Source organism: Triticum aestivum, chromosome 1D (genome assembly GCF_018294505.1).
Source record: "Triticum aestivum cultivar Chinese Spring chromosome 1D, IWGSC CS RefSeq v2.1, whole genome shotgun sequence".
Classification (NCBI taxonomy): Eukaryota; Viridiplantae; Streptophyta; class Magnoliopsida; order Poales; family Poaceae; genus Triticum; species Triticum aestivum.
In genome coordinates, this window is record NC_057796.1 from 271827139 (window position 1) to 271897704 (window position 70566).

General features: G+C 44.6%; 1 protein-coding gene across 1 annotated transcript; it reads left to right on the forward strand.

Annotated features, from left to right (window-relative positions):
• Positions 1 to 36139: 36139 nt before the first annotated feature.
• Positions 36140 to 55587, forward strand: LOC123181425 (xanthine dehydrogenase). The gene is made up of 14 exons (XM_044593684.1): positions 36140 to 36447; positions 39456 to 39555; positions 40223 to 40331; positions 41761 to 43263; positions 43804 to 44046; positions 44162 to 44476; positions 45663 to 45902; positions 46229 to 46513; positions 46588 to 46809; positions 51834 to 51995; positions 52127 to 52261; positions 54054 to 54290; positions 54387 to 54560; positions 55158 to 55587. The coding sequence occupies exons 1-14, from the start codon at positions 36306 to 36308 to the stop codon at positions 55398 to 55400; spliced, it is 4110 nt and encodes a 1369-aa protein (XP_044449619.1). The 5' UTR covers positions 36140 to 36305; the 3' UTR covers positions 55401 to 55587.
• Positions 55588 to 70566: the final 14979 nt, after the last annotated feature.

Below are 70566 nucleotides of genomic sequence, written 5' to 3' on the forward strand. Positions count from 1 at the left end.
GGCCGTGGTGGCGGAGCGGGTGATGGCCGGCAGTGGGGTGGCGGCCACGACAGCCACCTCCCACCTTCGGGCCGCGGCGGCGGAGCGGGCGATGGCCCTGGCTTTCGACGGTGGTATGGCAGCAACGGCGGCCGGCAACAGCTGCCGACGGGCACCGGCGGCAGAGCGTGTGGTGGGTGTTCCGCGCACACCCAACAGGGACGCCACACGCACTACACTATGCCGGGGACTGTGCTGCCGCCGCGGTGTAGCCTCCCAGCTGGAGCTGTCCTCTGATGACGTCGGAGTGGCTGAGCGACAACGACGGACTAGTGCCATTGGCGATTGTGGGAGAAGCAGACGAGATAAGCTATTGGGAGGGAGGGGAAAATGCGACATAGGACTCGCCGGCCACGAGGGTTTACATAGCAGGCCAGTAAGCATTGTGATTTTGGGGGATTTCACCGAGTCGGGCGGGAAGCTTGCGCGGGAACCTGCGAGGTTGCACGGGAACGGGCTCACCGACGATTCATTGGCGCCACTGCTTGGCCAAAAGAACGCCCCCGCGCGCTGCGCAAGCTTGCGCTGTAAGCCATCTGCGGCAGCGGGGTGACAAGAGTGCGAGAGGAGGACGAAAGGACACATACACATACGGTTAATACAAAAAACATTTGCGATTTAATTAGCTACTATACCCCCGTCCTGGTTTATAAGTAAGATTTAACTAATAAAATATGAATGCATGTCACCAAAGATTATATCGTTGGATTCGTTTTTGAACATAGTTTCCAGTTATACAATTTTTGTAACATGCATTAACACTTTTTTGGTTAAATTTAAGGTTATATACCAGCAAGCGTTTGCCCGCAACACACACGGCTTATTCTATCACAAACAACTCGGATGGATCAACTGTATGCCATGTATCGCACACGCAACTCTAATCTGATTCATGTTTGATGTCTCCGACATCGCTCGCACAGTTCGTCTTATTTGCCACGTATCACTGTGCCAGCCACTGCTCATGTCCCTCGGCAAGCTCTGCTCGCTGTTAGGTGCCGCGGCGCGCTCTGCTCGCGTCCGTCGGCGCGCTCGGCTTGTGGAAAGCTTTTCCTTGCGTGTTCAACTGCTATATGCATTTATATATGGTTGCTCGACGTTGAGGCGACCGCGGAGCGCTCTGCTCACGTCCCTCCGCGCGCGCTCTGCCAGCGGTTGGGCGTGCGCACGATCACGTCGGGGACCCCATATGCATGCGATTGCGCCGCGCGCGTTGCCACGCGATGCAGTTACGTGCGGCATGATGGAGTTACGCGCTGCAAATTAGAACTGCCATCTGGGCCTACCGATATTCCTAGCCATCCGGCTTCCCCTTTAATTCCCGCGGCCATTATAACCTTAGTCTCTTCAACCTTTCGATCGTGCCCCACAACACAACAAGCACACCCACGGCGACACATAGAGAGGGCATGTCTAGCAGCGCTGCAATGGAGTTCGGCGAGCATAAAGTGGAGACCCACGCGAGGGAGACGGATCTCTCGGTGGTGTACACCATCGACCCGGCCGTGGTGGATGACTACATCAACAGTGTTGAGCAGTTGCTTGCTCGAGACAAGTACAAGGTGGTCGGCATTGACCTCCAGTACACCGCCGATCGTCCTGACATAGATCAGAAGGTTGCCATCGCCCAGTTGTGTGTGCGCCCTCATGTCCTCATCTACCACTACTGCATGGCCACAGAGCCTTGCGGCCGTTTCAACAGGTTTGTCAACAGCACCGATGACAAGTTCGCCACGGTGGAAACCACCGACGATGTAAAAGTGCTCAGGGTTACGGGCTTGGCCTGCAAGAACCTTGTTGAAATCCATTAGCACTACAGGGTCTGGGTAGCACGAAGAAGGACTCCCTGGTTGAACTCGCCTCGGCCATCATCGACCCCTACTACGGAAAGATGAAGCAGGATGCCCAGAGAACAAGTCCCGTATCCTGGCACAGGGCCTGGATGCGGCAACTGGATGAACCTCTCCTCAGGTTTGCGGCCAAGAGCGTGTACATATGCTACGAGATGCACAGGCGGATCGTTGACATGAGGAAGTGCCTCGTTACCCAAATCGATGAGCCTGGATCGAGCCACAAGCAGAGCAAGCGTCACCAAGAAGTAGATGATGATCAGATGATCATTTATGCTAGTTAATGATGCATGTAATATATAGTTTACTTTATTGGTGTGTGGAAATGGCATGTGTGTAGTAGTCACCTATGTAATTATGCATGTAATAGTTTACTTTGGGGTGTGCAAATGCCATGGTTGTAGTAGCCACCTATGTAAGTGGATGTTTAATTTGGTTATGCAACCATGTACTTACAAGTGTGTGTGTGTGTGTATATATATATATGTTGTTGTTCTGTATGCAATCCCATCGCACAACACACACGTCTTATTAGCAGCGACCGTTTGTGTTATTATTGGTCTTCACACACATTTCTGATTACAGACCTGTTTGCCGCGTATCGCACACATCTTGTTATATTGAACCGTTTCTGTTCTCTTGTCTCAACACAAATAGTTCATCCGAGTGAGCCACATGCCGTATATCGCACACACCTTGATCTGGCTGACCGTTTCTTTTGTGTTGCCTAATCACAAACAGTTCATCCGAGTGAACCGTATGCTGTATATCGCAAACACCTTCATCTGGCTGCCCGTTTCTTTTGTTCCTCCTCATCGCAAACAGTTCATTGAACTGAACCGTATACCCTGCATTGCACACGCAACTAAAATCTGAACCGTGTTTGATGCATCCTCCATCGCAAACGTTTTGCACCTTTTTGACGGTTTTTACACCACTGTTTGCGGTTATTGCATCGCACACAGTTTCGTCAAAGGGTCTCTGATCGTAGTGTCGCGTTAGCAGCATCCTGCAGTCGTGGGAGATCTGCACCATACTTCACTCTTTCTCTTTGCTTTAGGAGAGTGAGCATTAACATAGTTCACTGTTATAGCCCGCATCTCCATCGAGGTTTTGGACGCCTCCTGAGACTTACCCTCATGGACTAGTTTCTGTCTATTCCACCATAAATACCAAGCATCTATAGAGATTAGTTCCCCTGCATTCTGTGAATCCAGAATGGGTAGTTCATGATCAGGCATAAGGAGTAAGAATTCAAGGACTGCCTCTCCTGCACGATCAATGACGCATGCTTTTTTTACCACTTCATACAGCCCCAAATACTCCCACGCTTCCTTTGCCTTCTGGCACAGAAATAATATATGTTTCGTGTCCTCTGGCCCATCCAAACATGCTGGGTAGCTTGGTTGAGTTTTTATATGTCTGTTGGCCAATGTAACGCGACACGGTAGAGTCCCGTGAAGCGTCCGCCAAATAAAAAATTTAACCTTCGCAGGGCAAGCTAATTTCCAAATCTTACCCCAAATAGGGTTAACCTTACTTCTACCCATGCGTTTGAGTATTCCAAATTTCCTCCCATGTTGCTTATTCCATTCCTCCACCTAAGTTGATCGTATAGTGAATAAACCATTTTTTGTATAGCTCCAAGCAATAAAGTCTGACATTTTGTGTATAGGGATCGGGACCGCTAGGACTCTACGGGCATCAATTGGCCACAAAGTTTGTCTCACCAAATCTTCATCCCAACAATTCGTGACTGGGTCAATAAGATCAGAAACTTTTGTTAGGAGATTCCCCCTTCTAGGTGTAATAATTTTCCTATATGCACAATTTGGGATCCATGCATCTCTCCATATGTCATTATTTTCTCCTGTTCCCACTCTCCATATATAGCCATTCCTGAGAGAGTCCACTCCCGCCATAATGCTTTGCCAAGTAAAGGAGGAGCCCTTTTTTAATACTGCACTCATCAAATCGCCCTCCGGGAAATACTTGGCTCTTAGGATTGTTGCACATAACGATTCGGGATTATCCAAGAGACGCCACGCTTGTTTCGCTAACAAAGCCAGGTTAAAGTAGTGTATATCACGGAAACCCATTCCTCCTTGGTCTTTTGGAACACACATCTTCCACCACACCATCAAGTTCATCCTTTTCTGATTGTCCTCATCATCCCACCAGAATTGCGACAATGCGTCTATGATTTCTTTGCAAATCTTTTTAGGAATTTTAAAGACGGGCATTGCATATGTTGGGATGGCTTGAACAACAGACTTAAGCAAAATTTCCTTTCCACCAGTCGATAACAACTTTTCTTTCCATCCACTAATCTTGATATTAATACGATCAATCAAGAACTGAAAACAATTGCTTTTGTCCATGCCCACATTGGCAGGTAGTCCCAAATATTTATAATTAAGTGCCTCAGTCATAATATTTAGAATTGTACAGATTTGCACTTTGTCCTCCACTTCCGTATTGGGACTAAAAAATATGCTGATTTTTCGACACTCACCATTTGCCCTGATGCGGCACAATAAGAGTCTATAAACGCTATAAGGGCCTCCGCGTTCGTTGCATTTGCTCGCATGAGGATCAATGAATCATCCGCAAATAATAGATTGGAAACTGAAGGGGCTTCCCTGCTAACTTTTATGCCGGTGATATTTCCTCTCTCCTTTGCGTTTGCTAACAGGGCAGTCAGGCCCTCCGTACATAACAGGAATAAGTAGGGGGAGAGGGGGTCCCCCTGCCTTAGCCCTCTAGTGGGTTTGAAGCTATCCGTCTCATCTGCATTAGACCGAACCCTGTACTCCACAGAGGACACACATTGCATAATCAAATTCACCCAGTTTTCCTTGAATCCCAACTTCACGAAAATTGCTTTTAAAAAAGACCATTCCTCTCGGTCATAAGCTTTGTGCATGTCCAACTTGATTGCACACAACCCCTCCCTTCCTGTTCTTTTCTTTTTATTTGTGTGGAAACACTCATATGCTACTAGAATATTATCTGTGATTAGTCTCCCAGGAACAAAAGCACTCTGAGTTGGGCTAATAATATCTGACAAAATTAATTTCAAATGCGCTACAATCATTTTTGAAATAACCTTATACACCACATTGCATAAACTAATAGGTCCAAATTGAGTAACCTTTCTTGGGGAGTTAACCTTTGGGATCATGACAATTGCAGTATCATTCCATCATTCCGGTATTGAACATGTATTCACCGCCTGGAGGACCTCTTTTGTCAAGTCCTCTCCCAACATAGACCAAAATCTCCTATAAAAAATAGCGTGTAGACCATCTGGACCCGGCGCTTTTAAATCACCAATGTCAAATAAGGCTTTCTTAACTTCCTTTGCCGTATATGGGGCCATGAGGGCCCTATTCATTTCATATGTCACTTTTCTTTTAACAAGAGATAGAACTCTCGGGTCTGGTTGAGAGACTTCTGATGTGAAGAGTTTTGAAAAATACCCTTTAATATAATCCTTCATTTTCGTATCTTGCACTCAGACTCCGTCATCCCCAAGCAATTTTTTAATTTGTTTCCTTTTCTTTCTTGTTGTTGCCGCGTTATGAAAAAAAGAAGCATTGTGATCCCCATGCAATAACCAATTTGCACGACCACGTTGTACCCAATAAATCTCCTCTTGTTCCAGCAAATTTTCAATGAGGACCAAAATCTCCTTTTGTCGTGCTTGGGAATCCACATTCATAGGACCTCTACGCATCTTTTCTAACTCTTTTTTGAGCTTTTTTATTCTCTGTTTTGGGCCTCTCAAAACCTCACGGTCCCAAATACGCAAATCTGACTAAATCACACGAGTACGATCAGCGAGCTTTGGCCCAATCCCCATCATCTTTGCCTTTTCCCATGCTGTACGAACAATTTCACCGACCGTCTCCTCCTTGAGCCACCGAGCTTCAAACTGTTTTACTCGTCCCCTTGGGGCGTTAAAAACATTTCCGTCAAAATATTATGTATCCAATACGAGTGGACGGTTGTTGATAGTCTAATTTGGATCTGGCTTGAGGGGTTGCCGAGATTATTTAGTTTTGGTGGTCAAGCTAATGGTTTGAGAATGCACACATGATTGCAAGTACAGAGGCTAGGTGCAGCAGGATGGATGGAACAAAATTGTGTGTTAGAGATCATGCATGGAGAGGAAGAAGGAAAGAGGTCTGGTTTGGAAAACTGAAGATGCAAAAGATTTTGCATAATCAGCTATTCTGCCAAAACAGAGCTAATATGGAAAGTCTACTAGTATTGGGCCCAGGCTGATGCTTTTACAGAAAGATTAGGAAAAGCATGTTGGCTTATGTGCCAAGGAAACAACACGTCAGGAGTCCTACTCCAATTTTCCAAAGACCAGGCATACCCTTATATATGTGGGTATACGGCCGATTGAAAACCCAATCGATCCTTTCACAACCTTACATTACTTTTCTCCTATGCTCTTTTATTTCCAGCACCTAGCTCGTAGCTTCTGCCCAGCCCTAGGAAACCTAGGGTATTGGCTCATCTTTGTCATTTTGCATTGAAAAACGGTCGGTTTACCTCCACGAAAGCGAGGAATCAGTGCTGTTGTGCGGATAATTTTTCGCAGCAACACAATTGGCGACTCCACTCGGGGAAGAAGAAGAGGAACACAATGAGCACCGACCCCAAGGACGGGAGTGATCTCAACCCCAACAACATCATGGCCGTCACACTTGAGGATCTGCCTGAGGATGAATGGCAGAAACTTGAACAGGAGCTTGAAGAAGAGAGGGTGGAAAAGCTGAAGCAGAAGTTGGCGGGCTTCCAAAGGACAAGAAATGGCGTCATCCAGAAGGTAGCTACACCAAGTCATCCTGTTGGGGTAAGTAAAACTGCCTGTACAGAAGAGATTGCACATATAATTGATGCATCTATAGCTAGTAAATACGGCAAACAAATGACAGACATGGCACACACAATTACTGAATTAGCTAGCAAATTTGATGAGTTCAGAGAGCAATTTAATAAGGATATTCAGATTAGCTTGCCTCGTCAAATTCGTTCAATGGTACTACAGGCCAATGATGAACGTTATGAGAAACAGTCGGTGCATCCAGAAAATAGTAGGTTCACTAATGTACCTAACCCTATGCATACACCCATTGCAGTACCCAATGTTGTGCAGCCCCACATCCTGTTAAGCTATAACCAAAGTGGCCAGAATTACATTGGCAATTTGGCCAATAATTTTGTACCTACTGTTGCTACTCCTGCTCTGACTTCGGTTCCACCAAATTTCAGTAGCAATAACCAAAGTGTTGGCTTTAATTCCAATCTGCAGGAACCCTACTATCAAACAGTAGCATATAGCACACCACCCTTGCCTCCTATTGGTATCGGGGTTCCTTACAGGCCGGTGCCAGATGCGTGTTTTAATGGTTCTCCGCAGCAAATGTATCATGCTCAAACTTCTTTGTCAGAGTTACGGACATGTACTTATGGTGCATCTATGCCACAAGCTAGTTCTCCGCAGCCTACTGAAAATTTTAAGGATCAACTTGCTAATATACTTAGACAATTCGGCTTGGAACCTAAGGGTAGAGCACATGCATATCAAAAACCCTACCCTAAATATTTCAACACAACACCTTATCCTCGTGGGTTTAGAATTCCAGATTTTGTTAAGTTCACAGGAGAAGACGGTAGATCAACCTTTGAGCATGTAGGACAATTTTTAGCACAATGCAGTGAAGTTGGTACATCAAATATTTTTAGAGTGAAATTATTTCCCTTGTCTTTATCTAGTACTGCATTTACTTGGTTTACATCGCTTGCTCCTAACTCTATTGCAACATGGGCTCAATTGGAGCAGAAATTTCATGAGTACTTTTATGGTGGTGAGACTGAACTTAGACTTTCAGGTTTGACAATGGTTAAGCAAAAACACAATGAATCTGTTTATGATCATATTAAAAGATTTAGATATGTCAAAAACCGATGCTTCAGTTTGACCATAGCCGAATAAGATTTAGATGATCTTGCCTTTTCGGGTTTGCTTGCTCATATTAGAGATAAATTGGAAGGGCAAGAATTTTCAGATGTTAACCAAGTTTTGCAAAAGGCTTGGGCACAGGAAAACCGTGCTAAAGAAGTTAAACCATACAACCAGTTTAGAGATAATAAGAACAAAGACAAGGAAAAACCTACGGTTAATGTTGTAGAGCATGATACTGATTCAGCAAGTGAATATGATGTTGATATATGTATGGCCGAATGGGTTCGGGTACCGAAGTCAAACCTTTTGCATGTGCTGCCCTGAAACCCACACCAGCTAAAAGAGAGGAAATCAAATATAATTTTGATGTTAGTAAGTGTGACAAGATTTTTGACATGTTGTTGCAAGGGAAGTTAATTAGAATAAAAGAAGGGCATGTGATTCCATCTCAAGAAGAACTGGGTAGAAGAGCTTATTGTAAATGGCATAACTCTTTTTCTCATGCTACTAATGATTGTAATGTGTTTCGTCGACAGGTGCAATCGGCCATTAATGACAGACGATTGGTATTTACAGAAGGTACTAAGATGAAGCTCGATAGTGATCCTTTTCCTATCAACGTGGTTGAGTTTGAGAATAAGAAAATGCTTATTCAGTCGGATCAGACCAAATCCGCAAGAGAAAAAAATGTTGTTGATGATAGTGCTCCTCCAAGGATGATCAAACCAAAGAAACCAGAAGTAGGAGTGTGGAAAGTTAATGGAAGAAGGAGACAAGCTCCGAGGCCAAAGTCGACAGTTAACATGTTGTTGGAGAAATACACTTCATGCAAGGCCACCAATGTATTTAACCGGCTTGGAGGTAATAAACGTCCTAGATCTCCTTCTAGACCTGCCGGTCATGAGCAATGGCAAAGAAATTCATACGACCAGCAGCCATATTTCGCAATGGAGCTAGTATATTGGGGCTGTGCACCTCCTATGTATCCGCAAATTCCTCCATGGGGCTTTAATCCTTGGGCGCCATATCCTATAGGGCCACTAGGTTATTTTCAACCGGGATGGATCCCGCCTAGGCCTATGTTCAGACCAAACATGCATGAGAAAAGGGCTCGATTTAATCATGAAGCAAGATCCCGTGATGATATTGTGGTTCGAGGAAAAGATGGTTCACGCAAAGGGGCTTAAGATAGCTCATCCAGCAAAAGATTTGCGCAGAGCAGATTGCCTACACACAATGCGGATGGCAAGGTGCACATAGGTGGCCAGAAGTTTGCATGGGTACTGGTCAGATCTAAGGGTGGTGTAAAAAAATCAGTTGAACATGATTAATGTAGGTCTGGTTGTGCTATTATGAACCAACCTGGGTTGGGTGCTGCTCATAATGTTGATAATGGTATGCTCAAATCAGCTGCAGGTGTTGCCCCTGATCCAGAAACAATCATGATTGGCGGTTTCAGATTTGGTTCAGTTCAGAAAAGAGTTCCAGGTTCAGAAAAGATTAGTAATGATACATTGCAGCAACAGGGGCCTGATACATCGTAGCAAGAGGAAATTACGGCAAAAGAAAGCAACTCACATGCTAATTTGGGGCCAAATATGCAGAAAGATGGGACCGCTAGCACAACTGATCAATACATAATTCTGTCGGCCAAAGACAGAATGTTTGCTCCCCAAGCAGCAGGACATCAGTACAGACCGAGGAACTCGGGGGGCAGCAGAATTAGGTCAGTGGCACCAGGAACTAAACCGAAGCTTCGATGGTGCCCAACGGGGCTCACACGTACTCAGAAAAGAAGGGGGCAGCGGCTGCGGGCATTGGAAATTAGACAGGACTTAGCTGAGAAGAAGCGTGACAAGTGGTTCAATCAAGATAAACCAATGGTGCCTTCGAATATGACTTGGAAAGAGAAGCGCATTGCAAGGGAGAAAGGCAACATTGCTGATGACATGGTCATGGATGGAAACTCTGGGGATAAAGAGGATATGCCTGCAGATATGGACATTAATATGGTATTTGGGCTGCCCGTTGAATTTTGTGCGCCTAAGGCTAAAGAGGCTAAAGTTGCAGAGCTTGTTCTTGGCCCAAAAAGTGTTACATTTGAGAAACCAGAGAAGCATAGACAACACCTAAAGCCTTTGTTTATCAAGGGTCACATTGATGGTAAGCCTATTGGTCACATGCTTGTTGATGGTGGTGCCAGTGTTAATATCATGCCTTTTTCAGCTTTTTCTAAATTGGGCCGAAAAGAGGAAGAACTAATGAAAACCAATATGGGACTTAGTGGGTTCTCAGGAGACTTGTCTGAAGCTAAGGGTGTTATTTCTATGGAGCTCACGGTTGGGAGCAAAACATTGCCGACTGCTTTCTTCGTTGTTGATGTCAAAGGCCGATATAATATTCTTTTGGGCGCGATTGGATTCATGCGAATTGTTGCATCCCTTCTACTCTACATCAATGTTTGATTCAGTGGGTTGATGATGATGTTGAAGTGGTTGATGCGGATAATTTGGCCTGCATTGCTTTGGCTGAGGCTCCGGTTGATTGGCAACACGGTGAGATGCGATGCTTGACGGGTAGAGATTTATCAGATTACGATTATATTAGTATTGGCAGAGATGGTTTTGTTCCTGTACATGCATAGCCGGCTAGTGTAGCTCGGCTTAATGACTTATCCTTATGAACAATGAATAAGGAAGATAGTGTTAAATGGATGCAAAGGCGTGTTGAGGAGTATCGTTCAGGAAAGAACGATGTGCATGAAGCTATTGAGGATTTCGATGACATGGAGAAGCTTGGACAAGGATTCTCATCGGTTGGCCCACTTGAGGAATTGATGTTGGTGATGGAAGTGTCCCTAGACCTACATTTATTAATGCTAATATGGGGGCGATCAGAGAGGAAAGGTATGTGCATTACTTAGGGAATTTGTTGATTGCTTTGCTTGGAATTATACTGAGATGCCCGGTTTGAGTAGGGACTTCGTTGAACACAGATTGCCTATTAAATCTGGTTTTAGGCCGCATAAACAGCCCCTTCGGCTATTCAATCCTAGGATATATGACCGCATCAAAGATGCAATTGATCAGTTGTTAAAAGCTCGGTTTATTCGGCCATGTAGATATGCGCAATGGATTTTTAATATTGTTCTTGTTGAAAAGAAAATACTGATAAGATTAGAGTATGTATTGATTTTAGGGATTTGAATAAGGCTACCCCTAAAGATGAATATCCTATGCCTATAGCCGACATGTTGATTACCGATGCTTTTGGACATAAAGTAATCAGTTTTTTAGATGGTAATGCTGGTTATAATCAGATATTTATGGCCGAAGAAGATATGTTTAAGACTGCTTTTCGATGCCTTGGTTTTGTTGGTTTATTTGAGTGGACTATTATGACTTTTGGATTGAAGAATGCTGGAGCTACATAATAGCGTGCTATGAATCTGATTTTTCATGATCTTCTAGGCATCATATTAGAAATATATATTGATGATGTAGTTGTTAAATCGGATGGGTTTGATCATCATTTAGCCGATTTGCGATTAGCTTTTGAAAGAATGCGTCGGTATGGGCTGAAAATGAATCCACTCAAATGTGCTTTCAGTGTATCGGCTGGTAAGTTCTTAGGTTTTATAATTCATGAGCATGGCATAGAGATTGATCCTAAGAAGGTAGAGGAAATCAGAAAATTGGAGGAGCCCACATGTAAAAGGGATGTGCAGAAATTGTAAGGAAAAATCAATTACTTGAGACGATTCATGTATAACCTTGCGGGAAAAATTGAATCGTTTGTTCCTTTACTTCGGTTAAAACATGAAGCCGAATTCACTTGGGGGGCAGAACAACAAGAGGCTTTAAATAATATAAAATGGTATTTGTCAAGTCCTCCGATGCTTCGAGCACCCAAGTCTGGTGTGTCGTTCAGGTTATACATTGCCGCACAAGACAAGGTGATCGGCGCAGTTTTAGCACAAGAGAACGGCGGGAAGGAGTACACCATTGCATACTTGAGCCGCCGCTTGCTTGACACTGAGACTCGGTACGTATTTATTGAAAAATTATGTTTATCTTTATATTATGCATGCACAAAATTTTGGCCATATTTACTTTATAGTACATGTGTAGTAGCTTCCAAGCCGACGTGATTATATATATATGCTGCAGCAGCCGATTCTTAGTGGTAGGATTGGAAAATGGGCTTATGCACTAATAGAATATGACTTGGAATATGAATCGTTGCGTGCTATGAAAGGTCAAGTCATCGCTGATTTTATTGTTGATCATAGGATTAAGGATGAAGAAGATATTAATTATGTTAGTGTGTGCCCATGGAAGTTTTATTTTGATGGATCGGTTTGTAGGGAGGGACAAGGCATCAGTAAAGTTTTAATTTCACCAGACAATGTCGTTTATGAACCATCGGTCCGTTTGGAATATCCTTGTACAAACAACCAAGCTGAATATGAAACTTTGTTGTTTGGTTTACAAAATTTAGTAGATATGGGTGTAAAGGATATAGAGGCTTTTGGAGATTCACTTCTGGTAGTCCGGCAAATTGGTGGTGAATTTCAATGTTTTGATGGATTATTAAACAACTATTTGGACCGATGTTTAGATATAATTAAGTCTCTGAATACTTTCACTATCAGTCATATACCTAGGGAAGAGAATTCTAGAGCTAATTGCTTAGCGCAGCAAGCATCCGGATACCAAATCGGTAGGGGAAAGTTTTTCATATTAGAGAAACCGATGCTACATGTTGTTAATAGTAATGCTAATCTATTGGCTATTAATTTGCTAAAGGATGCAGCAGGTCCTTTTTCAATCCAGCAGCAAATAGTACATGGCAAAGAAGATTCCGTTCAGGAGTCACAAATAACCGAATCAGCGGCTAATTTAGAACTAAGTGATTGGAGAACTCCTCTGGTTAATCATCTAAAGGATCCTGGGCAAACAAGAGATAGAAAAATTCGGCAACAAGCTTTAAAATATACTTTGCTAGATAGTGAGTTTTACCACCAAACGATAGATGGATTACTTTTAAAGTGCTTAGGTCCTGATCAGTCAGAGTAGCTATGGGTGAAGTACATGAAGGGCTATGCGGAACATATCAGTCGGCTCATAAGATGCAATGGTTATTGAAAAGAGCAGGTTTGTATTGGCCGACGATGTTAGGGGATTGTTTTCGCTATTATAAAGGGTGTGAAGAATGCCAGAAATTTTGAAATGTTCAATTGGCTTCAACTAAAGGTCATCGCTTCGTCCTAGTAGCTACAGATTATTCTACCAAATGGACTGAAGCGATTCCTTTAAGAAATATGACCCATAAGGAAGTGGTTAATTTTGTTTTGGAGCATATTATTCGCAGATTTGGTATTCCTCAAACTTTGACTACAGATCAAGGTTCTTCTTTTATGTCTCATCAACTTCGTGAGTTTGCCGAATCTTTTAGAATTAAATTGTTAAATTCGTCGCCTTATTATGCTCAAGCTAACGGACAAGCCGAATCTAGCAATAAAACTTTAATTGAGCTTATAAAGAAGAATATTAAGGAGCATCCAAGAAAGTGGCATGAAGTGCTTTCAGAGGCTTTATGGGCTCATCGGATATCTAAGCATGGAGCAACTCAAGTGACACCGTATGAGTTAGTGTATGGACAGGAAGCAGTGTTACCTATAGAGGTTAATTTGCAAGCTCTTAGAGTAGCCAGACAAAACGATTTGTTGGCTGTAGACTATAATAATTTGATGATGGATAGAATTGATGATGTTCCAGAAGAAAGATTAAGAGCCTTACGAGAGATTGAAAAAGAAAAATTAAGAATAGCTAAAGCTTATAACAAAAAGAGTGAAGGAAAAATCGTTCCAAATAGGAGACTTAGTGTGGAAAACGATTTTGCCTATTGGAACTAGAAATATTAAATTCGGCAAGTGGTCACCGAGTTAGGAAGGTCCGTATAAGGTTGTAGAGGTTGTTCCTGGAAATTCAAATTTTGTACAATCTTTGCAGGGGGAAAGTTGCCCAAAGCTCTTGATAACCCACAAGTATAGGGGATTGCAACAGTTTTCGAGGGTATTCAACCCAAATTTATTGATTCGGCACAAGGGGAGCCAAAGAATATTCTCAAGTATTAGCAACTGAGTTGTCAATTCAGCCACACCTGGATAACTTAGTATCTGCAGCAAGGTATTTAGTAGCAACGTAATATGATAGTAGTGGTCACGGTAACAAAAGTAATATTTTTTGGGTTTTGTAGTGATTGTAACGGTAGCAACGGAAAAGTAAATAAGCGAAGAACAATATGTGAAAAGCTCGTAGGCATTGGATCGGTGATGGAGAATTATGCCGGATGCGGTTCATCATGTAACAATCATAACATAGGGTGACACAGAACTAGCTCCAATTCATCAATGTAATGTAGGCATGTATTCCGAATATAGTCATACGTGCTTATGGAAAAGAACTTGCATGACATCTTTTGTCCTACCCTCCCGTGGCAGCGGGGTCCTAGCGGAAACTAAGGGATATTAAGGCCTCCTTTTAATAGAGTACCGGACCAAAGCATTAACACATAGTGAATACATGAACTCTTCAAACCACGGTCATCACCGGGAGTGGTCCCGATTATTGTCACTTCGGGGTTGCCAGATCATAACACATAGTAGGTGACTATAGACTTGCAAGATAGGATCAAGAACTCACATATATTCATGAAAACATAATAGGTTCAGATCTGAAATCATGGCACTCGGGCGCTAGTGACAAGCATTAAGCATAGCAAAGTCATAGCAACATCAATCTCAGAACATAGTGGATACTAGGGATCAAACCCTAACAAAACTAACTCGATTACATGATAGATCTTATCCAACCCATCACCGTCCAGCAAGCCTACGATGGAATTACTCACGCACGGTGGTGAGCATCATGAAATTGGTGATGGAGGATGGTTGATGATGACGACGGCGATGAATCCCCCTCTCCGGAGCCCCGAATGGACTCCAGATCAGCCCTCCCGAGAGGTTTTAGGGCTTGGCGGCGGCTCCGTATCGTAAAACGCGATGAATCCATATCTCTGGTTTTTTCTCCCCGAAAGTGAATATATGGAGTTGGAGTTGAGGTCGGTGGAGCGTCAGGGGGCCCACGAGGCAGGGGGCGCCCAGGGGGGCAGGCGCACCCCCCACCCTCGTGGACAAGGTGTGGGCCCCCTGACGTGGATTCTTCTTCCTGTATTTTTAATATTTTCCAAAAATACGTTCCGTGGAGTTTCAGGTCATTCCGAGAACTTTTGTTTCTGCACATAAATAACACCATGGAAAGTTTGCTGAAAACAGCGTCAGTCCGGGTTAGTTCCATTCAAATCATGCAAGTTAGAGTCCAAAACAAGGGCAAAAGTGTTTGGAAAAGTAGATACGACGGAGACGTATCAACTCCCCCAAGCTTAAACCTTTGCTTGTCCTCAAGCAATTCAGTTGATAAACTGAAAGTGATAAAGAAAAACTTTTACAAACTCTGTTTGCTCTTGTTGATGTAAATATGTAAAGCCAACATTCAAGTTTTCAACAAAGATTATGACTAACCACATTCACAATAACTCTTAGGTCTCATGTTTACTCATATCAATGGCATAATCAAATAGCGAGCAATAATAATAAATCTCGGATGACAACACTTTCTCAAAACAATCATGATATGATATAATAAGATGGTATCTCGCTAGCCCTTTCTGAGACCGCAAAACATAAATGTAGAGCACCTTTAAAGATCAAGGACTGACTAAACATTGTAATTCATGGTGAAAGAAATCCAGTCATAGTCATACCCAATATAAATTAATAGTAATGGATGCAAATGACAGCAGCGCTCTCCAGCTAGTGCTTTTTAATAAGAGGGTGATGACTCAACATGAAAGTAAATAGATAGGCCCTTCGCAGAGGGAAGCAGGGATTTGTAGAGGTGCCAGAGCTCGATTTTGAAATAGAGATAAATAATATTTTGAGCGGCATACTTTCATTGTCAACATAACAACCAAGAGATGGCGATATCTTCCATGCTACACACATTATAGGCGGTTCCCAAACAGAATGGTAAAGTTTATACTCCCCCTCCACCAACAAGAATCAATCCATGGCTTGCTTGAAACAACGAGTTTTGTTTGCAATTATTTTGATTTAGTTTGCATAAAGCATGGGACTGGGCATCCCAGTGACCAGCCATTTTCTCGTGAGTGAGGAGCGGAGTCCACTCCTCTTGAGAATAACCCGCCTAGCATGGAAGATACGGACAGCCCTAGTTGATACATGAGCTATTCGAGCATACAAAACAGAATGTTTATTTGAAGGTTTAGAGTTTGGCACATACAAATTTACTTGGAATGGCAGGTAGATACCGCATATAGGAAGGTATAGTGGACTCATATGGATTAACTTTGGGGTTTAAGGGATTGGATGCACAAGCAGTATTCCCGCTTAGTACAAGTGAAGGCTAGCAAAAGACTGGGAAGCGACCAACTAGAGAGCGACAACAGTCATGAACATGCATTAAAATTAATAAACATTGAGTACAAGCATGAGTAGGATATAATCCACCATGAGCATAAATATCGTGAAGGCTATGTTGATTTGTTTCAACTACATGTGTGAACATGTGCCAAGTAGAGTCACTTAAATCATTCAAAGGAGGATACCACCCCACTATACCACATCACAACCATTTTAATAGCATGTTGGCACGCAAGGTAAACCATTATAACTCATAGCTAATCAAGCATGGCACGAGCAACTATGATCTCTAATTGTCATTGCAAACATGTTTATTCATAATAGGCTGAATCAGGAACGATGAACTAATCATATTTACAAAAAACAAGAGAGGTCGAGTTCATACCAGCTTCTCTCATCTCAGTCGGTCCATCATATATCGTCATAATTGCCTTTCACTTGCACGACCGAACGATGTGAATAATAATAAGAGTGCACATGCATTGGACTAAGCTGGAATCTGCGAGCATTCAATAAATAGGAGAAGACAAGGCAATATGGGCTCTTGGTTAAATCAACAACAACGCATATAAGAGCCACTTCAACAATTTAATTATGGTCTTCTCCTATAGACCCCCAAAGAAAAGAAAAGAAATAAAAACTATTTACACGGGAAAGCTCCCAACAAGCAAAAAGAAGAACAGGAAATCTTTTTGGGTTTTCTTTTTAATTATTACTACTACAGCAAGAAAGGTAAACTAACTAAAAGTTACAACTAATTTTTTTGGTTTTTCTTAAGGTTTATCAAACACACAAGAAGAGAGGGAGAAAAAGAAAATAAACTAGCATGGATATTACAGTGAAAGAGTATGAGCGCCGACATCTGGCAATGAGTGTGTGGACATGAATGTAATGTCGGTGAGAAATACGTACTCCCCCAAGCTTAGGCTTTTGGCCTAAGTTGGTTTATTGCCACGGATGGCTTGGCGGATATCCGTAGTTGTAGCCGGGGTCGTACTGCGATGCGGCAATTATTGCCTCTTGGGCTGCAGCATGGCGGCGAGCTGCCTCCGCCCTCCTCTCGTACTCATCTGCCTCCTCTCTGGTAATAACATATCTTCCTTTTGCCTGATAATCAAAGAAGGCAGGATCAGGGAGAGTAATACGGACAGCACGACGTGTGTCAAAGATTAAGCGATACTGGAGAGGTGATTCATTCCTCTCAACAAACTGGTGGTGAACCATAGCATTAAAGTCTAGGTAAGCAGGAGGCAATTCAATATCATCATTACGTATGGTTACACCAAGAAAATCAGCTAAGCGGGTTGCATAAATTCCACCGAAGAAATCTCCATTAAATCTATTATTATGCAACCTACGTGCAACAATGGCTCCCAAATTATAAGATTTGTCTCCTAACACAGCACTCCTAAGAATACTGAGGTCAGGAACACACATATGACATGCTTCATCTTTACCATTTATGCACCTACCTATGAAGAGAGCAAAATAATGTATAGCAGAAAATGAATGCTCCCTATGGTAGCTTGTGTTATATCTCTAGATTCCCCCACAGTTATACTAGCAAGAAAATTTCTAAATTCAGATTTGCGGGGTTCACTAGCACTACCCCATTGCGGAAGTTTGCAAGCAGTGGTAAATCCTCTAAGTCCATCGTATAAGATTTTTCATAAAGATCAAACAGGACAGTTGAAGGATTACGTGAAAATGAAAATTCAAACCTCCTCACAAAGGAACTAGTGAGATAGTGGTACTGGCGGCATTTTTCTGCCTCGAAGCTCACAAGATCAGCGTTACGCAAATATGCGTTAAATTCTTCCTTGATTCCTGCTCGATCCATAAAGTTTTCTGAAGGCCATTCACAGGGCCGCACTGGGGCATCCCTTGGTGGCTCATCGTCAGCATCACGCATTGCAAGCCTGGGTCCTTGCTTCCTTGAAGAACCACCTTGGTACATTTTCCTAAGCATATTTCTTCCTCTGAAAAATTTCTGAAATTTTTAGTAACTTCAAACAAAAGTAAACCAAGCTCAATAAAATTGATAGCAACTACTCCTACAAGTGCCTAGAGACTATATCAAGCATTAGAACTACTTGGAACCATATAAATTTGACATGCAAGCTCAAGAACATGGTCACCTAGGCAGCACAAATTTGCAATGAATAGAGCACTAGAACAAAAACTAATTGGACCAATGGAGGAGTCACGTACCAAGGGACAATCCCCCCAAGCAGTTTTGTGAGAGGGGCTTTGAGCAAGGAGATCGAAAATCGCAGCAAAATGAGCTAGAACTCGTGCTTGAGCTGGATGGTGATTTTTTTGGGAGGAAGAAGGAGTGTGTGGGTGCAGGAATAAGTGGAGGGGAGCCACCATGGGCCCACGAGGCAGGGGGCACGCCCTGGTCCCTCGTGGCCAGGTGCTTGCTCCCCCTGCTGTGTTCTCAGTGCCAGATATTCTCAAATATTCCAGAAAAAATCATATTCCATTTTCAGGGCATTTGGAGAAATTTTATTTTCGGGGTATTTTTATATTGCACGGATAAATTAGAAAACAGACAGAAAAATACTATTTTTACTTTATTTCAACTAAATAACAGAAAGTAGAAAGAGGGTACAGAAGGTTGTGCCTTCTAGTTTCATCCATCTCATGCTCATCAAAAGGAATCCACTAACAAGGTTGATCAAGTCTTGTTAACAAACTCATTCCGAATAACATGGAACCGGAGAAATTTTGAATAACACTATGTTACCTCAACGGGGATATGCACATCCCCAATAATAAGAATATCATATTTCTTCTTGGCAGTAGGAAGAGGAAATTCAAAACCTCCAAAAATAATCGATGGAATTTTTCCAATAGAATTGATACTGTGGACTTGAGGTTGTTCCCTCGAAAAGTGTACCGTATGCTCATTGCCATTAACATGAAAAGTGACATTGCCTTTGTTGCAATCAATAACAGCCCCTGCAGTATTCAAAAAAAGTCTTCCAAGAATAAGAGACATACTATCATCCTCGGGAATATCAAGAATAACAAAGTCCGTTAAAATAGTAACGTTTGCAACCACAACAGGCACATCCTCACAAATACCGACAGGTATAGCAGTTGATTTATCAGCCATTTGCAAAGATATTTCAGTAGGTGTCAACTTATTCAAGTCAAGTCTACGATATAAAGAGAGAGGCATAACACTAACACCGGCTCCAAGATCACATAAAGCAGTTTTAACATAGTTTCTTTTGATGGAGCATGGTATAGTTGGTACTCCTGGATCTCCAAGTTTCTTTGGTATTCCACCCTTAAAAGTATAATTAGCAAGCATGGTGGAAATTTTAGCTTTCGGTATCTTTTTTATTTGTAACAATTTCTTTCATATACTTAGCATAAGGATTCATTTTGAGCATATCAGTTAATCGCATACGCAAGAAGATAGGTCTAATCATTTCAGCAAAGCGCTCAAAATCCTCATCATCCTTTTTCTTGGATGGTTTGGGAGGAAAAGGCATGGGTTTCTGAACCCATGGTTCTCTTTCTTTACCGTGTTTCCTAGCAACAAACTCTCTCTTATCATAACATTGATTCTTTGATTGTGGGTTATCAAGATCAACAACAGGTTCAATTTCTACATCATTATCATTACTAGGTTGAGCATCATCATGAACATCATCATTAGTATTTTCATTAGGTTCATGTTCATTACCAGATTGTGTTTCAGCATCAGAAATAGAAATATCATTTGGATTCTCAGGTGGTTCAGCAATAGGTTCACTAGAAGCATGCAAAGTCCTATCATTTTTCTTTTTCTTCGTTTTAGAAGGACTAGGTGCATCAATATTATTTCTCTGAGAATCTTGCTCAATTCTCTTAGGGTGGCCTTCAGGATACAAAGCTTCCTGAGTCATTCTACCAGTTCTAGTAGCCACTCTAACAACATAGTCATTATTCTTATTATTCAATTCATTGAGCAAATCATTCTGAGCTTTAAGTACTTGTTCTACTTGAGTGGTAACCATAAAAGCATGTTTACTAATGAGTTTAAGTTCACCCTTAACTCTAGACATATAATCACCCAAGTGTTCAATCATATAAGCATTTTGTTTTAATTGTCTACCAAAATAAGCATTGAAGTCTTCTTGTTTAACCATAAAATTATCAAACTCATCTAAGCATTGGCTAGCAAACTTAGTAGGAGGGATTTCAGCTTTATCATATCTATAGAGAGAATTTACCTTTACTACCTGTGTCGGGTTATCAAGACCATGTGTTTCTTCAATAGGTAATGGATTAGGATCATATATTTCTTCAACAGGCGGTAAATTAAGACCATGTACTTCTTCAATAGGTGGTAAATTCTTAACATCTTCAGCTTTAATACCCTTTTCTTTCATAGATTTCTTTGCCTCTTGCATATCTTCAGGACTGAGAAATAGAACACCTCTTTTCTTCGGAGTTGGTTTAGGAATAGGCTCGGGAGCTGGCTCAGGAAGTGTCCAATTATTTTCATTTGTCAACATATTATTCAATAGAATTTCAGCTTCATCTGGTGTTCTTTCCCTGAAAACAGAACCAGCACAACTATCCAGGTAATCTCTGGAAGCATCGGTTAGTCCATTATAAAAGATATCAAGTATTTCATTTTTCTTAAGAGGATGATCAGGCAAAGCATTAAGTAATTGGAGAAGCCTTCCCCAAGCTTGTGGGAGACTCTCTTCTTCAATTTGCACAAAATTATATATTTCCCTTAAAGTAGCTTGTTTCTTATGAGCAGGGAAATATTTAGCAGAGAAGTAATAAATCATATCCTGCGGACTACGCACACAACCAGGATCAAGAGAATTAAACCATATCTTAGCATCACCCTTTAATGAGAACGGAAATATTTTAAGGATATAAAGTAGCGAGATTTCTCATCATTAGTGAACAGGGTGGCTATATCATTTAATTTAGTAAGATGTGCCACAACAGTTTCAGATTCATAGCCATGAAAAGGATCAGATTCAACCAAAGTAATTACATCAGGATCAACAGAGAATTCATAATCCTTATCAGCAACACAGATAGGTGAAGTAGCAAAAGCAGGGTCAGGTTTCATTCTAGCATTAAGAGATTGCTGCTTCCATTTAGCTAATAACCTCTTGAGCTCGTATCTATCTTTGCAAGCTAAAATAGCTATAGCAGCTTCTTTTTCCAAAACATAACCCTCAGGAATAACAGGCGATTCATATTTATTAGGGGGAGAGTCTTCATCATCACTTTCATCAATGTTATCAGTTTCAATAATTTCATTCTCTCTAACCCTAGCAAGTTGTTCATCAAGAAATTTCACCAAGTGGCACAGTAGTATCAAGCATAGAAGTAGTTTCATCATAAGTATCATGCATAGCAGAAGTGGCATCATCAATAACATGTGACATATCAGAACAAATAGTAGAAGCAGGTTTAGGTGTCGCAAGCTTACTCAAAACAGAAGGTGAATCAAGTGCAGAGCTAGATGGCAGTTCCTTACCTCCCCTCGTAGTTCACGGATAGATTTTTGTTTTCTCGTCTTTCAAGTTCTTCATAGTGACCAGCAGATATAAATCCCAAGTGACTCAAAGAATAGAGCTATGCTCCCCGGCAACGGCGCCAGAAAATAGTCTTGATAACCCACAAGTATAGGGGATCGCAACAGTTTTCGAGGGTAGAGTATTCAACCCAAATTTATTGATTCGACACAAGGGGAGCCAAAGAATATTCTCAAGTATTAGCAACTGAGTTGTCAATTCAGCCACACCTGGATAACTTAGTATCTGCAGCAAGGTATTTAGTAGCAAAGTAATATGATAGTAGTGGTAACGGTAACAAAAGTAATATTTTTTGGGTTTTGTAGTGGTTGTAACAGTAGCAACGGAAAAGTAAATAAGCGAAGAACAATATGTGAAAATCTCGTAGGCATTGGATCGGTGATGGAGAATTATGCCGGATGCGGTTCATCATGTAACAATCATAACATAGGGTGACACAGAACTAGCTCCAATTCATCAATGTAATGTAGGCATGTATTCCGAATATAGTCATACGTGCTTATGGAAAAGAACTTGCATGACATCTTTTGTCCTACCCTCCCGTGGCAGCGGGGTCCTAATGGAAACTAAGGGATATTAAGGCCTCCTTTTAATAGAGTACCGGACCAAAGCATTAACACATAGTGAATACATGAACTCCTCAAACTATGGTCATCACCGGGAGTGGTCCCGATTATTGTCACTTCGGGGTTGCCGGATCATAACACATAGTAGGTGACTATAGACTTGCAAGATAGGATCAAGAACTCACATATATTCATGAAAACATAATAGGTTCAGATCTGAAATCATGGCACTCGGGCCCTAGTGACAAGCATTAAGCATAGCAAAGTCATAGCAACATCAATCTCAGAACATAGTGGATACTAGGGATCAAACCCTAACAAAACTAACTCGATTACATGATAGATCTCATCCAACCCATCACCGTCCAGCAAGCCTATGATGGAATTACTCACGCACGGCGGTGAGCATCATGAAATTGGTGATGGAGGATGGTTGATGATGACGACGGCGACGAATCCCCCTCTCTGGAGCCCCGAACGGACTCCAGATCAGCCCTCTCGAGAGGTTTTAGGGCTTGGCGGCGGCTCCGTATCGTAAAATGCGATGAATCCTTCTCTCTGATTTTTTTCTCCCCGAAAGTGAATATATGGAGTTGGAGTTGAGGTCGGTGGAGCGTCAGGGGGCCCACGAGGCAGGGGGGCACGCCCAGGGGGCAGGCGCGCCCCCCACCCTCGTGGACAGGGTGTGGGCCCCCTGACATGGATTCTTCTTCCAGTATTTTTAATATTTTCCAAAAATACGTTCCATGGAGTTTCAGGTCATTCCGAGAACTTTTGTTTCTGCACATAAATAACACCATGGAAAGTCTGCTGAAAACAGCGTCAATCCGGGTTAGTTCCATTCAAATCATGCAAGTTAGAGTCCAAAACAAGGGCAAAAGTGTTTGGAAAAGTAGATACGACGGAGACGTATCAGCTCTCAATGGCAAATATTTGAAGAAGTACTATCCTAGCATGTGGCAAGAAGCTTGACGTCACTATATGGCCGATATGATTTCAGATATTGCCCTAAGCAAAATTTGGCTGATGTGTTATTTAGACATCGCCCTAAGCAGTTGATATGGCCGGTGAAGCGGTTGACATCGTCCTAAGGCATTGTCGTGGTGTTTTTGGTAAATAAAATTACACCAAAAACAGGGGGCATGTGTTGATAGTCTAATTTGGATCTGGCTTGAGGAGTTGCCCAGATTATTTAGTTTTTGTGGTCAAGCTAATGGTTTGAGAATGCACACATGCTTGCAATTACAGAGGCTAGGTCCAGCAGGATGGATGCAACAGAATTGTGTGTTAGAGCTCACACATGGAGAGAAAGAAGGAAAGAGGTCTAGTTTGGAAAACTGAAGATGGAAAAGATTTTGCATAATCAGCTATTCTGCCAAAACAGAGCTAATATGGAAAGTCTACTAGTATTGGGCCCAGGCTGATGCTTTTACAGAAAGATAAGGAAAATCCTTTTGGGTTATGTGCCAAGGAAACAACACATCAGGAGTCCTACTCCAATTTGCCAAAGACCAGGCATACCCTTATATATGTGGGTATATGGCCGATTGAAAACCCAATCGATCCTTTCACAACCTTACGTTACTTTTCTCCAACGCTCTTTTCTTTCCAGCGTCTAGCTCGTAGCTTCTGCCCAGCCCTAGAAAACCTAGGGGTTTGGCTCATCTTTGCCTTTTTGCATTGAAAAACGGTCGGTTTACCTCCACGAAAGCGAGGAATCAGTGCTGCTGCGCGGATCAATTTCTCGCAGCAACAACGATGATCCTGCTGAATATTGGTTGGGCTATAGGCCCATTTAACAATTTCAGAAAATCCCTAAGGGCCCATGTTATCAAGTGTGACGCCCTCGATTCAATCGTACACTAATCATACACGCAAATGTGTACGATCAAGATCAAGGACTCACGGGAAGATATCACAACACAACTCTAGACACAAATTAAAATAATACAAGCTTTATATTACAAGCCAGGGGCCTCGAGGGCTCGAATACATAAGCTCGAGAACAAACGAGTCAGCGGAAGCAACATTATCTGAGTACAGACATGAGTTAAACAAGCTTGGCTTAAGAAGGCTAGCACAAAAGCAACATCTATCAAAAAGGCAAGGCCTCCTGCCTGGGAGCCTCCTAACTACTCCTGGTCGTCAGCGGCCTCCACTTATTAGTAAGCACCCTTGTGCTAGTAGTAGTCATCGTCGAAGGTGGCGTCTGGCTCCTGGGCTCCACCATCTAGTTGCAGCATCCGGGAAGAATGGAAAGAGGTGGAAAAAGGGGAGCAAAGCAACCGTGAGTACTCATCCAAAGTACTCGCAAGCAAGGATCTACACTACATATGCAACATTATCAAAGGGAGGCTGTATATGTGGATTGGCCTGCAGAAATGCCAGAATAGAAGGGAGAGTCTAGTCCTACCAAAGACTAGCATCTTCAGCATCTTCAAGCATCTCCAATGGTCTTGCAGCATTAGAAGAGTATAGAATAGCATAATATAAAGTAGCAGTGGTGTTATCATCCTCACCCAGAGATCCTTCCTCGACACCCTACTAGAAAGCAATCCCAGAGCCATACTATCCATTTCTCATCATAAGTATCCAGTTCTAGTTGTATCGATCGGATACAACTCCGAGTGTCCGTTACCATAGGATAGGCTATCGATAGACGTTTTCTTCCCTGCAGGGGTGCACCAACTTACCCACCACGCTTGCTTAACTCTGGCCGGACACACTTTACTGGGTCATGCTCGGCCTCAGCCAAACAATACGCCGCAACCCGACCTAGGCTTAATAGAGAGGTTAGCATGCCGGACTAAACCTATGCCCCCAAGGGTCTTGGGCCATCGCCCCGAGAAATAAAAAGATCCTAATACCACCAAGTGGCGACGTGGGCCCGTAAGCCACACATCCAAGTTAGTAAAACAATTTTGGACGACTAGACTCAACTTTGACCAAGGAGTTGGAAAGGGGGATCCTACAGGCAGTCGGCTCTAATACCAACTTGTGACGCCCTTGATTCAATCGTACACTAATCATACATGCAAATGCGTACGCTCAAGATCAAGGACTCACGGGAAGATATCACAACACAACTCTAGACAAAAATTAAAATAATACAAGCTTTATATTACAAGCCAGGGGCCTCGAGGGCTCGAATACATAAGCTCGAGAACAAACGAGTCAGCAGAAGCAACATTATCTGAGTACAGACATGAGTTAAACAAACTTGGCTTAAGAAGGCTAGCACAAAAGCAACATCTATCGAAAAGGCAAGGCCTCCTGCCTAGGAGCCTCCTAACTACTCTTGGTCGTCGGCGGCCTCCACTTAGTAGTAAGCACCCTTGTGGTAGTAGTAGTCATCGTCGAAGGTGGCGTCTGGCTCCTGGGCTCCACCATCTGGTTGCAGCATCAGGGAATAATGGAAAGAGGTGGAAAAAGGGGAGCAAGGCAACAATGAGTACTCATCCAAAGTACTCGCAAGCAAGGATCTACACTACATATGCAACATTATCAAAGGGAGGCTGTATATGTGGATTGGACTTCAGAAATGCCAGAATAGAGGGGAGAGTCTAGTCCTATCAAAGACTAGCATCTTCAGCATCTTCAAGCATCTCCAATGGTCTTGCAGCATTAGAAGAGTATAGAATAGCATAATATAAAGTAGCAGTGGTGTTATCATCCTCACCCAAAGATCCTTCCTCGACTCCCTATGAGAAAGCAATCCCAGAGCCATACTATCCATTTCTCATCACAAGTATCCAGTTCTAGTTGTATCGATCGGGATACAACTCCGAGTGTCCGTTACCGTAGGACGGGCTATCGATAGATGTTTTCTTCCCTGCAGGGGTGCACCAACTTACCCAGCATGCTTGCTTAACTCTAGCCGGACACACTTTACTGGGTCATGCCCGGCCTCGGCCAAACAATACGCCGCAACCCGACCTAGGCTTAATAGAAAGATCAGCACGCCGGACTAAACCTATGCCCCTGGGGGTCTTGGGCCATCGCCCCGGGAACTCCTGCATGTCGCGTACGCGGCCGGTGAGCAGATCTAGCTACCTCCTTAAAAAAGGCAGGTGCTTACCAGTCCAACCCGGTGCGCGCCGCTCAGTCGCATGACGTCTATTAAGCTTCGGCTGATGCATACGACACAGAACGCCCATACTATGCCCACGTGATGGTTAGTGCTATCAGGCCAGAGGCCCCTCGAATCAAATATCCAAATGGTAGTGGACTAGGAATGCGCAGTAACAAGCAGAGACTCATGAAAGATGTGACCCCTCGCCCCGTCTCGAGGAGTTGCGGCAAGGGCTAGGAATGCCCGTCCACGCCTTGTAATTATCTCACGGGCACCCTCCAGGTCAACCCGACTCCTCATCACTCGCAATTAAGCTCGTGCGGGTACCCCTCAGGGCCAACCCGTCTTTAGTAACATGGTTCAGTGTAAAGTCATAGTAACCTTAGTAACCGTGTGTCTAACACCAAGGGGAAAGTGATGTGCGGTGCCGGGCCTGGTCTTCGATCCCGTTTATTGGGTCTTCTAATAATCCAGCGGGGCAGTCGGGACAAAGTGGGGGTCTCTGATGGGTCTCTACCCAGCCTATACTAAACAGTTTAGGATAAGCAGGTAGGTAACAACAGCAGGTTACAATAAACAGGCTATGCATCAGAATAGGAGTAAACAATATCAGTAGCAAAATCTAATGCAAGCATGAGAGAATGGAATGGGCGATATCGGGATGATCAAAGGGGGGGCTTGCCTGGAAGCTCTGCTGAAAAGGAAGAAGTGTCGTCGTCGACGTAGTCGATCACAGGGGCAGCATCGGTCTCGGGGTCTACCGGAGAGAAGAGGGGGAAGAAACAATAAATATAAAGCAAACAAAGCATCATAAAGCATGACATGACGAAAAACAGAACTAGGGTTGACCTAACGAAGTGCTCCATGATATATGTGAAGGGGAATTCAACCAGGAATGTTTTCTCGGTTCCAGACCTGTGTCAGACAAATGACCGGAGGGGGATGCTCCATGTTCAGCATGCTAAGGGCATGCGACAGATGAACGGACGTCGTATTTGGATTCGTTGGATTTTTCTGAGCAACTTTCATGTAGAAAACATTTTCATCGGAGTTACAGTTTTATTTCTACGAATTTTCAAAGATTAAATCATTTTCTGGAATTATTATTATTAACATAAATTCATTATGACATCAGCATGATGTCAGGGTGAGGTAAGCAGTCAACGGACCCGCTGACTAGTCAAACTGACCAATGGGTCCCACCTGTCATAGAAAGAGGCCTTAACAGAGTTTATTTAAAACTAATATGAGGTTAATTAGCAGCTGGGCCCCACAGGTTAGTGACTATTTAGTTTAACTAATTTTTTTACTTAGGAAAATGTTTTAATTAGGTTAGTTATGCGGTGGGGCCCGCGTGTCAGTGGCACTATGCTGCCACGTCAGCCAGTTGACCGGTCAATGTGGTCAACTGGGGCCCCTGGGCTCACTTGCCAGCGACCCAGGGAGTGGCCCCGTCCAACCACGCCAGCGGCGACCGGCGACCTCCAGTTGCGAAGGAGGACCACGGGGGCGGTCGGATTCGCGCTAGGGACGACCAAAGCGCGCGGTTTTGGGCGTGTTAGAACGGGACGACCGGGCCGCGTCCAACCGCGGTGGTGGCACGGGCTGGCATGGCCGGAAACGGGCGCGACGGCGGCAGTAGGCGGCGGCGCTCTCGGTCGATCTTTGGAATCGGTGAAACGGCGCGTGCGCGAGCGATCTAAGAGGCTCGGCCGCACCACGGAAGTGCCCTGAGCACGGTGGTGGGCTCGGGTGACCACGACAGCTACCACAACGCCGGCAACGAGTTCAATAGCGGGGCAAAGCTCCGGCAATGGAACGGCGGCGTCAACCGCAAGCTACGGCGAAAAGCAGGCGGCCAGAGGGAGAGGAAGAGAGGGAAATGCTCAGAGCGGCTAAGAAAAGCTCTCGACAGGTTAGGAGCAGCAGAGCGGAGTGGACCAGCGGCGGCAGTGCGTCGGGATCCGAGGAGGAAGAAGACGGCTTGCCGGTGATGCAGGGCTCCTCGTCCCTCGTACGTGGTCGAGGAAGACGTGGCCAACGTCGGCGAGCCCGGAGGACGAGACGGAGAGACGAATGGGGCGCAATGGTCGCGTGGACGACGGAGAACGGCGACGACCGCGTCGGTCTCCTCTCCAGAACGAAGGGGAGGGAGAGGGGGAGGTGGATCTGGGGGAGGAGAGGCGCAAGTGGGGGTGGGGAGAGAGGATCGAGGCAACGGGGAGGGAGGGATCCTTATCCCCTCGTAGGCGAGGTGCGCGGCGACGAGCGGGTTCGACGGTGACCACTCGCGCGGGTCGGTCGAACAGGAGAAAGGGGAAGACAACAGGGGAGGGGGAGTGGGCCGGCTAGGGGCCAGCTGGGCCGTTTGGCCCAGTGGAGCAGGGGTTTTCTCTCTCTCTCCCCTCTGTTTTTCCTTTTCTTTTACCTTCTTTTTTTTCAGCAGCTTTTGCTCTTTCTTTTATCCACAAAGGACTTTGCAAAAATATGCCACTAGCCAAAACAATTTCAAAGAATTATTGTGCACTGCCATAAAAAGATTGCGAGGCTTTTGAAAAAGTTTGCAATTTTTATAAATTTAAAAGGCATTTAATTTATCGCTTAGGTCACTGTTTTAAGTAGTTTAGGCCACTTAAACATTTTGCAAAAATGTTGGTTCACCACCAATATTAGTTATGGATTATTTCGCACATGATGAACATTTTAGTTTTCCTGCTCGAAGAAATAATTTATTTGACTTATTTTAAAATTTGAAAAAGGCTTTGATTTTTGGACAAGTGGCAAGCTGCATAGTAATCACGATGACATGGTCACCATTAGGGGGAGATTACTGTAGCATGATTCTCGGGGTGTTACATCAAGGGAGTGGTGGGAAGTTTAGTCCCACATGGCTAGTTGAGAGAGATGTACACCAACTTATAAGGTGAGCTCTTCTTCCACTAGTATGAGTTGGTGTGAAGGAAGGAGAGGTGTTCCACACGCTTGCTCCTCCTCCGCCGCCGCCCGCCTCGTCATGCCTCGCCTTGTCACGACGCGCGCCGCGGGTTGCGGGAATGAGCCGAGCCGATGCAATGTTTTGCCGGTCAAAATTGAAGAGTCCATTACAGACACAAAATGAATATGAGACGTCATATTCATTGTGGAGATGGAAATGTCTGTAATTATTGCTTTCACTGCTGTTGCCTTCGGTGATCCCATCCCTTCTACCGCGTACACGGCTTAAGGGAGAGCAGGCCTCCGAAACCCCGCTTCTCCAGATCCTGTACGGGAGAGAGGCGATTATGTTTTTGGGGAGCGTCTCCTACGCGACTGCTCGCCTCTGTTCGACTACTTCCTCTACGTCGACTACTTCCGCGTCATCTTCGTCTTCACCATGAGCACTGACGCCGAGAAGGCCGCTGCGGACAAGACGATCGCCGACGAGGCCAACGCCTCCGCTGCTGCTACGGCCGACTGGTCTACTGGAGGGTATAACACATTTACCCCGCTCCTGTTTATCTTCATGTGTGTAGTACTAGTGGTTTCCGTAGATGTTTCTACTATCTGCTTAGTACGTGCGTACATCATCAAAATTCAGTATGTCATTAGCACTGCCTTTGTCATGTTCATGATTTATTATTGGATTAAATTAATCAAACAATTGATTAATTTCTCAACAATCCAAAAACCTAATATGTGTAGGGAATTTTCGATCCATGGTTTTGCTGCTTCACTGAAACCAGCCCCGTTTACGGGGACGTATTTAAGCGTTGGCAGACCAAAACCGTCTTATGGCTCATGACGATGAACGTGTTCTGGGTCGCCGGTGTTACTCCCACGGGAACAATCGCTCCTGAACAGGAGAAGGCGTTCAGGGAGGCCACCGTCGTCTTTGTTGGATGCATTCTGAGCGTGATCGGAGATAAGCTGGTTGAGGCATACTTACATATGCGGGTTGCCAAGGACTTGTGGGAGGCGCTCGAATCTAAATTCGGCGCAACGGACGCTGGGAGCGAGATGTATATTATGGAGCAGTTCCACGATTACAAAATGGTCAAAAACCGTTCTGTATTGGAACAGGCTCATGAGATACAGTGCATCGCTAAGGAGCTTGAGCTTCTCAAGTGTGTGCTACCGGGCAAATTTGTCGCGGGTTGCATTATCGCTAAATTACCCAATTCCTGGAGGAACTTTGCCACTACTCTAAAACATCAGAGGCGTGAATTCTTAGTTGAGGATGTCATTGGCCATCTGAGTGTCGAGCAGAATTCGAGGGCAAAGGACTCGCATGGAAAAGGGACCGAAGGGACCTCTATCACCAATGTGGTGCAGAAGAACTTCAACCCCCACAAGCCCAAGGGGAAGACTGGTGTCCAACAGAATACCGAGTTTAAGAAGAAGGGCAAGAAGACCTTCAAGAAAGATAAGAAGAAGGGTGGTTGTTTCACTTGTGGTTCAGATGAACATTGGGCTGCCAAGTGCCCAAACAAGTTTAAGAAGCCAGGACATGACTCCAAGACTTTCAACATGATTGTGAGCAACGATGAGAGTGGGCCATCTGGGTACGATAATTTGTTTACTGTATTTTCAGTTTGTCAGTCTACTGATTGGTGGATTGACACAGGTGCAAATATTCATGTGTGTGCTGACATTTCATTGTTTTCTTCTTATCAGGCCACAGGGAACGGGTACGTACTGATGGGGAATGACGTGAGTGCTTCTGTTCATGGTGTTGGCACGGTCGATCTGAAGTTTACTTCGGGAAGGATCGTGCAACTGAAGAACGTGCAGCATGTCCCGCCATCAAGAAGAATCTCGTTAGTGGTTCCCTTCTATGTAAAGAAGGGTTTAAGTTGGTATTCGAGTCTAATAAAGTATCTCTCCGTCTCAAAATAAGTGACTCAACTTTGTACTAGCCTTAGTACAAAGTTGGTATAAACTTGAGTCACTTATTTTGGGACAGAGGGAGTAGCTGTTACGAAATATGGACTGTTTGTTGGAAAAGGTTATGAATGCGGAGGTCTGTTCCGCTTTTCCCTCGCTTATTTTTGTAATAAAGTCGTGAACAATATTCATTCGAGTGTTAATGAAACAGAAGTTTGGCATTCACGTCTTTGTCACATTGGTTTTGGTAGTATGACGCGATTAGCAAAATTGAATTTATTCCCAAGTTTCAGTTTAGCCAAAGGTTCTAAGTGCCATTCGTGTGTGCAAGCAAAGCAACCTCGCAAGCCCCATAAGGCTGCGGAGGAGAGACATTTGGCGCCGTTAGAACTCATACATTCTGATCTTTGTGAGATGAATGGTGTATTGGCTAAAGGTGGAAAAAGACACTTCATGACGTTGATAGATGATTCTACTAGATATTGATATGTATATCTTTTAAACACTAAAGATGAGGCTCTACACTACTTTAAAATCTATAAGGCAGAAGTTGAGAATCAACTTGAAAAGAAAATAAAACGAGTCCGGTCAGATCGTGGTGGAGAGTATTTCTCAAATGAGTTTTGATTCTTTCTGTGCGTAACACGGAATTATTCATGAGAGGACGCCTTCCTATTCACCTCAGTCAAATGGGGTTGCCGAACGAGAAAACCGTACTCTAATACATTTGGTTAATGCCATGTTAGATACATCGGGTTTATCCAAGGCATGGTGGGGGGAGGCTATATTGACATCATGTCATGTCCTAAATAAAGTTCTGACAAAAGACAATGAGATCACTCCCTATGAACAATGGGAAAAGAGAAGAACGACACTCTCATACTTACGTACTTGGGGCTGCTTGGCGAAAGTCAATGTGCCAATCCCCAAAAAGCGTAAGCTTGGACCAAAGACTGTGGACTGCGTTAATTTGGGCTACGCTAAGAATAGCGTTGGCTATAGATTTCAGGTAGCGAAATATGAGGTACCTGACGTGAAGGTCGGTGCGATTATGGAGTCTAAAGATGCTACATTCTTTGAGGATATTTTTCCTATGAGAGATATGCAAAGCACTTCTAGGCTGGAATCTGATGAGACTCCTAAACCTGCTATTCCGATGGAATATTATGAACAAACACATCATGGAAATCCTGAGGAGGATGACAAGGAAACCCTTGGTAGGGGCAAGAGACAGAGTACTACAAAGTCTTTTGGTGACGATTTCCTTGTATACCTTGTGGATGATACTCCCACTTCTATTTCAGAAGCTTATGCGTCTCCGGATGCTGACTACTGGAAAGAAGCGGTCCGTAGCGAGATGGATTCCATCATGGCTAATGGGACATGGGAGATCACCCCTATGGCTGTAAACCATTGGGATGTAAATGGGTGTTCAAAAAGAAGCTTAGGCTCGATGGTACGATTGAAAAGTACAAGGCTAGGCTTGTGGCCAAGGGCTACGACCAGAAAGAAGAGGAAGATTTCTTTGATACTTATTCACATGTGGCCAGACTGACCACCATTCGAGTATTACTCTTGTTGGCGGCCTCACATGGTCTTCTCGTCCACCAGATGGATGTTAAGACGGCTTTCCTGAATGGAGAGCTAAACGAGGAAATCTACGTGCAACAGCCAGATGGCTTTGTGATAGATGGCCAGGAAGGAAAAGTATGTAGGTTGCTGAAATCTTTGTATGGCCTAAAACAAGCACCTAAGCAATGGCATGATAAGTTTAATACAACTCAGACATCTGTTGGTTTCATTGTTAATGAAGCTGACAAATGTGTATACTATCGCCATGGTGGGAGCGAAGGAGTTATACTGTGCTTGTATGTTGATGACATACTGATATTTGGAACCAACCTGAAAGTCATTGAGGAGGTCAAGTCGTTTCTATCTCAGAACTTTGAGATGAAAGACCTTGGTGTGGCTGATGTTATCTTGAACATCAAGCTACTGAGAGATAATGAGGGTGGGATTACACTTCTGCAATCCCATTATGTTGAGAAGGTGTTGAGTCGTTTTGGATATGCGGACTGCACGCCATCTCAAACACCATATGATCCTAGTGTGTTGATTCGAAAGTCCAAAGGCACGGCTATAGATCAATTAAGATACTCTCAAATCATTGGTTCACTTATGTACCTAGCGAGCGCTACGAGGCCTGGCATCACTTTTGCTGTGAGCAAACTGAGTCGGTTTGTTTCAAAACCGGGTGATGTACATTGGCGTGCTGTTGAAAGAGTTATGTGCTATCTGAAGGGTACTATGAACTATGGACTTCACTATACCAGATACCCGTCGGTACTTGAAGGGTATAGTGACGCGAATTGGATTTCTGATGCTGATGAGATGAAGGCCACAACTGGGTATATGTTTACTCTTGGAGGTGGCGCTGTTTCATGGAAGTCTTGCAAGCAAACGATCTTAACGAGATCGACAATGGAAGCAGAATTAACAGCATTAGACACATCTGGTGTCGAAGCAGGATGGCTTCGAGATCTTTTGATGGACTTGCCATTGGTTGATAAACCAGTTCCGGCTATCCTTATGAATTGTGACAATCAGATTGTCATCACCAAGGTGAAGAGTTCAAAGGACAACATGAAGTCCAACAAACACATAAGAATGAGATTAAAAGCTGTCAGAAAATTAAGAAACTCCGGAGTGATAGCATTGGACTATGTCCATACGACTAAGAATCTGGCAGATCCCTTTCCAAAAGGGCCATCGCGTGTTGTGATAGATAATGCATCGAGGGAGATGGGTATGAGACCCACATGAGTTTCCATGGTGGTAGCCCAACCTATGTGATCGGAGATCCCGTGAATTAGGACCTGGGAAAACGAGCTAGTGGTTAACTGAGGAGAGTATTTTAACTAACCCATTCCGTTGGAGATGCACAACTCTCGGTAACTGTATGGCGGGTTGGCTTTTGTCTTAATGTGTTCCAAGGCTTGTAAAAGCAAGATGCTATCCTACAGAGCGGTCTTTGGAGGAATACACCTATATGAGCCTGATTGCTGGTCACAGTTTATGAGATTAGGGTGATCTCTAGTAAGTTTATGAACAGGCCAGGAGTGACCAATATGCTCCACCCGAGGGGTCAGCCTTCGGCAACCTAGTACTGGTAAGACACTTGGTGAAACCCCTTCATGCCAAATTGACAATTCAAGGCCTAGTCCATTGTTCAGTTGTGGAGGAGTGTAGCTATTTGTTCTAGGTGGATGTTCAACCTTAACGGGTCTCCACTGAAAATACTGGTATATCAAAACAGAGTTTGGAACAGAGGACAACACCATGGGCCTTCGGGATCTGGTGGGGGATTGCTGAATATTAGTTGGGCTATAGGCCCATTTAACAATTTTAGAAAATTCCTAAGGGCCCATGCTGTCAAGGGAGTGGTGGAAAGTTTAGTCCCACATGGCTAGTTGAGAGAGATGTACACCAACTTATAAGGTGAGCTCTTCTCCCACTAGTATGAGTTGGTGTGAAGGAAGGAGAGGTGTTCCACACGCGCGCTCCTCCTCCGCTGCCCGCCTCGTCATGACGCGCGCACCGCGGGTTGCGGGAATGAGCCGAACCGATGCAATGTTTTGCCGGTCAAAATTGGAGAGTCCATTACAGACACAAAATGAATATGAGACGTCATATTCATTGCGGAAATGGAAACGTCCATAATAAATACGTTTTATTGTGGAGATGGAAACGTCTGTAATTAAACATGTTTATTGCTGGACTGTTCTCCTACCCGACTGGCTATATATATGAGGCATCGCAGCTCAGCCAAAAACACAACATTTCACACCTCTACTGCTCCCTGGTCGTTCCTTTCACTGCTGTTGCCTTCGGTGATCCCATCCCGTCTACCGCGTACACGACTGACGGGAGAACAGGCCTCCGAAACCCCGCTTCTCCAGATCCTGTACGGGAGAGAGGCGATTATGTTTTTGGGGAGCGTCTCCTACGCGACTGCTCGCCTCTGTTCGTCTACTTCCTCTACGTCGACTACTTCCGCGTCATCTTCGTCTTCACCATGAGTACTGACGTCGATCGCGTGGCTGCCGAGAAGGTCGCTGCTGACAAGACGATCGCCGACGAGGCCAACCCCTCCGCTGCTGCTACGGCCGGCTGGCCTACTGGAGGGTATAACACATTTACCCCGCTCCTATTTTATCTTCATGTGTGCAGTACTAGTGGTTTCCATAGATGTTTCTACTATCCGCTTAGTACATGCGTACATCATCAAAATTCAATATGTCATTAGCACTGCCTATGTCATGTTCATGATTTATTATTGGATTACATTAATCGAACAATTGCTTAATTTCTCAACAGATCCGAATGAACACGTTCGTCACTGAAAATTGCTGCCTGAGGGAATTTGTTCGCGTTCCATATTACACACCGCACGGTCGAGTCTCTCTCTAGTATCGCCTCTCCTTCCAGTGAAAGGGTCACCAATACAACCCATATCCTGGAGGCATAAGTTTTTTCGGACGGACGGAGTATGGGTTAAGATTAAATTTCTCCATTTTTATGTCGGTTTTGGCGGTTTGTCGTTGTCGACTGAATCGTGACTCAGCGGCAGGTGGAACTACCGCCTTGCTCACTACTACCGCACGTGCTGTATCATCCTCGCCGCATCACTCCACGAGTCCAATTCGACCCGTCTCTAAACAATTGCCAGAGTCCCGCGGCCGCAGACAACCTTCCACACAACACTTTGATCCAAATCGGGATCCTCCCTCCCCCACCCCGGTCTTTCATCCGGCGCGAGCGGTGCGCGCTTCCAGTAAGCCTTCGCCCCGCGGTGATTGTCCATGGGTTCGCTCACGAAGGCGGCGGAGGAGGGTCCGTCCGCGGCGGTGGACTGGTCCGACGAGGCGGTCATCTACGTCAACGGCGTCCGCCGCGTGCTTCCCGACGGCCTCGCCCACCTCACCCTCCTCCAGTACCTCCGAGGTCGCCCCCCTTCCCGCTCTCTAACTTGTATCGTATCACGAAAGCATCTGTGGCGCGCTGTCTGCACCTGAATCGGTTGTGCTGCTGCCCCCAGCCTGAACCCATGTGTCGTGATACTTTCAGACTCTGTTTCATGATTGTGGCTTTAGCTTTATCTATAAAGCGGGCGAAAGCCTGTAGCAAATGAAAACTTGTCGGATATGCTTCAAAGTAATGTTTTTGCTCTGTTTATGCAACCACACGACGGTGGATACTTGCTTGTACAAAAATCGTACAGTGGGACACGGAATCAACACAAAATGTTCTCTGAACACAGTTGATTTTGGAGTGTGCTGCTAATGTAGAAATGAAACTGAACTGACAAACAGACATGATGTAGTTAGTCTACCATAACTGATTCATAGCCACTAAAAGTTCAGGAAGATGAGTGGGTGCCATTATTCCCAAAATATATAAAATGTGTAAGAGCTCGTTAAACTGATCAAAATCCTGAACCGATAATAAGTGAAGGGAGGGTGCTACAAACACGCCATCTACAGGGAGCAGAAGAAGGTGATTCATAGCCTCACAGTCGATGATGGGGTGGTCTCTGACCATGCCGCCATGGCCGAGGCTGCCTTTGACCACTTCACCATGCTTCTTGGTACGGCCGAGGGGTGCGAGTTCTTGCTGGACCTGGACTTTCAAGGTTCACGCTCAGAGGACTTGGCTAGCCTTGGCGAACCCTTTATGGAGGGGAAAGTGTGAGACTGGTGCGTCGATTGCTGCGGGAAGGCGCTAGGTCTAGACGGTTTCACGGGGACCATGAAGGCCGATGTTATGGCTGCCTTTCTCAAGCCGCATTCGCTATGGACGGGGGTTCCAGGAACTGAACTAGGCGCACAGGCGCATTCTCCCCGCGGCCGAGGAGCACCTGTGGCGGCGGCCCAGATCGCGGGCCTCGTCCGCGGGCCGGCAGATCTGGAGGCGTCTACAGGCGGGCATGGTGGGCCTGACGGCGCCGGCTTAGGCACCGCGGTGGTGCCGTGGCCGGTCAGGTGGGGGCGGCCTGGATCCATCGTCCAGTCCCCGGCAGAGATGACGGCGATCCGTGCACGAGATGCTTGATGAAGGTCCTTCGAACAGATCCGGGTGAAAACTTGCTTTCGGCTTACTGCCAAAGCCGGCGGTGGCGGCGCTATTTTGCGACATTCCCTTCTTGAAGGCATCGCCGAGGAGAGTTTCAAGGTCACTGTCTGCTACCTCCGGGGGAAACCCTAGATCAGTTGATCGGAAGACGGCGGCGTTCTTATGTCGTTCCCCCCTTGGGGGCGTCGTTCTTGGAGGTGTGCACGGTCTCGAGGGACCAGTGGACCGCATCTTAGGTGGAGCGGTGCTTCATCCTACACATTGATGGCGACAGATCTCGACGGCGTGGCGCAGTGCAGATTCGGCGTCCGATGTGCGAGGATGGACTCGCGCAGGAGGACGACGCTGTCTGGCGTCGTGGTGGCGTCGATGGCAGAGAGACCTGGCACGGTAGATGCAGCAGTACAACTCTGAAGATGGGTTGGTGGCAGGTGGCTGCGGCGGCCTCATACCCGGCAGGCGTCCGGGTTGAAGAGTGCGCCGGACTGGTGGGTGCCCCATACCCGGCAGGCGTCCTGGTTGGGACCTCAGGTCATAGTTGTTAGGTTTGGCTGCGAGGTCTGTTTGGTATTAGGCCCAGACTATCAGCATCCCTACATCAACTGGATAGGAGTAGCGGCAGATGTTGCCTAGACGGTGGCTTTAGTCTTACTGTTGCATGACTTTGTAAGGTCTTGTGAGAATAATTAATAAAGTGGCCGCATGCATCGCCCAGATGTAGAGGCCGGGGGCCATCCTCCTTTGCTAAAGAAAAAGGAACCGAACTAGGCCCTGTTAATGCTCCTTCCCAAGTGACCGGCTGCCTTGGCCCTCCGACTACCAACGCCTTCAGTCTCAATACACATCTTCTCCATGTTGGTGGCGAAGATGTTGGCCACCAGGTTGTCACCTAGGCTGGGGGCTTTGGCAGAGGAGAACCAATGCATTTTCACCTGAAAACGCTGCATACATGATAATTTCATGTTGGTTCAGCAAACGGCGATATAGCTGCACTGGCTGGGTGAGCCGCGTGCCATGCTCAAGCTGGATATAGCCCATGCGTTCGATTCAGTGTCGTGGGCCCAGCTCTTTGAGTAGTGACCATTCTCTTGATGAAAGCCACGTTGCACAAGACAAACTTTCTAGCGCTAAAGAGAACCACCACCAAGGGCCAGTGGTGAACGGACAATGGAAGGTGTCGTACTAGATGCAGGAGGTGGAGCCCAGACAGCCAGAACTGAAGGATAAAGAAGCAGACTCACGCCATAAAGCCTGGTATGCATATGAATAGCTTCAAGGGCCTCCAACAGACTCACAAGGGTGGTGAGCTAGCAGCTGAGCATGAAACTGTTGAAACTCAGCCCAAAGATGTGTCAAGAAATTGTAGATGCAATGAAGCTCCAAGTGAGAGTGCTGACATTCAGAGCACTGGTAGATTTGTCCAACCTCCGGTCCAAGAGAGTCAATCTGATGTCACGCCGAGGATAGCTGGGTAATAAGAAGTCATCAACCGTTGCATCACTCTGATTCAACCACTGCTCCTGTCGCATAGCAGCGAGGTACATAGAGGGGGCTCGTAGTGATCACGAACACGTGCCCGCATCAACTGTGCCTAAGAAAGAACAACCACGTTGCTTAGAAACCGAGAATAGTGGAGGCACAACTATCCTCCTCCGCCCATGTCTTGTAGGCAGCAAACTGAGCCTCGATGGACGCTATAGCATCATCATAGTCAGCGACCACCTTCTTGTGAGCAGTTCAAGAGCATCCGTTGGGGTCGTAGACTGCTGCATTTGTCAGCTTCAAGCCTTCAAGATATAACGTAACACATAGTACTTGCATCATTTACATTTGGTGCTTTGCAAACTACTTCCTAATTTCTCTGTAGCTATGTATTGTAGATATCGGTCTTCGAGGAACAAAGCTTGGATGCGGTGAAGGCGGTTGTGGTGCCTGCACTGTCATGGTCTCATGCTATGATCAAACTACAAAGAAATCACAGTGAGAATCATATTTCTTCAACAAGTGATGTCATACTCATTCTATCTAATTTGAGTTACTGTTTCTGGAAAACCGAATAAATGTTGCTGACAATGCAAATGAGCTGTTGCTGAAATTTATACATATGCAAATTTGCAAATGCTAGAGGTAACCTCGCTATTTCTATACACGACGTGCCTTGAACCATATTTATCCCATCCCATTCCTCAAAAAAATAAATTCCATCCCATTCCTCCAACCAAACACATAATGGAACCGTCCCGTTCCATCCCATCCCTCCAATCAAACAAAATCTGGAATAATTCCATTCTTCATGGAAAACACTGAGGTGGAACCATTCCATTCCATTCTACTTGGATCCGCCAACCAAACAATCCTAAAAAAACTGTGGGTCACATAGCAATGGAAATAGATTCTGCAGTACATTCACCCTTATTCATTCCGCTTTCTTCCAGCTGAAACACAACATGCATTTGCATACTGTAGCTTGCATGCATTTCTTAACCTGTGGTGTTTAAAGGGTATAGTGGTGTGCATTGCTAATGAGCCATTTTTGAGTGGCGAATGTAAATCCTGTATATTAACTGCCATGTATCTTTTGTGGTTATTGCCTATTCCTTGAATTTGAGCTCCATTTTGGCCCAAATAATTTACTTACTTTATGTAGGCATTATGCAATAAACGCCTGCCTGGCTCCACTTTATTCTTTGGAAGGAATGCACATAATCACAGTAGAGGGAATTGGAGATCGCCAGCGAGGTTTGCACCCAGTCCAGGTGATGCACTGTTTTTGTATGACTTGTGGCAGCTACATCTGTTACCGATATGATCCTGACTACCAAGGTAGAAGGTAGTATTTTTTTTCCCATGCTGGCTAGTGAAATGATGAATATGGAATATTTAAATTCTTTTATGATAATACTATATTCTGTTGATTAAAACGTACTGAAAAAGGTTAAGATTCTATAGCAGTAAAACCTATCCATGTATACTGCAGTAGGTCAGGTGTGGTTTTACATCATGTCTGATTCTTTTTTGAGAACATCATCAGGTCTGATTCTGACATGTGACATTAACCCATTTAGCTTGATACAAGGACGACAATGTCATAAAATAATTGACACACCGATACACTATTTACTGTAAGACTAGTATCCAGGTAAAATATGACTAAAAGAAGTTGCAGAACTTGGTGAGCACAACTAAGCAGCTCAATTTGGCATATTAGGAATATTGAGTAGATCAAATGATGAATTACCTACGCTTAGTACAGGAAAATATATTTTTCTATTTTGATAGGTTATATTTTTTATTATATGAATACACCATATTATGCAATCAGGTCAAGTCTCTCCACTCTCCAAAGATGTCAAGTGGACTAAGGGCATGTACAATTGTTGATAAGACAGCCTTATCTTATACCATGCATATCATTTAGAGAAGACAAACAAAGATATTATGCAATGGATTGTATGTTACTGTTACTCCTAAATTTATGGAATCATACATTCATACTAGAAAATACTCCTATGTAACTAAGAGATGACATCTTGTACATGTTAAGGAATATTAGTATTAGGAGTCCTATTAGACTTTGTTTCCTTTCCTTGTACCCCAAGTCTTGTGTAATATACATATGCCCCGTGGTCCTTCAATACAATCAAGTTGCATCCATAACAGTACAATGGGTACAATGGCCGAGAGGGACGATTGGGCTGTCCCAGTTTGCTGAGACTTGCGCTTCTTTGGAGCAAAAATGGGCTAGAGGTGTAGAGTTTGGGGGATGGACTAGCTAGTGCTTAATTCCCCAAACCAGAAAATTTCCCCCATATTTAGATTTTGGGGGATGGAGTAGAGATGCTCTTAGCTAAGGGAAGGCAAGTCTTTTTTCTCATTTCTCTGTTCTCCAACTCAGCAATTATCTTAGGTGGCATTGCTAAAATAGCACCATTGTACACACCCTAACAAAAAACCTACCCTCTCACTAAACGAGTTTACTGTCTAGAGTTTATTACTTGAAATCCATTTATTGAAAATGTGGTCATGTATAAACTATAAAGCTGTCACATGTTCGTGCTGTGTTAAGTTTCTACAGCCTTCTGTATGCTGGGAAAAATTAAGTGAAATATTGAGCAACATTACTCATCAGTTCCCTACATCCATTTGTATCTATTTGCCTTTCTCGTGACACTATGTCCATTACAGGAACGTTTAGCCAAGGCACATGGTTCACAATGTGGATTTTGCACCCCTGGTTTTGTGATGTCCATGTATGCACTGCTGAGATCAAGTAAACATCCTCCTACCGAAGAGCAGATTGAAGATAGCCTTGCAGGAAATTTGTGTCGCTGTACTGGCTACAGACCAATAATAGATGCCTTCCGCGTCTTTGCGAAAACGGATGATTCCTTGTACACAGCTTCACCTTCAGAAAATGCTAATGGCCAAGCTATCTGCCCTTCAACTGGAAAGCCATGTTCATGCAGAAATGAGACAGATGTCAATGCTAATGAATCTTCAACATTGTCTTCCGTGAAAGTCTACTTACCTTGTTCATACAACGAAATCGATGGAAATTCATACAGCGAGAAGGAGCTCATTTTCCCCCCAGAACTGCAGTTGAGAAAATTTATGCCACTTAAATTGAATGGGTTTAATGGGATCAGATGGTATAGACCTCTTAAATTAGAGCAGCTACTGTATTTGAGATCTTGCTACCCAGATGCGAAACTTATCATTGGTAACTCCGAAGTGGGAGTTGAAACAAAGTTCAAGAATGCTCAATATAAGGTCATGATCTCAGTTACCCATGTTCCAGAACTTCATACCCTCAAAGTGGAAGAACATGGCTTACACATTGGTTCTGCAGTTAGACTCGCACAGCTCCAGAAGTTCCTCAAAAATGTTATTGCGGAGCGTGGTTCTCATGAAACTTCGTCTTGCCACGCAATACTACGGCAGTTAAAATGGTTTGCAGGAACACAAATCAGGAATGTTGCTTCTGTTGGTGGTAATATTTGTACTGCTAGTCCAATATCAGATCTAAACCCACTTTGGATGGCCACTGGTGCAAATTTCCAGATAATTGATGTCAACAATAATGTTAGGACTACTGCTGCAAAAGATTTCTTTCTTGGCTATCGCAAAGTTGATTTAAAGGCTGATGAAATATTGCTCTCTGTTATACTACCATGGACAAGACCATATGAATATGTAAAAGAATTTAAACAGGCACATAGAAGGGAGGATGACATTGCTTTGGTGAATGCTGGAATGCGTATGCATATAACAGAGGCTGAAGGAAACTGGATAGTATCCGATGTCTCTATTGTCTACGGAGGGGTAGCTGTGGTTCCACTTACTGCTGCAAAAACTGAAAAATTCCTTGTTGGAAAGAAGTTGGATGATGGATTGCTGGATGAGACCTTTAATTTGTTAAAAGAGGACATCCCACTAGCAGAGAATGCACCAGGTGGAATGGTTGAATTTCGCAGTTCACTCACTTTGAGTTTCTTTTTCAAATTTTTCCTTTATGTTACGCATGAGATGAACATTAAAGGGTTACGGAAGGTTGGGCTGGATGCAGCTAATATGTCAGCTATACAGTCTTACACTAGACCTGTTTCTATTGGAACTCAAGGTTATGAATCAGTGGGGCAAGGAACTGCTGTGGGACAACCAATGGTTCATATGTCAGCTATGCTTCAGGTATTATTAACCTTGTAGTATTTACCTTTCCTACTTATAAAGATTGGAGTTGGTGGTGAGTTCACTCCTCTCTGCATTCTTACTTACACATGAGGCTAACAATCTTGTAAAAGTCACAACTAATAAATGCAATATACTCGCAAGCGGAACCATCACTGTTGCAAGAGGCACAAATAACGTTTGCACACTTACTCATATGCAGAACCAGCTGCAGAAGTTATAAGTGAACACATACTCTTACTCTCACGTGGGATCAACCTTCTTGTAAAAGGCACAAATAAATAAATACGGACGAGCCTTGAACTAAGAAACGTGTTATGTTGTTGTAGCTTCCTCCACTACTGGATAATTATTTGTCCTACGCTGTAACAAATTATTTTTGGAGCAAACATCCAAATGTGCACCTTTTTCTGTTACAAGTGCCGCAAAAATACAACCAAACTCCAAATGGAGCAAAGAAAAAAAACAGAAAAGAAACAGCAAAAAGGAAACTATACTTTATCTTTTTGACTTGCTTGATCTCTCAATCCAATATGCTAGGTCACTGGTGAGGCAGAATATGTTGATGACACACCAACACCCCCGAATAACTTACATGCCGCTCTGGTGCTGAGTAAGAAGGCTCATGCTCGCATTTTGTCTATCGACGATTCAGTTGCCAAATGTTCCCCTGGGTTTGCTGGTCTCTTTCTTTCAAAAGATGTGCCTGGTTCCAACCATATTGGGCCAATTATCCATGACGAGGAGGTTTTTGCATCTGATATTGTTACTTGTGTTGGCCAGGTATATCTGCTAGATCTGATATTTTAGGCATACAAGTTTTGATATGATTTGGGAGGTGGGGAATCCCGCACTTTTTGTTAAGTTTTCAGTTACACCTTTCTCTTCTCATTGGCAGATTATTGGAATTGTTGTGGCAGATACCCATGATAACGCAAAAGTTGCTGCAAATAAAGTAAATATCGAGTATTCTGAGCTGCCAGCAATCCTCTCAATATCGGAAGCTGTCAAAGCTGGTAGCTTTCATCCCAATACCACAAGATGCCTTTCAAATGGGGATGTTGAACAATGTTTTGCATCCAATACATGCGATAAAATTATAGAAGGAGAAATTCGAGTCGGGGGTCAAGAGCACTTCTACATGGAACCTCAATGCACTTTTGTCTGGCCAGTTGATTCTGGAAATGAAATTCATATGATCTCATCTACGCAAGTATGCTCTGTTCTTTAGTTTTGAATTTACAATGTGAATTGCATGTTGATAATATGTTTCATGCTCCCAGAGTTATAGCTTCTTCACAAATGTAAGTACTCTAGAAATAAAAGGAGTATGAACCTTTCTCTTGCCTGGAGATATTGCAAAGTAATACCCTACTGGACATCAGTATGCAGGGCAGGGGAAACATCTCACTTGCTACTCTTCTAACATGCCAGGTTAAGAGGCAGGGGTAGAGGTAGTGGGATCCACTGCAACTAGTGTTTCTGCTTGTTGTAGGCTATGGCCCAGTATCTGGTGCATTCAATTTTCGCAGTAGGCTTTGCTTTTTATTTTCGTAGTAGCCTTCACTTCTAAGAATTTGTATATTATGTAGTCCTTAATCACCTAATAACTCAATCACAGTAATCTTCAGTACTCCCTCTGTTCGGGTTTGTTGATGGCCAAATCGGTGGATTCAAGTCGATTTGGGCCTGAATTTTTCAGCCCATGGGGGCATGAAATCTTACCACGTGGAAGGGTGAGAGTATCGTAACTATGACCTTACAAACAGGGATTACCTGGATGTGCTTACCGGCCTAACACAGCCGAACAGAGGGAGTATAAATTAAGCCTCATGTGCATCACATCTACCCAAGGTTCATCACTGCGTTCTTTCGTCAAAGAGAAGTGTGTCCTAAGGTTGAGTGCTGTCTCGGTTCAGACCTTGGCAGGTTTCAGCGTGATGTTATTTCAGTGTGAACACGACATGCTGCTGCTAGTTATTACGTGGTCCCAAATCCATCACCCGCCATTCATCCAGGCCACGTGGAAGTTGCCGAGCTGGTTAAGGTGGTGCTGACAAACTTTTTTTAGTTATCTGTCAAACTTTAGGTTTAGAAAAATTATCAGTGCAGCGTGTGGCATAGATGCACGGGGAACATATGCAAAATAAATACAAGAAACAAGTATGACATTATTTAATACGATGGATGTGGAGCACTAACATAACAATGTCATACTAAACACATATATAAAATGGTGTATATTTCGCTATAGTTTGTAGGTTAGTAGTATTGCCTTTCCTGCCCTTATTTGTGAGTCACTTGTCTCTTGCTACTGGTGTCTTATGTCATGTTTTGTTCAACATGACATGTGTAGTTGGTCTTATACTCTTATTTGACTAAATGTTCTTTATCTGAAGGCTCCCCAGAAGCATCAGAAGTATGTCGCTAATGCTCTTGGTCTTCCACTATCAAAAGTTGTTTGCAAGACTAAGCGTATTGGTGGCGGATTTGGTGGAAAAGAAACTAGATCAGCAATATTTGCTGCCGCGGCATCTGTAGCTTCCTATTGTCTAAGAAGGCCAGTAAAGATTGTTTTGGACAGGGACGTTGACATGATAACGACTGGACAGAGGCACAGTTTCCTAGGGAAATATAAGGTATGGAGTTGAAACAGTACATTCGTTTCAGTCTGATAGTTAATACTGTGAGTTTGATGACTGGAGTTTGCTGAGTTTATAGCAAATAATCTCAGCAACTTGGTTGATTGGTTCTGAAGGACTCAATATCTCCATATGCATCATTTCTTGAGATTTGAAAGATAAATCTGAATGCTAATTGATAACCAGTAAATACACTGGACCACTGTCATGTAATGTTGAAGTCAATTGGGGACAATAACAAGTGGATGCTTAGCTCTGATATGACTACTACTGAACTTCACTTTCCTTTTTTGTATTCTACCTAACTATGGTTGATCTTTCAGCTTGGATTTACCAATGACGGGAAGATACAGGCCTTAGATCTTGAAATTTACAACAACGGTGGTAACTCACTAGATCTGTCCCTTGCAGTCTTGGAGCGTGCTGTTTTCCATTCGGAAAATGTGTACGCTATACCAAATATCAGAGTCAGTGGGAAAGTATGCTTTACAAATTTCCCAAGCAATACTGCTTTTAGAGGTTTTGGTGGTCCACAAGGCATGTTGATTGCAGAGAATTGGATTCATCACATGGCTACAGAACTCAAGCGGAGTCCAGAGGAGATAAAAGTAAGCATGCACAGCTTAGTGGATGGTGCTAGCCTTGCCACACCATTGTTGGTTAACTAATATACTGTTTACAGGAACTTAATTTCCAAAGTGAGGGAACTGAGCTTTATTATGGCCAGTTGCTCCAGAATTGTACAATGCATTCGGTTTGGGATGAACTGAAGGCATCTTGTAATATTTTGGAGGCTCGCAAAGCTGTAAATGTTTTTAACAGTGAAAATCGTTGGAGGAAGCGAGGCATTGCTATGGTTCCCACAAAATTTGGCATATCCTTCACTGCAAAATTTATGAATCAGGTGAATAGCTTCCCCTCACAGACTACACATAGAAAGCTCTGTTTTTGGGGTCTCAGTTTTGGCTACTTAATGTTTGGGAATTCCATAAGACTACAAGTTATTCAACATATGTTAAAACTATACAGTCCACATGCTCTGTTTTTCCAGTTGTAAGTCTGAGAACATATTTTCGTGTTTTTCTGCTTAAATGTTTATTGAGTTTATGTCAATGTTTTTTTTTTGAGAAAACGCAGAAGATTTGCGTTTCATTGTATTGAAAAGAGGGGGTTTGTCACAATCCTCCTAGGAGGCGAGTTACAAGGCAAGTACAGGAGCATTATTGAACATCCCAGGGTTGAGGCAGGATGACGCGGAGGCCTAGGGCCCCTGCTCTGGCCCAAAGTGCAGCCTCGGCCTTGATCGTGGACGAGCAGGGTGGCGGAAGCGAGGCCCTTGTGCATCGGCTTGGGCGTGTTCCGTTTAGCCAGTCGCCACCAGTCGTGAAGCGTGGCGTCGTTGTTAGGCGGCGGACAAGGGAGGCGCAACCATGAGAGGATCTCGTGCCACACCTGTCGAGCGAAGGGGCATCCCAGGAGAAGGTGATGTGTCTCTGGGGCCTGATCGCAGAGCGGACAGCAGGGCGGGTGTGGCAGGTTACGGCGCGCGAGGCGGTCAGCAGTCCAGCAGCGGTCGAGGTTCGCAAGCCAGTGGAAGAAACACACCCGTGGTGGCGCCCAGCACTTCCAAGTTAGCCTCCAAGCCTGGCAATGGGTGGAACCGTGGAAGGTGGCGAGGTAGGCGGACTTGGCCGAGTACGCTCCATTCTCAGTCCACTTCGAGCGAAGGCTGTCCGGCGCATCGCTGAGGTTGGTTTGGGCAATCAGGCGCCAAAGGTAGAGGTATTCGCCGATCTCCGGGATGCCAATCGTGCCATGGATGTCGGTAGATGTAGTACTACATTATTTGCTTTCTGGTGAATGTTTGGGGAGGGATGGCAACGAGTCTAGCGAATTGTGATGATTTGTTCCCGCTGTCGATGTAGTACTACATTATTTGCTTTGTGGTGAATGTTTGGGGCGGGATGGCAAACGAGTCTAGCGCATTCGGATGATTTGTTCCTGCTGTCGATATGGATGGGAATGCTTTCCCAACCCCGCTCCCTGATTTGCTCATGTACATGCTATTGGTGTGCCTGTGTGTCTAAACTTTAAAAGCATGAATTTTTGCTCTAACCTTGCATTTGTGTAATCCTTCTATAACTCATTTTCTATCAGATCAGCATACGGCTATACTTATTTCTACTTAGATTTATCATAACAACAACAAAGCCTTTAGTCCCAAACAAGTTGGGGTAGGCTAGAGGTGAAACCCATAAGATCTCGCAACCAACTCATGGCTCTGGCACATGGATAGCAAGCTTCCACGCACATCTGTCCATAGCTAGCTCTTTGGTGATACTCCAATCCTTCAGGTCTCTCTTAACGGACTCCTCCCATGTCAAATTCGGTCTACCCCGCCCTCTCTTCGACATTCTCCGCACGCTTTAGCCGTCTGCTATGCACTGGAGCTTCTGGAGGCCTACGCTGAATATGCCCAAACCATCTCAGGCGATGTTGGACAAGCTTCTCTTCAATTGGTGCTACCCCAACTCTATCTCGTATATCATCATTCTGGACTCGATCCTTCCTCGTGTGGCCATACATCCATCTCAACGTACGCATCTCCGCCACACCTAACTGTTGAGCATGTCGCCTTTTAGTCGGCTAACACTCAGCGCCATACAACATTGCGGGTCGAACCGCCGTCCTGTAGAACTTGCCTTTTAGCTTTTGTGGCACTCTCTTGTCACAGAGAATGCCAGAAGCTTGGCGCCACTTCATCCATCCGGCTTTGATTCGATGGTTCACATCTTCATCAATACCCCCATCCTCCTGCAGCATTGACCCCAAATACCGAAAGGTGTCCTTTTGGGGTACCACCTGGCCATCAAGGCTAACCTCCTCCTCCTCACACCTAGTAGTACTGAAACCGCACATCATGTACTCAGTTTTAGTTCTACTAAGCCTAAACCCTTTCGATTCCAAGGTTTGTCTCCATAACTCTAACTTCCTATTTACCCCTGTCCGACTATCGTCAACTAGCACCACATCATCCGCAAAGAGCATACACCATGGGATATCTCCTTGTATATCCCTTGTGACCTCATCCATCACCAATGCAAAAAGATAAGGGCTCAAAGCTGACCCCTGATGCAGTCCTATCTTAATCGGGAAGTCATCAGTGTCGACATCACTTGTTCGACCACTTGTCACAACATTATCGTACATGTCCTCGATGAGGGTGATGTACTTTGCTGGGACTTTGTGTTTCTCTAAGGCCCACCACATGACATTCCGCGGTATCTTATCATAGGCCTTCTCCAAGTCAATGAACACCATATGCAAGTCCTTCTTTTGCTCCTTATATCTCTCCATAAGTTGCCGTACCAAGAAAATGGCTTCCATGGTCGACCTCCCAGGCATGAAACCAAACTGATTTTTGGTCAGGCTTGTCAATTCTTGTTAAGCGGTGCTCAATGACTCTCTCCCATAGCTTCATTGTATGGCTCATCAGCTTAATTCCACGGTAATTAGTACAACTCTGAACATCCCCCTTGTTCTTGAAGATTGGTACTAATATACTTCGTCTCCATTCTTCTGGCATCTTGTTTGCCCGAAAAATGAGGTTGAAAAGCTTGGTTAGCCATACTATCGCTATGTCCCCGAGACCTTTCCACACCTCAATGGGGATACAATCAGGGCCCATCGCCTTGCCTCCTTTCATCCTTTTTAAAGCCTCCTTGACCTCAGACTCCTGGATTCGCCGCACAAAACGCATGCTGGTCTCATTAAAGGAGTCGTCCAGTTCAATGGTAGAACTCTCATTCTCCCCATTGAACAGCTTGTCGAAGTACTCCCGCCATCTATGCTTAATCTCCTCGTCCTTCACCAAGAGTTGGCCTGCTCCGTCCTTGATGCATTTGACTTGGCCAATATCCCTCGTCTTCCTCTCTCGGATCTTGGCCATCTTATAGATGTCCCTTTCACCTTCCTTCGTGCCTAACCGTTGGTAGAGGTCCTCATATGCCCGACCCCTTGCTTCGCCAACAGCTCGCTTTGCAGCCTTCTTCGCCATCTTGTACTTCTCTATGTTGTCTGCACTCCTATCCAGGTATAGGCGTCTGAAGCAATCTTTCTTCTCTTTAATCGCCTTCTGGACATCATCATTCCACCACCAGGTATCCTTATCTTCGCTTCTCCTTCCCCTGGACACTCCAAACTCCTCCGAGGCCACCTTACGAATGCAAGTCGCCATCTTCATCCACACATTGTCCGCATCCCCTCCTTCCTCCCAAGGGCCCTCCTTAATGACCCTCTCCTTGAACGCCTGAGCTACCTCCCCCTTGAACTTACACCACTTCGTTCTAGCGACTTTGGCACGCTTATCCCGCTGGACACGAATCCGAAAGCGAAAGTCAGCAACCACCAGCTTATGCTGGGGTACAACACTCTCTCCAGGTATCACCTTACAGTCTAGGCACGCACGCCTATCTTCTCTTCTCGAGAGGATGAAATCAATCTGGCTACAGTGTTGGCCACTACTAAGTGTCACCAGATGTGATTCTCTCTTTCTAAATAGGGTGTTAGCTACAATCATGTTGTAGGCTAGAGCAAAGCTTAAGACATCTTCTCCATCTTGATTCCTGATGCCATAGCCAAAGCCCCCATGCACCCCTTCAAAACCTGTGTTAGATGTACCCACGTGGCCGTTGAGGTCTCCTATGAAGAGCTTCTCACCAATCGGTACACTCCTAACCATGTCTTCCAGGCCTTCCCAGGACTCCCTCTTGGTGTTCTCATTGTGGCTAACTTGCGGGGCATACGCGCTGATAACATTGAGAACCAAGTCCTCAACTACCAGCTTGACCAGGATAATCCGGTCTCCACGTCTCTTGACGTCTACCACTCCATACTTGAGGCTCTTGTTGATCAAGATGCCTACGCCATTTCTATTTGCAGCCGTCCCCGTGTACCACAGCTTGAAGCTGGTATCCTCCACCTCCTTCGCCTTCTGTCCTCTCCATTTGGTTTCTTGGACGCAAAGGATATCAACACCTCTCCTCACCACTGCATCAACTAGCTCCCGAAGCTTCCCTGTCAGAGACCCTACTTCCAGCTACCTAAGCGAATCCTCCTAGGCTCGGCTAGCTTCCTTACCCTTCGCACTCGTCGAGTCAAATGCGAAGACCCTTGTTCATTTTCCACTACATCCGGGCGCCGATGTAGCGCGCCACTAAGGATGCGACGACCCGATCCTCGCTCACTTGCCACCGTATCTGGATCAAGATACGGCGCGCCACCTGGGGGGTGACGGCCCGGCCCTTGCCCATTTTCCACCACACCCGGGTTCCGATGTGGCGCGTCGCTGAGAGGGTTACGCCCCAACGAAAATCTTTTGCGTTTCATCTCCATAAGAGTGGCTGAGTTTTTACGTTGGCTCGCCAAGCCTATCACAACCCTCCTCCTTTACCCGGGCTTGGGACCAGCTATACTTAGATATATCATAAAGCAAGTTAAAACAAAATTGCGGAGAGGTTATGAATTTTAGCCTCGTTGGGCCCTCCACCTGATAGCTAAACGGATAATGGGGGCATCCCCGGTGTGGGTGGTGTCGTAGTCATCTCATATGTACCCCAGAACACGTGCTAGCAGTGTCTACCATGTCACAAGCCCATCGTAGTTGCTGGTTCTGGTACTAGGGAAGCATTTGTGCTCGGTGTGGATTGTGAATTGGAACGAAATTTCATTAATATGCTGTATTTTGTGCCATTTCTCGCCAGTGTATACTCCAGTACCATGATGATATTTTGAATCCTTGTTTAAATTAGAGATGTTCCACTGAAAAATATTAAACAAGTAAAAAAATTAGCTATGGGTTACATTATTATATGTTTGTTTGCATCGTAATTGAATATAACATAAGTTTTGATGGATGAACAATTGCAGGCTGGTGCTCTTGTGCAAGTTTACACTGATGGCACTGTCCTGGTAACGCATGGCGGGGTTGAGATGGGACAGGGTTTACACACAAAGATAGCCCAAGTTGCCGCCTCATCACTAGATATCCCTCTAAGCTGTGTATTTATCTCAGAGACAAGTACCGATAAGGTGAGATTTGGAACCCATGCCTGGTAAGGGGGGCCAACAAGTCTCCCTCTACACAAGATATATTTACTTTTTTTTTAATTATACTATTTGTGTTAGCAACGATGGGATGATCATGTATTTCATGTGTTTAGGTTCCAAATGCTTCACCAACAGCAGCCTCTGCCAGTTCGGATTTGTATGGTGCTGCAGTTTTGGATGCTTGTCAGCAAATAAAGGCTCGGATGGAACCCATTGCTAGTAGGGGGAATCATAAGTCCTTCGCTGAGGTAATTCTACCAATATCCTATTCTATATCTTTGAGTAGTTGGGCAACATTATTGATGCTTGCTTGAAGAATCTTGGTGAACTGTATGAATTCATTATTTTATTTCTGAGACAACTAAATATGATCAATACTGTCATTATGCTATGTTGACACCTTGTAATGCTTACTACCTGGTTATGCTATCGTAGCAATCCTTCGGTCATGGCTCTTTCCATTTGTACAATGCATTATCTCTAATGATACTGCCGGTGTATAGGCCTAGTGTTGGGACCAACAACTGGGTAACCAGTACAGGACTACAGGTAATGTACCAATCTTTTGACTAGTAAAACCATCGGGAGTCAGTGTAATGGAGTGTAAGCACGTAAAATAGTTTGTAACGTCTGTACCATCAAGTATGAAAAAGATCCATGATATGCATCTACTGAACGCTGCTCTTCGCATTTGCTGGTCCTGGCTTGCACACATCGACAGTGGCCATCCTTGGTTAGGTTTGTAGGTTCCCATCTCCTCCGATGATGCTCCATTATTCCATTCTTCCACGATATGCACTGGTGGTGACGGATTGGTGGCTATATTCTGGAAGGACTGATGGATAAAACGGAGCCTCTGCCGTTGACATTACTCCAGAGATCGTCACTGCAGTTAATCTTCCTGGCAGCAGGCTTGGAGGTGTTGCCGATGGAACGGAAGCACCAATCATCAGAGTTGTGCTCCTTAGGCGCAGGAGAGGCGAAGTGCAGTCCGAAGTGCAGCAAGCAGTTTGTCCCTACACACCGTGCGAATGAGCAGTTCACGACTAGGTGCAAAGCTGACTCCAGATGAATGCGACAGAGAGAGCAGATAGGGCTGTGGGGCATCCCTGCTTGAGGAGCACGTCGGCGGTGTCGCATCTTCTTGACATCTATTGACTTTTAACTCTGAAAATAAAAGGGTAAAGAGGTGTTACAAAGTGCGCTTGACGTTGTAACTCCATCTAGCCACTTGAAATCATCCTTTCCCCTCTGTGAAATCCCTTGAAACCCTCAGTCCCTCACCTTGATCGCCAAGCACCGAAGACTGTTGATTTCTAACCCAAATATATGTTCTCTCACCATATTGTAGAATTTTGTGTGCTTCCCTAGCATACTATGCCTGCATTTTGGGAGAGTGCTTACTGCCACGAAGTTGCCACCTCCAGGATTGCAGTATACAACCCATTTCTTTGCTGTAGGTACTGAATTTCTCCTTCATCTGAGGAAGTGGCAGTGATGTCATATTTGCCCTGTACTGACATTTGACAGCTCACAACTAGGGCTGACAATGAGTAGAGCTCTAGCTCTCCCCCTTTGAGATTGTGTTTGTTAAAAATTTGATAAAAGTGAGTGTGCCATCGAAGGAATAATGTTCACTTATATGAAATATAAATCGTTTGATAAAGGTTAAGCTGAACTTGACAAGTTGTCAAAATTAGGGATATACATCTAAGCGAACCCTGTCAGGCTATTCAAACTTTGTAGATTCACAATTTTGAGTCCATGCTCAAGCTCATCTGGGTTGTAGCTTGAGCCAAGATGATCCCATTAGCTTCTCTGAGCTCAAGCTTTTTGGTGCCTCTGTCGCCAGCTGTGAGCATGCGAGTATTCTTCTAGATTGATTGATGCAGCTGGCTTGGTGATGCTTCCTGCTATGCACACATAACCTAGGTGTATGTTAATGGATAGTTAACCTTAATTCAAAAATATTGTATTATAACATTAAAAAATTAGCAGTCCAATTAATTTTGGTATGGCCTTTTATCTTCTGTTTTTCAGTTAGCTCAAGCATGCTACATGGAACGGGTAGATCTCTCTGCTCATGGGTTTTATATCACCCCTGATATCGGGTTTGACTGGATTGCTGGCAAGGGGAGTCCATTTAATTATTTCACCTATGGAGCCGCATTTGCAGAAGTTGAGATTGACACCCTAACTGGGGATTTCCACACAAGGACAGCTGATATTGTCATGGATCTTGGCTATTCGATTAATCCAGCAATTGATATTGGCCAGGTATGTTTACAGGATATGATGGATTAGGATTCTGGAGCAGTGATATCCTCTCCCTTTTTTTTTGTATTGTTCTTCAGCTTCGATGCGTTATTTCAGATTGAAGGAGCTTTCATCCAAGGTTTGGGTTGGGCTGCCATGGAAGAGCTAAAATGGGGGGATGACAACCACAAGTGGATTCGACCTGGATACCTTTTCACTTGTGGTCCTGGCTCTTACAAAATACCCTCTGTAAATGATATACCTCTCAATTTCAAGGTTTCACTATTGAAGGTAAGTTCCCAATATATAAACGCATTATGTCTTCAAGGTGTGTAGGGGGATATTAGACCTGGTTGAAGAAGTTGGATTCAAAATATTACAACGGAAAAGTGTTGTTCTGTACTGCAACATTAGAAGTGAGCTGCTACAACATCAGTTCGTTGAACATATCTGGCATTGTTATACACATACTGTAACATGCTCACCAGATCTCGCAAGAAATGCTCGCTGAAACTACTGAGAAAATCATTTTAAAATGAAATCAGACATCGTTTAACCAGTCTTATACTATCCGTAGCAGTCAATTGTTGCTATTCTGCCTTGTGTTGCCTTTGGTGTTTAAATGTAACCCTGTGCTACATAGCTAATTCATCATCGAATCATGGTAACTAGGATCTGAAAAGAATTAATGCTTTTTATCAAAAGGAATGGCAATTGATACCTGACAGGATACCATTCCAGAGGCCATAGGCATTCCAGAGTACATATTAACTTCCTAGCTGTCTTCTCACAAGGCACTCCTGAATTTTGTTGTTTGGGAAGGCATGTATTTATATTCACTTGCCTGGTGTCTCTTGAATAACCTGCATGTTATTCTCTTCACTGCAGGGTGTTCCAAATCCAAGGGCTATACACTCATCCAAGGCTGTAGGAGAGCCACCGTTCTTCCTCGCTTCCGCCATCTTGTTTGCGATAAAAGACGCGATCGCGGCAGCTAGGGCGGAGGAGGGTCATCTCGACTGGTTCCCTCTCGACAACCCGGCAACGCCTGAAAGAATAAGAATGGCGTGTGTTGACTCAATTACGAAGAAATTTGCGTGTGTGTATTACCGTCCCAAGCTTAGTGTATAGTGGTTACTGCCAGAGTAGCCGATACATTCAACGTAAATGTGTACCTGTTATGTGGTTGTACTATACTGTACAGTACGGACACGCTGTGTGCAAGATAAAAGTACAGATGAAGTGTTGATATAGGATTACGAATACCACATACTTCAAATAACCTCTGAAATATGAGCAAAAACAAATAATTTGATTTTTTCCGGTTTCTCTGGCAGGGACAATTTAAAAGGCCACTACATTTAGGGTTCAATTTTGAATGCAGAGTTTGATTTGCGTATCATTTCATTTCATTGACACGATGTATGAATGTCTATTTGTGCAAGAGCCATATGATTACATTTGCATAGTTTTTTCATGTTGACATAGTATCAAGATATGCCGATGATTATATTTTGTAGATATTCAGAACTTTCTGAACTAGGTGAAGAGGAGAGAGAACATAGGCTCCATGTGCAAACATGTTCATGCTTGGAAAATTCAAGTGCAATAATTGATCCACTTAAATTTGTTTATGGGAGTAACCAGTATGTTTTTAACATCCTTTCGAATGCAGCGATCATAGGTCAAGGTGATATATTGGTAGACTTATGACAGAACAAACAACTACTTGTGAATCATGTAAAGCTTAAGCATCCACTAGTATACATTATTTTTGAAACTATTAATCCAAGTGTACTTGCATTTTGATGATTTTTTTGCGGTGAGTGTTTTATGTTTTGGGGGATATAAAGCAAGGCTGTCATGTTTCGTAAAAATGATTTGGCGTTCCTTGGGAGTGAGGGTGAAACATTTTATACATCGTATATAATACTGCTTCATGTTTGCTAAAGTTGTATTCATAATTGTGTGATTGCTTTTAGACTGCATTGGTAGATAATTGATAGTTTTACAACACAAGCAAGCAAAATAATTGTTCCTGGATCACATATATAACCAATATTTAGGACAAAACAAGGTGCAACCGATGGATATTGTCATGCAAGACAAATATCTTTTACATATCATCATAAAAATGTATATTTTATGTATCACCTTAACAGTTCAATGAGTGGATGGTCAATGAAAAAACGCAACAAAGAAAATGGCGCAGCAACGCGCGCGATTGCTTTTAGTATGTAACCAAGGTTTTAAATAGTCAAGCTATAGCCTTTGAAGAGCTCTCCAGCCAAAGCTATGCACTTTTAATGCTAAATTGAAAATGACGCTAATAGCCTGTTATTTCCCGCTATATCGCTAAATTTGGAGAGATTTAGCCCGCTAAGCCTCTATACAAAACCATCCGTCTGCCTTATTCTTTATTCTTGTTTCTGATATATATTATGTGTTGATGCAAAGCTTGGTTATTGAATTAGAACACCTGATTTTGATGTTCAAACATGTGTATATGTCATGTATATGCGATATATCATATATGATGCCTGATTGAATACTCGTTTTTTTTCTTCAGTTTCTCATGGTTTAAGAAAAACGCTAGATGAGGCTTGGTTTCGCTTTCACTATAGCTTTTCATAGCTTCTGTTGGAAATATGAGCAATTTACCAAATGATTTTATTATCAGAAATATTAGATAAAGCACGACTAGTATAACAGTGATAAAACAAGTCATGCGATTTGATAAAGAGAAGGTAAACAACATCTTCATATATGAACTGTAACTAAACACATCTAGAGCAGATAGTATAGCAAGTTGCATATAACTAAACACATCTAGAGCAGATAGTTTAGCAAGTTGCATATATGAAACAGAGTCTAACATATCTAGGGCAAACACTAGAACAAGGAACTGTAGAAGAGTCTCTAACAGAAAGAGGAAGAACACGTACGGGACAGCAGCAGCAGAAGCACTGGACTTGGGGTCGACATCCTCTCCAGCCATGTCGTCGATGAGGTTGTCGACGTCGGGGAAGAAGTCGTCATCGGGGAAGTAGTCGTCGGAGTCCGTGATGGAAAAGTCAGTAGTCGCGTGGAGCGCTCCCCAAAAACCTTATCACCCTTCTCCCGTACAGGACTCAAAGTGGTGCGGTTTCGGAGGCCTACTGTCCCGACTCGCGGTGCACGCCGCAAGCCGGGATGAGGAAGACAGCAGCAGCTCAGTGCTCAGGAACTTCTGGTGCGAGAGGAAGAGGATCTTCTGGTGCGTCTCTCTCGAAGGAGCGACCTCCCTTTTATAGGCGCAAGAGAAGGAGGTGAGAGGCTGCCCCGGAGCTGAAGGGATAACTTTCCAGCTCCCGAGTGGCCTTTCGTATACCCGTAGTGCGTGGCAAAAATTTAGACATCGGCTCGGCTCATTCCCGCAACCCGCGGCGCGGCGCGGCGCGGCGGGCGGCGGAGGAGCGCGCGTGGATGTCCCTCTTGTTCTCATGCTCATACATGTGGGGAAAGAACCTCCCTTATAAAGAGGTCCAACTCCCTCTAAACTAGCAATGTGGGACTAAACTTTAGTTCCACCTCTTGCCTTGCACAAATGGGCTGCGTGGGCCTCTAGGATTTATTAGGAATTTCTGAAACTGCTATTGGGCTAGGCCCAAAATAGACAAAATTCCAGCAATCCCCCACCGGATCCTAGAGGCACACAAAATTTGCCTTTGGTTCCAAAACACTGTTTTATATACCGGTACTGCAGTGGAGACTGTTAAGTTGAACTTCCACCTAGAACTCTATGCTACACTAGTAAGCAACTTGAACAGTGGACTAGGCCTTGAACTGTAAGTTTTCTGCGAATCTAGCTTCACATAAAGCCTTGACCGATACGTGGCTACCGTGGGTCTTCCCCGCGGGTGGAGCTTATGCGTCATACTCCATGACCTTTCATGAGTTTACTAGAGAGAACCCGACTCTCATAGATTGCGACGTTTGACAATCAGACTCATATAGGTGTGTTCTTCAAAAGATGTTATAACATCTCTGCTTAAATGAGCCACTTAGAACACATTGAGATATACATCAACCTGCCATGCAGATTAGGAGAGTATTGCATCTTCATGGAGTGGTATTGTGAATAGCAAGGATACTCTCCTCTTAGTTGACCAACAGCTTGTCTTCCACATCTAATTCATGGGATCTCCGATCACAAAGAATAGGTTACCACTATGAACAACTCATATTGTGGGTCTCATACCCATCTCCCTCGATGCATTATCTATCACATTACGTGATAGACCCTTAGTAAAAAGATCTGCCAGATTTTTAGACGTTTGGATATAATCCAATGCAATAACTCCGGAGTTTTTCATTTTCCTGACAGACTTTAACCTTCTCTGAACGTGTCTTGATGACTTCATGTTATCCTTTGAGCTGCTCATTTTCGTGATCACAGTTTGATTGTCGCAGTTCATAAGGATACCCGGTACAGGTTTCTCAACAACCGGCAAGTCATTCAAGAGCCGACGAAGCCAATCTGCTTCGACCATAGCTGTATCTAGTGCTGTGAGTTCTGCTTCCATTGTTGACCTCGTTAAGATGGTCTGCTTGCAAGACTTCCAAGAAACAGCGCCACCTCCATGAGTGAATACATAACCGCTCGTGGCCTTTATCTCATCAGCATCTGAGATCCAGTTTGAGTCACTATACCCTTCAAGCACCTTTGGGTGCCCGGTGTAGTGAATTCCATAATTCGCAGTGCCTTTCAAATAACGCAAAACTCTTTCTAGAGCTTTCCAATGCACATCTCCTGGTTTTGAGACAAACCAACTCAGTTTGCTAACAGCAAAAGAGATGTCAGGTCTTGTAGTACATAAGCGAGCCAATAATCTGAGAATACTTCAATTGGTCTCTAGCAATTCTTCGATTCTTTCGAAGTAACACACTTGCATCATAAGGTGTTGGAGAGGGCTTGCAGTCACTATAGCCAAAGGGACTCAAGATCTTTTCCACATAGTGAGATTGAAGCAATGTAATCCCACCATCATCGTCTCTCAACAACTTAATGTTCAGAATGACATCAACCACTCCTAAATCCTTCATCTCAAAACAGCGAGATAGGAAATTCTTGACCTCCTTAGTAACATTCAGATTTGTTCCGAAAGTCAGTATGTCGTCAACATACAAGCAAAGGATAACTCCCTCGCCCCCACCATGGCGATAGTACACACATTTGTCAGCTTCGTTTACAACAAAGCCTGCAGCTGTTAAAGTTCTTTCAAACTTCTCATGCCACTGTTTAGGTGCTTGCTTGAGTCCATACAAAGACTTCAACAACTTGCACACTTTTCCTTCCTGACCATCTAGTACAAACCCATCTAGTTGTTCCATATAGATTTCCTCGTCCAACTCTCCATTTAGGAAAGCAGTCTTAACATCCATTTGATGAACGAGAAGACCATGTGAGGCAGCTAGTGAAAGTAGAACTCGAATAGTGGTCAGTCGAGCCACAGGTGAGTAAGTATCAAAGAAGTCTTCACCTTCCTTTTGGGTATATCCCTTAGCCACGAGCCGAGCCTTGTACTTTTCAATAGTACTGTGACGCCCCCGATTTGACCGTACACTAATCATGCACGCAAATGTGTACGATCAAGATCAGGGACTCACGGGAAGATATCACAACACAACTCTAAAACATAAATAAGCCATACAAGCATCATAATACAAGCCAGGGGCCTCGAGGGCTCGAATACAAGTGCTCGATCATAGACGAGTCAGCGGAAGCAACAATATCTGAGTACAGACATAAGTTAAACAAGTTTGCCTTAAGAAGGCTAGCACAAAAGTAGCAACGATCGAAAAGGCAAAGCCTCCTGCCTGGGACCTCCTAACTACTCCTCGAAGCCGAACTCCATGTAGAATCGTCCTCGGGATCTCTAGCTCCTGTACTCTAGTATCTGGTTGCGACAATCAGGTATAGACAAGGGAAAAGAGGGACAAAAGCAACCGTGAGTACTCATCCAAGTACTCGCAAGCAAGGAGCTACACTACATATGCATGGGTATATGTGTAAAGGACCATATCGGTGGACTGAACTGTAGAATGCCAGAATAAGAGGGGATAGCTAATCCTGTCGAAGACTACGCTTCTGGCAGCCTCCATCTTGCAGCATGTAGAAGAGAGTAGATGGTAAGTTCACCAAGTAGCCTCGCATAGCATAATCCTACCCGGCGATCCCCTCCTCGTTGCCCTGTTAGAGAGCGATCACCGGGTTGTATCTGGCACTTGGATGGGTGTATTTTATTCAGTATCCGGTTCTAGTTGTCATAAGGTCAAGGTACAACTCCGGGTCGTCCTTTTACCGAGGGACACGGCTATTCGAATAGATAAACTTCCCTGCAGGGGTGCACCACATAACCCAATACGCTCGATCCCATTTGGCCGGACACACTTTCCTGGGTCATGCCCGGCCTCGTAAGATCAACACGTCGCAGCCCCACCTAAGCACAACAGAGAGGTCAGCACGCCGGTCTAACCCTATGCGCGCAGGGGTCTGGGCCCATCGCCCTATGCACACCTGCACGTTGCGTACGCGGCCGGAAGCAGACCTAGCCTAGTGGCGTTCCAGTCCAATCCGGCGCGCGCCACTCAGTCGCTGACGTCACGAAGGCTTCGGCTGATACCACGACGCTGGGATACCCATAACTACTCCCGCGTAGGTGGTTAGTGCGTATAGACCAAATGGCCAGACTCAGATCAAATACCAAGAACTCGTTAAGCGTGTTATGTATCTGCGAACGCCGACCAGGGCCAGGCCCACCTCTCTCCTAGGTGGTCTCAACCTGCCCTGTCGCTCCGCCACAAAGTAACAGTCGGGGCCGTCAGGAACCCAGGCCCACCTCTACCGGGGTGGAGCCACCTGTCCTTTCAGCCCCCTCATCAGCATCACTTGAGGGTACTCAACGAGCCGACCCGACTTTAGTCACCACATGTGTCATGTATATAATGTATATAGTATATACCCGTGATCACCTCCCGAAGTGATCACGGCCCAGTAGTATAGCATGGCAGACGGACAAGAGTGTAGGGCCACTGATGGAACACTAGCATCCTATACTAAGCAGTAGGATAGCAGGTAAGGGTAACAACTATAGCAACAATGACAGGCTATGCATCAGGATAGGATTAACGGAAAGCAGTAACATGCTACACTATTCTAATGCAAGCGGTAGAGAGTAGAGTAGGCGATATCTGGTGATCAAGGGGGGGCTTGCCTGGTTGCTCTGGCAAGTAGGAGGGGTCGTCAACTCCGTAGTCGAACTGGGCAGCAGCATTGTCGGTCTCGTAGTCTACCGGAGAGAAGAGGGGGGAAGAAACAGTAAATACAATGCAAACATAAACATGACGATGCGTGACATGACAATGAGCGGTGCTAGGTGTGCCCTAACGCGGCAGTAGGTGGTACCGGCGAAGGGGGGGGGAACATCCGGGAAAGTATTCCCGATGTTTCGCATTTTTGGACAGATGAAACGGAGGGGGAAAGTTGCGAGTTCGATATGTTAGGGATGTGTGGCGGACGAACGGGCTGCGTATCCGGATTCGTCTCGTCGTTTTGAGCAACTTTCATGTAGAAAGTATTTTCATCCGAGCTACGGATTATTTTATATTAATTTGTAAAGTTTTAAAACATTTTCTAATTTGTTTTAATTTGAAAATTGAACGTCAAATTGCTATGGGTACACAGAATTGTACCCAACAGAATGTATGTGTGGCTGGCAGGTGGGGTCAAGGGGGTCCAGTCAGCATTTGACCAGTCAACTGTTGACTGGTCAACAGGGTCAAACAGGACCCACCTGTCATGGACTGGGTCAACCCAGTCAACAGTTTGACTGGTCAAACTGGACAGGGGCCCACATGTCATTGACTGACAACTAATTAACTTAGTTAATTAGTTTAATGTACAGATTAATTATGTTTAGTTAATTAGGTTAATTAGACATAATTAATTTGGTTAATTAATTAATAATTTTATTATTATTTTTTTAATTTTTTTTTATTAAACGTTCTAGGGCGCGGGACCCCTTTGTCATAGGCCCCTGGGGGCCTAGCGAGTTCGGCGGGTTCGGGCGCTGGAGCGGCCAACGGGCGCCTGGGTGCGCGCTCGCCGGCAGGGAGTGCGGCGGGGCTAGGCCACGGGCGCGAGGTGCTCGCGCGTGGGCGCGGGCTGGGGGGAAGCGAGGGCGCGGCGACCGTGGACGGTGCGCGACCCGGCGTGACGAGGCACGGCCCTAGCACAGCCAGGCGTGGCCACGGGCGCAAACACAGCGCGGCCGGGCGCGTCGGCGAGGCAGGGGGCGGGGCACGACGGCGACGCGCGGTGAGCAGAGAAAGGGAGGAGGGGAGGTGGCGGCTCACAAGGGGCCAGACGAGGAATGGCAGCGGCTCGGGGAGGAGTTGGGGTCGGCGTGACGAGGTGGAGCAGCTCCGGTCGTGGAGGAGGATGAACATGGGCGGCGAGGTGGTGTCTTGGTGATGCTCCTGCTCGCTGGCGTAGGCGTGGAGGTCGAGGGGCAGCCCCTCAAAGCGTCGGCCTGCTTAGGGAGGCCGGTGGCCATGGGGTTCACGGTGACGCGGCGTCGAGCGCGATCGGGCGGTTGCGGGGAGAGGGAGCGGCGTGAGGTAGGAGAGAAGGAGGAGGCTAGGGTGGCCTCGGCTCGCAGTAGAGCAGTGGGGGAGGCGAGGCCATGGGGATCGGGCGCTGGCCTGCCTACCCTGGTGCTGGGGGTGTTGGGTGTGTGGCGGCGCTGGGAGGGAGACGAGGGAGACGTGGGGGGAAGTGGGTATCGTGGGATGGGGTTAGGTCACGGTGGGGTTTGTAGGAGGGGAGATGGGCCAGCCTGGTGGGAGGCCAGCTGGGCTGATAGGCCCAATGAGGGGGGGGGGGGTTGCATTTGTCTTTTTTTTAATTATCATTCTTATCCTTTTTTATTTTTATTTTACTTATTTAACAGTTTATAGTTTTACAAAAAGTAAAACCCATTCCTAAATTAGAGTTGTAAATTCAACTGTTGTCACAAAAAGTTTGGGACAAAAATAAAGTGCCTTGTATTCTTTATTAATTAAAAAGCATTTAAGTTATTGTTTCAGTCGCAATTTTATTTATTTTAGGGCATTCAAATACTTTTAAAAATATTGGTTTCTCCACCATTATTACTTAGGACTTATTTGCCACAGCTTGTACTTTTTAGTTTTGACTTTGAAAACTTTAAATGTTTACTTCGATTTAAATTTGAATTTGAACCGGCTTTGACTCGAGTGAGATTAGCAACAGTAATGATGGTGACATGGCAACATTAGCAGGGGATTACTGTAGCTTAATTATGCGGGTGTCACAATTCTCCTCCACTACAAGAAATCTCGTCCCGAGATTTTAAGAGGCGGAGTACGGGGAAATATCTGGTTACTAAATTCTAACGATTTTTCTCGGTCTTAGTTGCTCTTCTCGAAGTCTTCTCGAAGAGGTCGATGCATTACATTGATGTATTCATTTCTCTGCATTCGGGTCATCATGATGAAGTGGTCGTTCTTCCTTCCGAATCTTCATCGTACTTACGAAAAGGATAAGGGGTAGCTTAAAAAGGACAGACCTCTACAAGGTTGCTTATCTGGTAGATAATATTAGGGAAGGTGGCGGAAAATAACTCTCGAGTTGAAACTTAAGAAATTATCGAGAGCAAAGTAAGAAGGTGCAGAATAGAAGTTTCAAGCACATAGGCAATCGTTCGTTGCCTGATACGAAATGTGAAATGGGTTCAGAGCAATGGGAATAAGTATTGCGTCTGATACCAGAATAGATTACTAGGTAGGTGGCCGGTGAATTACATACGAAGTCAAGCTCGAGGAATAACTTTGGCAATAAAGTCTGCAGGAGAGTCAGGTTTCGATCCTGTGGAACTGTGGGTTATGGGCCCACCATGTGGGTTAAAAGTAGGAAGGGCGGTGACATCTTGCACGATCATGATAGCAAGGCATGTCAGAGGGTAGCTTGTTAGTTATATGTCAGCAACATCGTCGGTACCAAGGGCGAGGGACGAAGAGAACCATTTTCCTGCTCGTTGAAACGAGGCGGACCATTAGGCAAAGTTCTCGTCCATCGGTGGTTACCAGAATGTCATCAACAAAAGTAACAGGCTCTTTCTGACAGAATTGTACACCGAGGTGTTTACATAAGCAGGAGAATATTACTGCTTAGATCATATAGATCACCAGAAGGTTAAACCAGACAATGGAAAGGAAAATATGATTATCAGATTAAACAGAAGAATGGAAAGGAAAATGTGTTTAAACACATATTTCAATGGTATATCCTTCCCAAGGACAAGCAGAGCATGATATCCATGACATGATATAATGTAGAAAACTCTTTAGGTACGGGAGAGAAATTTCATGACATTACCCATACAACGGTGTTTCGATAATTGAGCAGGAAACAATTAGCTTTGGGCTTCAAAGGTTCCTGTTGAAAATCAGAGTACCATAGACATGCTTCGAGATAGCATTGACATGGTGAATAGGTAAGATCAGGCCATGGATACACAAAGGATCCATCAGGAACAACTTATAGAGTAAGTCTTACAATTTCCTCATGGAAGAATAGTTAACCTTGCTAAAAAGGAAATTATAACAAAAGGTCCTCTGGCTAGGGGTGCTAAGCAAAGACACCACCTTACCGGGTTATGTAGAGACCAATGTTATAACTCTTGGAAATATGTTCCAACCATCATATCTGACCGAGATTCAGATCTGATTGGTGTCACGATACCTCAGACTTAGGATGCCTGAGAAGAAAAGGTGCGGCACAATTTGACGAGATGACATTGTAAGATTCTCGGGAAATGAACTATGGAAGCGAGTTCCGAAACAAGAGTCCCTCAGTAAACCAACGAGAGGATGAGGAGGTGACTGATTGACTCAGCGACAATCCATTGAGATTTCCAAAAGATGGATTTCCACAACTATGTGAACAAGGAGATAACATTTGTCAGATCAAATGGTATAATGATGTATGCTCGAGGAAAACATACACAATTAAACATTGGTTGAAAGGTGCACCCGAATATGGGCTTAGGTAGCATGATCAAGGTTAGAATGGTGATTCGATAACCAATAAACAAGGAATGAACTATCGTTCATTAACTTACAAGCAATAGGGTTGCTGGAAGTTTTGAATTTTACACATCACAGTTCATTTGTGGGTACTTCGGTTAAAATCAACATGGGGACCAAGAACTGAATGTTGATGGTGAGAAGCATTGCTGTATCAAGAATTTCTTAAGAGGTGGTGAAACTCTCACGACATTCTTGACATAAAAGATGGTAATACTCCAGTGTAAAGAAGAACAATTGCTGGATTGCAAGGAACTCAAGGTATAACACCAAACAAGAACAAGTTTGTGTTGGAGGAAAGGTAGTAGAGTGGTCGATGATAATACTAATCATCGAGGGCAAGCATGGAATTTCTCATCATGAATTCAATTGATATCTTGGGAGAAGTTAAAATGTTGACGATGATCACGACACACTTGTCGAGAGGTTTCTTGAAGATGTAATCGATCGGCAATGACATAAAGTCAAAGGAATGGTGAAGCGAAAAGTTATTGGAACCATGGGTTCGACACAAACTCGAAATCAAGCTTGTTGTTTGAGGAAAAACGAAAAGACAAGGAAATTCGACGTAAGCTTAGCTCATCATTGAAAGTTGTGCTCCGGGAATAAGGACCAGGTAGCACAGTTAAAATTTAGCACGATAATGATATAGCCGATCAAGCTAGGAATGACTCGAAGGATTAAGAAACTCATAAGCAACGAAGAATACTTAGAGTTATTGAACCGTAGTGCGGACTCGGTTCAGTTATCAGTGTCTTTGAGTGTTTAATAACTCAGAACCCGAGGGGGATTGGAATCGGTGAGAAAGTAGTACTTGATGAAGAACTCATAAGAAGTTATGTTGTTCCGTGATGATCTCGAGATACCAGGGGGTAATACTAGGCGACAGATCAAAGTAGATGTTGGACTGGGGTATTGCTCTGTAGAAGACAAGTGCTTAAACTTGCACGAGAAACGGAATCAAGGAGGAACATGCTCGGAACCACGATTGCAAAGGATCAATTCATCGATACCAGTTGATATTATACCAGGGAAATAGTTATTATTATAAGAAGCTTCCATGATAGGATCTACATCGTGTCCATGGGCATGAACACAAAGGTTCAAGGTCGACTCCCACTTCTTCAATGTATAACCTTCCATTCACTTCTCGCGTTCGATGAAGTTGTATGGTAGAAAATTATCTGGTAAAATACCAGAAGGGTATGGCTTGTGAAAACCTTCGGGTTCATACGGTTTTTAGGGAAGGTATAGGTTCAACCCATCAAGGCATCTTAGGAACATATACCACAAACTTCGGAGTAAATATTACAAGCTCGAAAGAAGAGCATTGTGCAAAAACAGATGATACAATTTACCAAAGGCATTATATACCCATGGAAAGGCTCACAAGGTTATTCATTATGAAGGACACTGTCGGATAAAATCCAACAAAGGAACCGATGGTCCACAAGGGATCTGATGTGAGCATCGGTACTCAACCAGAGGAAGAAGAATGCAAGGAGATCTGATTATAGAAACAACTGACTAACTCAAAGTTCAAATGCAAAGGAATTATGATTTCCAAATCAGGGGGTCAGAAGCAACGCTCTGATCAAGGATGGATAAGTTGAGTAGGCTTAGGGGTACCATCGATGGCAATTTGATAGGTCGAGATCCAGCTCACGTTTAGAATGGCACCTGAGCCGGAAGAATGAATTCTAGGATATGATTGAGGATTGCGAGCATTCGCAACAAATTGAATCAACGGACTCAAACTGATAATGACAAGAGATGCCAATAAGATTACGAGACTTAAGATTAATCATAATGCAAGTAAGCAAGAATTTCAAGAGCAAAAAGGCTCCTGAAGATTTTCGGAAAATCGAATGATATTTTGCACACTTTTGTGAAATACCTGAATCAACTGGGGATGAGCGGATACTCGGTAAGTGCGAGGATTATCCGTAGGGGTATTCAGGTGACAAAGAACAGCAAGGCAGTAAGCTCAAAGGATTCTCGGAACAACAGAGAGAATTTCGGGGTATCTTGTAATAACAAGATCAACTGGGAAACATTGTATGAATGGCGAGTATACGTGGTTATCCATAGGAGTTTATCGATGAAAGAGAATTGCAAAAGCAATGACACAAGTTCTCGAGTTATCAGCGGAGAGTATCTTCAGGGTCTTCACGTGCAGCAGACGATCATCAGTAATAAGGGGCTCTCCGGGTGAAAGTGATAACGAGATCCTAATGTTAGATTTAGTAAAATTCACTTAACCCGAATAGAAGAGAGATCAGAGTCCCAGAGTATAGACAAGGAGTAAAAGATCCTAATACCACCCAATGGCGACGTGGGCCCGTAAGACACACAACCATGTTAGTAAAAGTTTTTGCAATGTCTAGACTCGACTTCGGCCAAGGAGTTGGAAAGGGGGATTCCTACAGGCAGTCGGCTCTGATACCAACTTGTGACGCCTCCGATTTGACCGTACACTAATCATGCACGCAAATGTGTACGATCAAGATCAGGGACTCACGGGAAGATATCACAACACAACTCTAAAACATAAATAAGCCATACAAGCATCATAATACAAGCCAGGGGCCTCGAGGGCTCGAATACAAGTGCTCGATCATAGACGAGTCAGCGGAAGAAACAATATCTGAGTACAGACATAAGTTAAACAAGTTTGCCTTAAGAAGGCTAGCACAAAAGTAGCAACGATCGAAAAGGCAAAGCCTCCTGCCTGGGACCTCCTAACTACTCCTCGAAGCCGAACTCCATGTAGAATCGTCCTCGGGATCTCTAGCTCCTGTACTCTAGTATCTGGTTGCGACAATCAGGTATAGACAAGGGAAAAGAGGGAGAAAAGCAACCGTGAGTACTCATCCAAGTACTCGCAAGCAAGGAGCTACACTACATATGCATGGGTATATGTGTAAAGGACCATATCGGTGGACTGAACTGCAGAATGCCAGAATAAGAGGGGATAGCTAATCCTGTCGAAGACTACGCTTCTGGCAGCCTCCATCTTGCAGCATGTAGAAGAGAGTAGATGGTAAGTTCACCAAGTAGCCTCGCATAGCATAATCCTACCCGGCGATCCCCTCCTCGTCGCCCTGTTAGAGAGCGATCACCGGGTTGTATCTGGCACTTGGATGGGTGTATTTTATTCAGTATCCGGTTCTAGTTGTCATAAGGTCAAGGTACAACTCCGGGTCGTCCTTTTACCGAGGGACACGGCTATTCGAATAGATAAACTTCCCTGCAGGGGTGCACCACATAACCCAACACGCTCGATCCCATTTGGCCGGACACACTTTCCTGGGTCATGCCCGGCCTCGTAAGATCAACACGTCGCAGCCCCACCTAAGCACAACAGAGAGGTCAGCACACCGGTCTAACCCTATGCGCGCAGGGGTCTGGGCCCATCGCCCTATGCACACCTGCACGTTGCGTACGCGGCCGGAAGCAGACCTAGCCTAGTGGCGTTCCAGTCCAATCCAGCGCGCGCCACTCAGTCGCTGACGTCACGAAGGCTTCGGCTGATACCACGACGCCAGGATACCCATAACTACTCCCGCGTAGGTGGTTAGTGCGTATAGACCAAATGGCCAGACTCAGATCAAATACCAAGAACTCGTTAAGCGTGTTATGTATCTGCGAACGCCGACCAGGGCCAGGCCCACCTCTCTCCTAGGTGGTCTCAACCTGCCCTGTCGCTCCGCCACAAAGTAACAGTCGGGGCCGTCAGGAACCCAGGCCCACCTCTACCGGGGTGGAGCCACCTGTCCTTTCAGCCCCCTCATCAGCATCACTTGCGGGTACTCAACGAGCCGACCCGACTTTAGTCACCACATGTGTCATGTATATAATGTATATAGTATATACCCGTGATCACCTCCCGAAGTGATCACGGCCCAGTAGTATAGCATGGCAGACGGACAAGAGTGTAGGGCCACTGATGGAACACTAGCATCCTATACTAAGCAGTAGGATAGCAGGTAAGGGTAACAACTGTAGCAACAATGACAGGCTATGCATCAGGATAGGATTAACGGAAAGTAGTAACATGCTACACTATTCTAATGCAAGCGGTAGAGAGTAGAGTAGGCGATATCTGGTGATCAAGGGGGGGCTTGCCTGGTTGCTCTGGCAAGTAGGAGGGGTCGTCAACTCCGTAGTCGAACTGGGCAGCAGCATTGTCGGTCTCGTAGTCTACCGGAGAGAAGAGGGGGGAAGAAACAGTAAATACAATGCAAACATAAACATGACGATGCGTGATATGACAATGAGCGGTGCTAGGTGTGCCCTAACGCGGCAGTAGGTGGTACCGGCGAAGGGGGGGAACATCCGGGAAAGTATTCCCGATGTTTCGCATTTTCGGACAGATGAAACGGAGGGGGAAAGTTGCGAGTTCGATATGTTAGGGATGTGTGGCGGACGAACGGGCTGCGTATCCAGATTCGTCTCGTCGTTCTGAGCAACTTTCATGTAGAAAGTATTTTCATCCGAGCTACGGATTATTTTATATTAATTTGTAAAGTTTTAAAACATTTTCTAATTTGTTTTAATTTGAAAATTGAACGTCAAATTGCTATGGGTACACAGAATTGTACCCAACAGAATGTATGTGTGGCTGACAGGTGGGGTCAAGGGGGTCCAGTCAGCATTTGAGCAGTCAACTGTTGACTGGTCAACAGGGTCAAACAGGACCCACCTGTCATGGACTGGGTCAACCCAGTCAACAGTTTGACTGGTCAAACTGGACAGGGGGCCCACATGTCATTGACTGACAACTAATTAACTTAGTTAATTAGTTTAATGTACAGATTAATTATGTTTAGTTAATTAGGTTAATTAGACATAATTAATTTGGTTAATTAATTAATAATTTTATTATTATTATTTTAATTAAATTTTTTTATTAAACGTTCTAGGGCGCGGGACCCCTTTGTCATAGGCCCCTGGGGGCCTAGCGGGTTCGGCGGGTTCGGGCGCTGGAGCGGCCAACGGGCGCCTGGGTGCGCGCTCGCCGGCAGGGAGTGCGGCGGGGCTAGGCCACGGGCGCGAGGTGCTCGCGCGTGGGCGCGGGCTGGGGGGAAGCGAGGGCGCGGCGACCGTGGACGGTGCGCGACCCGGCGTGGCGAGGCACGGCCCTAGC

Excerpts from the sequence above, each read along its gene's own strand:
- LOC123181425 (XM_044593684.1), top strand. The coding sequence starts at position 36,306 with ATGGGTTCGCTCACGAAGGCGGCGGAGGAGGGTCCGTCCGCGGCGGTG. Across the intron at positions 43,264-43,803 it reads ATATGTCAGCTATGCTTCAG|GTCACTGGTGAGGCAGAATA; the intron begins GTATTATTAACC and ends CCAATATGCTAG. Across the intron at positions 46,514-46,587 it reads GGAGTCCAGAGGAGATAAAA|GAACTTAATTTCCAAAGTGA; the intron begins GTAAGCATGCAC and ends TACTGTTTACAG.